Below are 71,553 nucleotides of genomic sequence, written 5' to 3'. Positions count from 1 at the left end.
GGCGCTTTCATATGAGGAGTAAAACCTTGCCCATCATTGAATTCATGTTGTAAAGTTGTTTACAGACTGGAAATGGATAGCATGGGAGTGTACAGATTGAATAAATGGATGTAAGTAGTACTGAAAATGTAAAAAACTTGTTTAACCTGGCAATAAGGGACTCTTGAATGTAGTTTAAAAATTGGACATGGCTTTGGGGCTAACGCTACCGGCCACCGGCTACGCTGACGACCGCCAGCTGGCTAGCTGGCGACCTCGGCTAACTCGTCAGAGGCTGACGACCGCCAGCTGACTAGCTGGCGGTCGTCAGCTAGCTGGCGGTCGTCAGCGTAGCCGGTGGCCGGTAGCGTTAGCCCCAAAGCCATGTCCAATTTTTAAACTACATTCAAGAGTCCCTTATTGCCAAAAAGACCCCTCCCCCCCCCCAAAAAAAAGACCCCCCCCCCCAAGGGGCTCCATTACAGTTTTTTCCTACACTCAGCTGCTCCCCCTCACCATAGGCCCTTTTTTCAAGTTTTTTTTGAGGAATCCATTGACATATTGTGGTTTGGAACCCTTTCCCATACATCAACAACACCAACAATAATTATTTTATCACACCAAACTATGAGTGAGATGAAAATGGGTTCTAACATCAGTTTTTCTTTTTCAAAGATTTATAAAAAAAAATAAAAAAAAGCACTAGCTGGGAGTCGAACCCGATACCTTCCAGTTGCCAGGCGTTTGCCTATCCACTAGACTAATGTGTCACACTGGTAATCTTCATGTATTTTTTCATATTGATACTTATTTTTGTAGATGTAGCAAAAAACGTATTCTAACTAATTCAGAGAGTCGCTTGTTAAAGAAAGAGTATCAAATGTTATTTTCTCCTTTGTTGAGGAGGTGGGGGGGGGGGGTGTCCCCTTTAAAAAAAGGAGATGGACACGTCAATATCATGGGGTAAAGAAAAAAAAAAATAACATGAGGTATAAAGAAGAAGCTGGGAGTCGAACCCGAGTACATACATACATTGCGTTGTGAAGCGATCAGTCTTATCCGCAAGACCACTTTGCCTCACTGCTACTAAGTGACTCACTTCTTGGTCTTATAGCACTTTCTGCATGTTAACGACTTTAATATGTTGATTTACTGATTTAACGATTTCGGGATGCATAATTATTCATATTTTTGCAGTCCGATGTTGTCAAGATTGCCCGTAAATGTTTTCTTTCAGTTACTGATATTTCTGATATAATAGTGAGGTTTTATGTTATTTTCATTTATTTTGCAATCTGCTGACTTAAACTTCAAGTGATATGACAATAGGCCACTGCCCTGACATAGCATAATGAACAGAACACGGATCTATTCAATTTAGGATATGCTACGAATTCTGTAACAGGGCACAAATGAATAGGGAAGCTTGGCTATTCGATTCTGTGTTCAATAGCTTGCACCTGCAGCATCAATTAATGAATTGAAGAAAAAAACCCGACCCTCCCTTCATTGACGGAATATTTTTGTCAATTGCGAGGATTACATAAGAGGTAATAATAGCATTCATGACATTGCAACAATGACCGCATTATGTTGATGTATTGTCCATAAAGAGAAAGTCTTTCTCCTTGTCTGCATGGAGGACACGCACTTTAAATATCCCAATAGAAAAAGGATAGAATGGGGCTGTAGTCTCATTTAAAAAAAGGAAAGCGATTTCGGGACAGTTCAAAATAATGCTGGGAAATGGAAATTAAAATGATACCGTTTTAAAAACCAGTTAGATATGGTTTAAGGACAAGAAGCATGAGATAATTCATTGCTCGGCAATCTGGACTGTATTTGAAACAGAGCATCCAATATTCCTGATATTTAATAGTATACTGTCAATGAAAAAATATAACTAAAAAAAAAATAATAATGGACCTCTTTACCCAAGGCTGTGTGTCTTTGTCGAGCACAAAATGATTCTGCTCGGGTATGCAGGCCAGTTGTTAGCCCATATTGGGCTTGAATAGACTTGAATTGAAAGACCCTTTGTTTCACCTCGCGAAGTTTGGGCGCTTTCATATGAGGAGTAAAACCTTGCCCATCATTGAATTCATGTTGTAAAGTTGTTTACAGACTGGAAATGGATAGCATGGGAGTGTACAGATTGAATAAATGGATGTAAGTAGTACTGAAAATGTAAAAAACTTGTTTAACCTGGCAATAAGGGACTCTTGAATGTAGTTTAAAAATTGGACATGGCTTTGGGGCTAACGCTACCGGCCACCGGCTACGCTGACGACCGCCAGCTGGCTAGCTGGCGACCTCGGCTAACTCGTCAGAGGCTGACGACCGCCAGCTGACTAGCTGGCGGTCGTCAGCTAGCTGGCGGTCGTCAGCGTAGCCGGTGGCCGGTAGCGTTAGCCCCAAAGCCATGTCCAATTTTTAAACTACATTCAAGAGTCCCTTATTGCCAAAAAGACCCCTCCCCCCCCAAAAAAAAGACCCCCCCCCCCAAGGGGCTCCATTACAGTTTTTTCCTACACTCAGCTGCTCCCCCTCACCATAGGCCCTTTTTCAAGTTTTTTTTGAGGAATCCATTGACATATTGTGGTTTGGAACCCTTTCCCATACATCAACAACACCAACAATAATTATTTTATCACACCAAACTATGAGTGAGATGAAAATGGGTTCTAACATCAGTTTTTCTTTTTCAAAGATTTATAAAAAAAATAAAAAAAAGCACTAGCTGGGAGTCGAACCCGATACCTTCCAGTTGCCAGGCGTTTGCCTATCCACTAGACTAATGTGTCACACTGGTAATCTTCATGTATTTTTTCATATTGATACTTATTTTTGTAGATGTAGCAAAAAACGTATTCTAACTAATTCAGAGAGTCGCTTGTTAAAGAAAGAGTATCAAATGTTATTTTCTCCTTTGTTGAGGAGGTGGGGGGGGGGGGTGTCCCCTTTAAAAAAAGGAGATGGACACGTCAATATCATGGGGTAAAGAAAAAAAAAAATAACATGAGGTATAAAGAAGAAGCTGGGAGTCGAACCCGAGTACATACATACATTGCGTTGTGAAGCGATCAGTCTTATCCGCAAGACCACTTTGCCTCACTGCTACTAAGTGGCTCACTTCTTGGTCTTATAGCACTTTCTGCATGTTAACGACTTTAATATGTTGATTTACTGACTTAACGATTTCGGGATGCATAATTATTCATATTTTTGCAGTCCGATGTTGTCAAGATTGCCCGTAAATGTTTTCTTTCAGTTACTGATATTTCTGATATAATAGTGAGGTTTTATGTTATTTTCATTTATTTTGCAATCTGCTGACTTAAACTTCAAGTGATATGACAATAGGCCACTGCCCTGACATAGCATAATGAACAGAACACGGATCTATTCAATTTAGGATATGCTACGAATTCTGTAACAGGGCACAAATGAATAGGGAAGCTTGGCTATTCGATTCTGTGTTCAATAGCTTGCACCTGCAGCATCAATTAATGAATTGAAGAAAAAAACCCGACCCTCCCTTCATTGACGGAATATTTTTGTCAATTGCGAGGATTACATAAGAGGTAATAATAGCATTCATGACATTGCAACAATGACCGCATTATGTTGATGTATTGTCCATAAAGAGAAAGTCTTTCTCCTTGTCTGCATGGAGGACACGCACTTTAAATATCCCAATAGAAAAAGGATAGAATGGGGCTGTAGTCTCATTTAAAAAAAGGAAAGCGATTTCGGGACAGTTCAAAATAATGCTGGGAAATGGAAATTAAAATGATACCGTTTTAAAAACCAGTTAGATATGGTTTAAGGACAAGAAGCATGAGATAATTCATTGCTCGGCAATCTGGACTGTATTTGAAACAGAGCATCCAATATTCCTGATATTTAATAGTATACTGTCAATGAAAAAATATAACTAAAAAAAAAAATAATAATGGACCTCTTTACCCAAGGCTGTGTGTCTTTGTCGAGCACAAAATGATTCTGCTCGGGTATGCAGGCCAGTTGTTAGCCCATATTGGGCTTGAATAGACTTGAATTGAAAGACCCTTTGTTTCACCTCGCGAAGTTTGGGCGCTTTCATATGAGGAGTAAAACCTTGCCCATCATTGAATTCATGTTGTAAAGTTGTTTACAGACTGGAAAAGGATAGCATGGGAGTGTACAGATTGAATAAATGGATGTAAGTAGTACTGAAAATGTAAAAAACTTGTTTAACCTGGCAATAAGGGACTCTTGAATGTAGTTTAAAAATTGGACATGGCTTTGGGGCTAACGCTACCGGCCACCGGCTACGCTGACGACCGCCAGCTAGCTGACGACCGCCGGCTAGCTGACGACCGCCGGCTAGCTGACGACCGCCGGCTAGCTGACGACCGCCGCTAGCTGACGACCGCCAGCTAGCTGACGACCGCCAGCTAAAAAAGACCCCCCCCCCAAAAAAAAAAGACCCCCCCCCAAAAAAAAAGACCCCTCCCCCCCCAAAAAAAAAGACCCCCCCCCCCCCAAGGGGCTCCATTACAGTTTTTTCCTACACTCAGCTGCTCCCCCTCACCATAGGCCCTTTTTCAAGTTTTTTTTGAGGAATCCATTGACATAATGTGGTTTGGAACCCTTTCCCATACATCAACAACACCAACAATAATTATTTTATCACACCAAACTATGAGTGAGATGAAAATGGGTTCTAACATCAGTTTTTCTTTTTCAAAGATTTATAAAAAAAATAAAAAAAAGCACTAGCTGGGAGTCGAACCCGATACCTTCCAGTTGCCAGGCGTTTGCCTATCCACTAGACTAATGTGTCACACTGGTAATCTTCATGTATTTTTTCATATTGATACTTATTTTTGTAGATGTAGCAAAAAACGTATTCTAACTAATTCAGAGAGTCGCTTGTTAAAGAAAGAGTATCAAATGTTATTTTCTCCTTTGTTGAGGAGGTGGGGGGGGGGGGGTGTCCCCTTTAAAAAAAGGAGATGGACACGTCAATATCATGGGGTAAAGAAAAAAAAATAACATGAGGTATAAAGAAGAAGCTGGGAGTCGAACCCGAGTACATACATACATTGCGTTGTGAAGCGATCAGTCTTATCCGCAAGACCACTTTGCCTCACTGCTACTAAGTGACTCACTTCTTGGTCTTATAGCACTTTCTGCATGTTAACGACTTTAATATGTTGATTTACTGATTTAACGATTTCGGGATGCATAATTATTCATATTTTTGCAGTCCGATGTTGTCAAGATTGCCCGTAAATGTTTTCTTTCAGTTACTGATATTTCTGATATAATAGTGAGGTTTTATGTTATTTTCATTTATTTTGCAATCTGCTGACTTAAACTTCAAGTGATATGACAATAGGCCACTGCCCTGACATAGCATAATGAACAGAACACGGATCTATTCAATTTAGGATATGCTACGAATTCTGTAACAGGGCACAAATGAATAGGGAAGCTTGGCTATTCGATTCTGTGTTCAATAGCTTGCACCTGCAGCATCAATTAATGAATTGAAGAAAAAAACCCGACCCTCCCTTCATTGACGGAATATTTTTGTCAATTGCGAGGATTACATAAGAGGTAATAATAGCATTCATGACATTGCAACAATGACCGCATTATGTTGATGTATTGTCCATAAAGAGAAAGTCTTTCTCCTTGTCTGCATGGAGGACACGCACTTTAAATATCCCAATAGAAAAAGGATAGAATGGGGCTGTAGTCTCATTTAAAAAAAGGAAAGCGATTTCGGGACAGTTCAAAATAATGCTGGGAAATGGAAATTAAAATGATACCGTTTTAAAAACCAGTTAGATATGGTTTAAGGACAAGAAGCATGAGATAATTCATTGCTCGGCAATCTGGACTGTATTTGAAACAGAGCATTCAATATTCCTGATATTTAATAGTATACTGTCAATGAAAAAATATAACTAAAAAAAAAATAATAATGGACCTCTTTACCCAAGGCTGTGTGTCTTTGTCGAGCACAAAATGATTCTGCTCGGGTATGCAGGCCAGTTGTTAGCCCATATTGGGCTTGAATAGACTTGAATTGAAAGACCCTTTGTTTCACCTCGCGAAGTTTGGGCGCTTTCATATGAGGAGTAAAACCTTGCCCATCATTGAATTCATGTTGTAAAGTTGTTTACAGACTGGAAATGGATAGCATGGGAGTGTACAGATTGAATAAATGGATGTAAGTAGTACTGAAAATGTAAAAAACTTGTTTAACCTGGCAATAAGGGACTCTTGAATGTAGTTTAAAAATTGGACATGGCTTTGGGGCTAACGCTACCGGCCACCGGCTACGCTGACGACCGCCAGCTGGCTAGCTGACGACCGCGGCTAACTCGTCAGAGGCTGACGACCGCCAGCTGACTAGCTGGCGGTCGCCAGCTAGCTGACGACCGTCAGCGTAGCCGGTGGCCGGTAGCGTTAGCCCCAAAGCCACCAAAACTAAAGAGTCCCCCCAAAAAGACCCCTCCCCCCCCCAAAAAAAAAGACCCCCCCCCCCCAAGGGGCTCCATTACAGTTTTTTCCTACACTCAGCTGCTCCCCCTCACCATAGGCCCTTTTTTCAAGTTTTTTTGAGGAATCCATTGACATAATAGTGGTTTGGAACCCTTTCCCATACATCAACAACACCAACAATAATTATTTTATCACACCAAACTATGAGTGAGATGAAAATGGGTTCTAACATCAGTTTTTCTTTTTCAAAGATTTATAAAAAAAAATAAAAAAAGCACTAGCTGGGAGTCGAACCCGATACCTTCCAGTTGCCAGGCGTTTGCCTATCCACTAGACTAATGTGTCACACTGGTAATCTTCATGTATTTTTTCATATTGATACTTATTTTTGTAGATGTAGCAAAAAACGTATTCTAACTAATTCAGAGAGTCGCTTGTTAAAGAAAGAGTATCAAATGTTATTTTCTCCTTTGTTGAGGAGGTGGGGGGGGGGGGGTGTCCCCTTTAAAAAAAGGAGATGGACACGTCAATATCATGGGGTAAAGAAAAAAAAATAACATGAGGTATAAAGAAGAAGCTGGGAGTCGAACCCGAGTACATACATACATTGCGTTGTGAAGCGATCAGTCTTATCCGCAAGACCACTTTGCCTCACTGCTACTAAGTGACTCACTTCTTGGTCTTATAGCACTTTCTGCATGTTAACGACTTTAATATGTTGATTTACTGACTTAACGATTTCGGGATGCATAATTATTCATATTTTTGCAGTCCGATGTTGTCAAGATTGCCCGTAAATGTTTTCTTTCAGTTACTGATATTTCTGATATAATAGTGAGGTTTTATGTTATTTTCATTTATTTTGCAATCTGCTGACTTAAACTTCAAGTGATATGACAATAGGCCACTGCCCTGACATAGCATAATGAACAGAACACGGATCTATTCAATTTAGGATATGCTACGAATTCTGTAACAGGGCACAAATGAATAGGGAAGCTTGGCTATTCGATTCTGTGTTCAATAGCTTGCACCTGCAGCATCAATTAATGAATTGAAGAAAAAAACCCGACCCTCCCTTCATTGACGGAATATTTTTGTCAATTGCGAGGATTACATAAGAGGTAATAATAGCATTCATGACATTGCAACAATGACCGCATTATGTTGATGTATTGTCCATAAAGAGAAAGTCTTTCTCCTTGTCTGCATGGAGGACACGCACTTTAAATATCCCAATAGAAAAAAGGATAGAATGGGGCTGTAGTCTCATTTAAAAAAAGGAAAGCGATTTCGGGACAGTTCAAAATAATGCTGGGAAATGGAAATTAAAATGATACCGTTTTAAAAACCAGTTAGATATGGTTTAAGGACAAGAAGCATGAGATAATTCATTGCTCGGCAATCTGGACTGTATTTGAAACAGAGCATTCAATATTCCTGATATTTAATAGTATACTGTCAATGAAAAAATATAACTAAAAAAAAAAATAATAATGGACCTCTTTACCCAAGGCTGTGTGTCTTTGTCGAGCACAAAATGATTCTGCTCGGGTATGCAGGCCAGTTGTTAGCCCATATTGGGCTTGAATAGACTTGAATTGAAAGACCCTTTGTTTCACCTCGCGAAGTTTGGGCGCTTTCATATGAGGAGTAAAACCTTGCCCATCATTGAATTCATGTTGTAAAGTTGTTTACAGACTGGAAATGGATAGCATGGGAGTGTACAGATTGAATAAATGGATGTAAGTAGTACTGAAAATGTAAAAAACTTGTTTAACCTGGCAATAAGGGACTCTTGAATGTAGTTTAAAAATTGGACATGGCTTTGGGGCTAACGCTACCGGCCACCGGCTACGCTGACGACCGCCAGCTGGCTAGCTGGCGACCTCGGCTAACTCGTCAGAGGCTGACGACCGCCAGCTGACTAGCTGGCGGTCGTCAGCTAGCTGGCGGTCGTCAGCGTAGCCGGTGGCCGGTAGCGTTAGCCCCAAAGCCATGTCCAATTTTTAAACTACATTCAAGAGTCCCTTATTGCCAAAAAGACCCCTCCCCCCCAAAAAAAAAGACCCCCCCCCCCCAAGGGGCTCCATTACAGTTTTTTCCTACACTCAGCTGCTCCCCCTCACCATAGGCCCTTTTTTCAAGTTTTTGTTGAGGAATCCATTGACATAATAGTGGTTTGGAACCCTTTCCCATACATCAACAACACCAACAATAATTATTTTATCACACCAAACTATGAGTGAGATGAAAATGGGTTCTAACATCAGTTTTTCTTTTTCAAAGATTTATAAAAAAAAATAAAAAAAAGCACTAGCTGGGAGTCGAACCCGATACCTTCCAGTTGCCAGGCGTTTGCCTATCCACTAGACTAATGTGTCACACTGGTAATCTTCATGTATTTTTTCATATTGATACTTATTTTTGTAGATGTAGCAAAAAACGTATTCTAACTAATTCAGAGAGTCGCTTGTTAAAGAAAGAGTATCAAATGTTATTTTCTCCTTTGTTGAGGAGGTGGGGGGGGGGGTGTCCCCTTTAAAAAAAGGAGATGGACACGTCAATATCATGGGGTAAAGAAAAAAAAAATAACATGAGGTATAAAGAAGAAGCTGGGAGTCGAACCCGAGTACATACATACATTGCGTTGTGAAGCGATCAGTCTTATCCGCAAGACCACTTTGCCTCACTGCTACTAAGTGACTCACTTCTTGGTCTTATAGCACTTTCTGCATGTTAACGACTTTAATATGTTGATTTACTGACTTAACGATTTCGGGATGCATAATTATTCATATTTTTGCAGTCCGATGTTGTCAAGATTGCCCGTAAATGTTTTCTTTCAGTTACTGATATTTCTGATATAATAGTGAGGTTTTATGTTATTTTCATTTATTTTGCAATCTGCTGACTTAAACTTCAAGTGATATGACAATAGGCCACTGCCCTGACATAGCATAATGAACAGAACACGGATCTATTCAATTTAGGATATGCTACGAATTCTGTAACAGGGCACAAATGAATAGGGAAGCTTGGCTATTCGATTCTGTGTTCAATAGCTTGCACCTGCAGCATCAATTAATGAATTGAAGAAAAAAACCCGACCCTCCCTTCATTGACGGAATATTTTTGTCAATTGCGAGGATTACATAAGAGGTAATAATAGCATTCATGACATTGCAACAATGACCGCATTATGTTGATGTATTGTCCATAAAGAGAAAGTCTTTCTCCTTGTCTGCATGGAGGACACGCACTTTAAATATCCCAATAGAAAAAGGATAGAATGGGGCTGTAGTCTCATTTAAAAAAGGAAAGCGATTTCGGGACAGTTCAAAATAATGCTGGGAAATGGAAATTAAAATGATACCGTTTTAAAAACCAGTTAGATATGGTTTAAGGACAAGAAGCATGAGATAATTCATTGCTCGGCAATCTGGACTGTATTTGAAACAGAGCATCCAATATTCCTGATATTTAATAGTATACTGTCAATGAAAAAATATAACTAAAAAAAAAAATAATAATGGACCTCTTTACCCAAGGCTGTGTGTCTTTGTCGAGCACAAAATGATTCTGCTCGGGTATGCAGGCCAGTTGTTAGCCCATATTGGGCTTGAATAGACTTGAATTGAAAGACCCTTTGTTTCACCTCGCGAAGTTTGGGCGCTTTCATATGAGGAGTAAAACCTTGCCCATCATTGAATTCATGTTGTAAAGTTGTTTACAGACTGGAAATGGATAGCATGGGAGTGTACAGATTGAATAAATGGATGTAAGTAGTACTGAAAATGTAAAAAACTTGTTTAACCTGGCAATAAGGGACTCTTGAATGTAGTTTAAAAATTGGACATGGCTTTGGGGCTAACGCTACCGGCCACCGGCTACGCTGACGACCGCCAGCTGGCTAGCTGGCGACCTCGGGAACTCGTCAGAGCTGACGACCGCCAGCTGACTAGCTGGCGGTCGTCAGCTAGCTGGCGGTCGTCAGCGTAGCCGGTGGCCGGTAGCGTTAGCCCCAAAGCCATGTCCAATTTTTAAACTACATTCAAGAGTCCCTTATTGCCAAAAAGACCCCCCCCCCCAAAAAAAAAAGACCCCCCCCCCCCAAGGGGCTCCATTACAGTTTTTTCCTACACTCAGCTGCTCCCCCTCACCATAGGCCCTTTTTTCAAGTTTTTGTTGAGGAATCCATTGACATATTGTGGTTTGGAACCCTTTCCCATACATCAACAACACCAACAATAATTATTTTATCACACCAAACTATGAGTGAGATGAAAATGGGTTCTAACATCAGTTTTTCTTTTTCAAAGATTTATAAAAAAAAATAAAAAAAAGCACTAGCTGGGAGTCGAACCCGATACCTTCCAGTTGCCAGGCGTTTGCCTATCCACTAGACTAATGTGTCACACTGGTAATCTTCATGTATTTTTTCATATTGATACTTATTTTTGTAGATGTAGCAAAAAACGTATTCTAACTAATTCAGAGAGTCGCTTGTTAAAGAAAGAGTATCAAATGTTATTTTCTCCTTTGTTGAGGAGGTGGGGGGGGGGGTGTCCCCTTTAAAAAAAGGAGATGGACACGTCAATATCATGGGGTAAAGAAAAAAAAATAACATGAGGTATAAAGAAGAAGCTGGGAGTCGAACCCGAGTACATACATACATTGCGTTGTGAAGCGATCAGTCTTATCCGCAAGACCACTTTGCCTCACTGCTACTAAGTGACTCACTTCTTGGTCTTATAGCACTTTCTGCATGTTAACGACTTTAATATGTTGATTTACTGATTTAACGATTTCGGGATGCATAATTATTCATATTTTTGCAGTCCGATGTTGTCAAGATTGCCCGTAAATGTTTTCTTTCAGTTACTGATATTTCTGATATAATAGTGAGGTTTTATGTTATTTTCATTTATTTTGCAATCTGCTGACTTAAACTTCAAGTGATATGACAATAGGCCACTGCCCTGACATAGCATAATGAACAGAACACGGATCTATTCAATTTAGGATATGCTACGAATTCTGTAACAGGGCACAAATGAATAGGGAAGCTTGGCTATTCGATTCTGTGTTCAATAGCTTGCACCTGCAGCATCAATTAATGAATTGAAGAAAAAAACCCGACCCTCCCTTCATTGACGGAATATTTTTGTCAATTGCGAGGATTACATAAGAGGTAATAATAGCATTCATGACATTGCAACAATGACCGCATTATGTTGATGTATTGTCCATAAAGAGAAAGTCTTTCTCCTTGTCTGCATGGAGGACACGCACTTTAAATATCCCAATAGAAAAAGGATAGAATGGGGCTGTAGTCTCATTTAAAAAAGGAAAGCGATTTCGGGACAGTTCAAAATAATGCTGGGAAATGGAAATTAAAATGATACCGTTTTAAAAACCAGTTAGATATGGTTTAAGGACAAGAAGCATGAGATAATTCATTGCTCGGCAATCTGGACTGTATTTGAAACAGAGCATCCAATATTCCTGATATTTAATAGTATACTGTCAATGAAAAAATATAACTAAAAAAAAAAATAATAATGGACCTCTTTACCCAAGGCTGTGTGTCTTTGTCGAGCACAAAATGATTCTGCTCGGGTATGCAGGCCAGTTGTTAGCCCATATTGGGCTTGAATAGACTTGAATTGAAAGACCCTTTGTTTCACCTCGCGAAGTTTGGGCGCTTTCATATGAGGAGTAAAACCTTGCCCATCATTGAATTCATGTTGTAAAGTTGTTTACAGACTGGAAATGGATAGCATGGGAGTGTACAGATTGAATAAATGGATGTAAGTAGTACTGAAAATGTAAAAAACTTGTTTAACCTGGCAATAAGGGACTCTTGAATGTAGTTTAAAAATTGGACATGGCTTTGGGGCTAACGCTACCGGCCACCGGCTACGCTGACGACCGCCAGCTAGCTGACGACCGCCGGCTAGCTGACGACCGCCAGCTAGCTGACGACCGCCGCTAGCTGACGACCGCCAGCTAGCTGACGACCGCCAGCTAGCTGACGACCGCCGGCTAGCTGACGACCGCCGGCTAGCTGACGACCGCCAGCTAAAAAAAGACCCCCCCCCCCAAAAAAAAAAGACCCCCCCCAAAAAAAAAGACCCCCCCCCCCCCAAAAAAAAAAAGACCCCCCCCCCCCCCCCCCAAGGGGCTCCATTACAGTTTTTTCCTACACTCAGCTGCTCCCCCTCACCATAGGCCCTTTTTCAAGTTTTTTTTGAGGAATCCATTGACATAATGTGGTTTGGAACCCTTTCCCATACATCAACAACACCAACAATAATTATTTTATCACACCAAACTATGAGTGAGATGAAAATGGGTTCTAACATCAGTTTTTCTTTTTCAAAGATTTATAAAAAAAAATAAAAAAAAGCACTAGCTGGGAGTCGAACCCGATACCTTCCAGTTGCCAGGCGTTTGCCTATCCACTAGACTAATGTGTCACACTGGTAATCTTCATGTATTTTTTCATATTGATACTTATTTTTGTAGATGTAGCAAAAAACGTATTCTAACTAATTCAGAGAGTCGCTTGTTAAAGAAAGAGTATCAAATGTTATTTTCTCCTTTGTTGAGGAGGTGGGGGGGGGGGTGTCCCCTTTAAAAAAAGGAGATGGACACGTCAATATCATGGGGTAAAGAAAAAAAAATAACATGAGGTATAAAGAAGAAGCTGGGAGTCGAACCCGAGTACATACATACATTGCGTTGTGAAGCGATCAGTCTTATCCGCAAGACCACTTTGCCTCACTGCTACTAAGTGACTCACTTCTTGGTCTTATAGCACTTTCTGCATGTTAACGACTTTAATATGTTGATTTACTGATTTAACGATTTCGGGATGCATAATTATTCATATTTTTGCAGTCCGATGTTGTCAAGATTGCCCGTAAATGTTTTCTTTCAGTTACTGATATTTCTGATATAATAGTGAGGTTTTATGTTATTTTCATTTATTTTGCAATCTGCTGACTTAAACTTCAAGTGATATGACAATAGGCCACTGCCCTGACATAGCATAATGAACAGAACACGGATCTATTCAATTTAGGATATGCTACGAATTCTGTAACAGGGCACAAATGAATAGGGAAGCTTGGCTATTCGATTCTGTGTTCAATAGCTTGCACCTGCAGCATCAATTAATGAATTGAAGAAAAAAACCCGACCCTCCCTTCATTGACGGAATATTTTTGTCAATTGCGAGGATTACATAAGAGGTAATAATAGCATTCATGACATTGCAACAATGACCGCATTATGTTGATGTATTGTCCATAAAGAGAAAGTCTTTCTCCTTGTCTGCATGGAGGACACGCACTTTAAATATCCCAATAGAAAAAAGGATAGAATGGGGCTGTAGTCTCATTTAAAAAAAGGAAAGCGATTTCGGGACAGTTCAAAATAATGCTGGGAAATGGAAATTAAAATGATACCGTTTTAAAAACCAGTTAGATATGGTTTAAGGACAAGAAGCATGAGATAATTCATTGCTCGGCAATCTGGACTGTATTTGAAACAGAGCATTCAATATTCCTGATATTTAATAGTATACTGTCAATGAAAAAATATAACTAAAAAAAAAAATAATAATGGACCTCTTTACCCAAGGCTGTGTGTCTTTGTCGAGCACAAAATGATTCTGCTCGGGTATGCAGGCCAGTTGTTAGCCCATATTGGGCTTGAATAGACTTGAATTGAAAGACCCTTTGTTTCACCTCGCGAAGTTTGGGCGCTTTCATATGAGGAGTAAAACCTTGCCCATCATTGAATTCATGTTGTAAAGTTGTTTACAGACTGGAAATGGATAGCATGGGAGTGTACAGATTGAATAAATGGATGTAAGTAGTACTGAAAATGTAAAAAACTTGTTTAACCTGGCAATAAGGGACTCTTGAATGTAGTTTAAAAATTGGACATGGCTTTGGGGCTAACGCTACCGGCCACCGGCTACGCTGACGACCGCCAGCTAGCTGACGACCGCCAGCTAGCTGACGACCGCCAGCTAGCTGACGACCGCCAGCTAGCTGACGACCGCCAGCTAGCTGACGACCGCCAGCTAGCTGACGACCGCCAGCTAGCTGACGACCGCCAGCTAGCTGACGACCGCCAGCTAGCTGACGACCGCCAGCTAGCTGACGACCGCCAGCTAGCTGACCCGCCAGCTAGCTGAAGCCAGCTAGCTGACGACCGCCAGCTAGCTGACGACCGCCAGCTAGCACGACCGCCAGCTAAAAAAAGACCCCCCCCCCCAAAAAAAAAGACCCCCCCCCCAAAAAAAGACCCCCCCCCCCCCAAAAAAAAAGACCCCCCCCCCCCAAGGGGCTCCATTACAGTTTTTTCCTACACTCAGCTGCTCCCCCTCACCATAGGCCCTTTTTCAAGTTTTTTTTGAGGAATCCATTGACATATTGTGGTTTGGAACCCTTTCCCATACATCAACAACACCAACAATAATTATTTTATCACACCAAACTATGAGTGAGATGAAAATGGGTTCTAACATCAGTTTTTCTTTTTCAAAGATTTATAAAAAAAAATAAAAAAAAGCACTAGCTGGGAGTCGAACCCGATACCTTCCAGTTGCCAGGCGTTTGCCTATCCACTAGACTAATGTGTCACACTGGTAATCTTCATGTATTTTTTCATATTGATACTTATTTTTGTAGATGTAGCAAAAAACGTATTCTAACTAATTCAGAGAGTCGCTTGTTAAAGAAAGAGTATCAAATGTTATTTTCTCCTTTGTTGAGGAGGTGGGGGGGGGGGTGTCCCCTTTAAAAAAAGGAGATGGACACGTCAATATCATGGGGTAAAGAAAAAAAAAATAACATGAGGTATAAAGAAGAAGCTGGGAGTCGAACCCGAGTACATACATACATTGCGTTGTGAAGCGATCAGTCTTATCCGCAAGACCACTTTGCCTCACTGCTACTAAGTGACTCACTTCTTGGTCTTATAGCACTTTCTGCATGTTAACGACTTTAATATGTTGATTTACTGACTTAACGATTTCGGGATGCATAATTATTCATATTTTTGCAGTCCGATGTTGTCAAGATTGCCCGTAAATGTTTTCTTTCAGTTACTGATATTTCTGATATAATAGTGAGGTTTTATGTTATTTTCATTTATTTTGCAATCTGCTGACTTAAACTTCAAGTGATATGACAATAGGCCACTGCCCTGACATAGCATAATGAACAGAACACGGATCTATTCAATTTAGGATATGCTACGAATTCTGTAACAGGGCACAAATGAATAGGGAAGCTTGGCTATTCGATTCTGTGTTCAATAGCTTGCACCTGCAGCATCAATTAATGAATTGAAGAAAAAAACCCGACCCTCCCTTCATTGACGGAATATTTTTGTCAATTGCGAGGATTACATAAGAGGTAATAATAGCATTCATGACATTGCAACAATGACCGCATTATGTTGATGTATTGTCCATAAAGAGAAAGTCTTTCTCCTTGTCTGCATGGAGGACACGCACTTTAAATATCCCAATAGAAAAAGGATAGAATGGGGCTGTAGTCTCATTTAAAAAAAGGAAAGCGATTTCGGGACAGTTCAAAATAATGCTGGGAAATGGAAATTAAAATGATACCGTTTTAAAAACCAGTTAGATATGGTTTAAGGACAAGAAGCATGAGATAATTCATTGCTCGGCAATCTGGACTGTATTTGAAACAGAGCATTCAATATTCCTGATATTTAATAGTATACTGTCAATGAAAAAATATAACTAAAAAAAAAATAATAATGGACCTCTTTACCCAAGGCTGTGTGTCTTTGTCGAGCACAAAATGATTCTGCTCGGGTATGCAGGCCAGTTGTTAGCCCATATTGGGCTTGAATAGACTTGAATTGAAAGACCCTTTGTTTCACCTCGCGAAGTTTGGGCGCTTTCATATGAGGAGTAAAACCTTGCCCATCATTGAATTCATGTTGTAAAGTTGTTTACAGACTGGAAATGGATAGCATGGGAGTGTACAGATTGAATAAATGGATGTAAGTAGTACTGAAAATGTAAAAAACTTGTTTAACCTGGCAATAAGGGACTCTTGAATGTAGTTTAAAAATTGGACATGGCTTTGGGGCTAACGCTACCGGCCACCGGCTACGCTGACGACCGCCAGCTGGCTAGCTGGCGACCTCGCTAACTCGTCAGAGGCTGACGACCGCCAGCTGACTAGCTGGCGGTCGTCAGCTAGCTGGCGGTCGTCAGCGTAGCCGGTGGCCGGTAGCGTTAGCCCCAAAGCCATGTCCAATTTTTAAACTACATTCAAGAGTCCCTTATTGCCAAAAAGACCCCTCCCCCCCCCAAAAAAAAGACCCCCCCCCCCCAAGGGGCTCCATTACAGTTTTTTCCTACACTCAGCTGCTCCCCCTCACCATAGGCCCTTTTTTCAAGTTTTTGTTGAGGAATCCATTGACATAATTGTGGTTTGGAACCCTTTCCCATACATCAACAACACCAACAATAATTATTTTATCACACCAAACTATGAGTGAGATGAAAATGGGTTCTAACATCAGTTTTTCTTTTTCAAAGATTTATAAAAAAAAATAAAAAAAAGCACTAGCTGGGAGTCGAACCCGATACCTTCCAGTTGCCAGGCGTTTGCCTATCCACTAGACTAATGTGTCACACTGGTAATCTTCATGTATTTTTTCATATTGATACTTATTTTTGTAGATGTAGCAAAAAACGTATTCTAACTAATTCAGAGAGTCGCTTGTTAAAGAAAGAGTATCAAATGTTATTTTCTCCTTTGTTGAGGAGGTGGGGGGGGGGTGTCCCCTTTAAAAAAAGGAGATGGACACGTCAATATCATGGGGTAAAGAAAAAAAAAATAACATGAGGTATAAAGAAGAAGCTGGGAGTCGAACCCGAGTACATACATACATTGCGTTGTGAAGCGATCAGTCTTATCCGCAAGACCACTTTGCCTCACTGCTACTAAGTGACTCACTTCTTGGTCTTATAGCACTTTCTGCATGTTAACGACTTTAATATGTTGATTTACTGATTTAACGATTTCGGGATGCATAATTATTCATATTTTTGCAGTCCGATGTTGTCAAGATTGCCCGTAAATGTTTTCTTTCAGTTACTGATATTTCTGATATAATAGTGAGGTTTTATGTTATTTTCATTTATTTTGCAATCTGCTGACTTAAACTTCAAGTGATATGACAATAGGCCACTGCCCTGACATAGCATAATGAACAGAACACGGATCTATTCAATTTAGGATATGCTACGAATTCTGTAACAGGGCACAAATGAATAGGGAAGCTTGGCTATTCGATTCTGTGTTCAATAGCTTGCACCTGCAGCATCAATTAATGAATTGAAGAAAAAAACCCGACCCTCCCTTCATTGACGGAATATTTTTGTCAATTGCGAGGATTACATAAGAGGTAATAATAGCATTCATGACATTGCAACAATGACCGCATTATGTTGATGTATTGTCCATAAAGAGAAAGTCTTTCTCCTTGTCTGCATGGAGGACACGCACTTTAAATATCCCAATAGAAAAAGGATAGAATGGGGCTGTAGTCTCATTTAAAAAAAGGAAAGCGATTTCGGGACAGTTCAAAATAATGCTGGGAAATGGAAATTAAAATGATACCGTTTTAAAAACCAGTTAGATATGGTTTAAGGACAAGAAGCATGAGATAATTCATTGCTCGGCAATCTGGACTGTATTTGAAACAGAGCATCCAATATTCCTGATATTTAATAGTATACTGTCAATGAAAAAATATAACTAAAAAAAAAAATAATAATGGACCTCTTTACCCAAGGCTGTGTGTCTTTGTCGAGCACAAAATGATTCTGCTCGGGTATGCAGGCCAGTTGTTAGCCCATATTGGGCTTGAATAGACTTGAATTGAAAGACCCTTTGTTTCACCTCGCGAAGTTTGGGCGCTTTCATATGAGGAGTAAAACCTTGCCCATCATTGAATTCATGTTGTAAAGTTGTTTACAGACTGGAAATGGATAGCATGGGAGTGTACAGATTGAATAAATGGATGTAAGTAGTACTGAAAATGTAAAAAACTTGTTTAACCTGGCAATAAGGGACTCTTGAATGTAGTTTAAAAATTGGACATGGCTTTGGGGCTAACGCTACCGGCCACCGGCTACGCTGACGACCGCCAGCTGGCTAGCTGGCGACCTCGGCTAACTCGTCAGAGCTGACGACCGCCAGCTGACTAGCTGGCGGTCGTCAGCTAGCTGGCGGTCGTCAGCGTAGCCGGTGGCCGGTAGCGTTAGCCCCAAAGCCATGTCCAATTTTTAAACTACATTCAAGAGTCCCTTATTGCCAAAAAGACCCCTCCCCCCCCCCAAAAAAAGACCCCCCCCCCAAGGGGCTCCATTACAGTTTTTTCCTACACTCAGCTGCTCCCCCTCACCATAGGCCCTTTTTTCAAGTTTTTTTTGAGGAATCCATTGACATATTGTGGTTTGGAACCCTTTCCCATACATCAACAACACCAACAATAATTATTTTATCACACCAAACTATGAGTGAGATGAAAATGGGTTCTAACATCAGTTTTTCTTTTTCAAAGATTTATAAAAAAAATAAAAAAAAGCACTAGCTGGGAGTCGAACCCGATACCTTCCAGTTGCCAGGCGTTTGCCTATCCACTAGACTAATGTGTCACACTGGTAATCTTCATGTATTTTTTCATATTGATACTTATTTTTGTAGATGTAGCAAAAAACGTATTCTAACTAATTCAGAGAGTCGCTTGTTAAAGAAAGAGTATCAAATGTTATTTTCTCCTTTGTTGAGGAGGTGGGGGGGGGGGTGTCCCCTTTAAAAAAAGGAGATGGACACGTCAATATCATGGGGTAAAGAAAAAAAAATAACATGAGGTATAAAGAAGAAGCTGGGAGTCGAACCCGAGTACATACATACATTGCGTTGTGAAGCGATCAGTCTTATCCGCAAGACCACTTTGCCTCACTGCTACTAAGTGACTCACTTCTTGGTCTTATAGCACTTTCTGCATGTTAACGACTTTAATATGTTGATTTACTGATTTAACGATTTCGGGATGCATAATTATTCATATTTTTGCAGTCCGATGTTGTCAAGATTGCCCGTAAATGTTTTCTTTCAGTTACTGATATTTCTGATATAATAGTGAGGTTTTATGTTATTTTCATTTATTTTGCAATCTGCTGACTTAAACTTCAAGTGATATGACAATAGGCCACTGCCCTGACATAGCATAATGAACAGAACACGGATCTATTCAATTTAGGATATGCTACGAATTCTGTAACAGGGCACAAATGAATAGGGAAGCTTGGCTATTCGATTCTGTGTTCAATAGCTTGCACCTGCAGCATCAATTAATGAATTGAAGAAAAAAACCCGACCCTCCCTTCATTGACGGAATATTTTTGTCAATTGCGAGGATTACATAAGAGGTAATAATAGCATTCATGACATTGCAACAATGACCGCATTATGTTGATGTATTGTCCATAAAGAGAAAGTCTTTCTCCTTGTCTGCATGGAGGACACGCACTTTAAATATCCCAATAGAAAAAGGATAGAATGGGGCTGTAGTCTCATTTAAAAAAAGGAAAGCGATTTCGGGACAGTTCAAAATAATGCTGGGAAATGGAAATTAAAATGATACCGTTTTAAAAACCAGTTAGATATGGTTTAAGGACAAGAAGCATGAGATAATTCATTGCTCGGCAATCTGGACTGTATTTGAAACAGAGCATTCAATATTCCTGATATTTAATAGTATACTGTCAATGAAAAAATATAACTAAAAAAAAAAATAATAATGGACCTCTTTACCCAAGGCTGTGTGTCTTTGTCGAGCACAAAATGATTCTGCTCGGGTATGCAGGCCAGTTGTTAGCCCATATTGGGCTTGAATAGACTTGAATTGAAAGACCCTTTGTTTCACCTCGCGAAGTTTGGGCGCTTTCATATGAGGAGTAAAACCTTGCCCATCATTGAATTCATGTTGTAAAGTTGTTTACAGACTGGAAATGGATAGCATGGGAGTGTACAGATTGAATAAATGGATGTAAGTAGTACTGAAAATGTAAAAAACTTGTTTAACCTGGCAATAAGGGACTCTTGAATGTAGTTTAAAAATTGGACATGGCTTTGGGGCTAACGCTACCGGCCACCGGCTACGCTGACGACCGCCAGCTGGCTAGCTGGCGACCTCGCTAACTCGTCAGAGGCTGACGACCGCCAGCTGACTAGCTGGCGGTCGTCAGCTAGCTGGCGGTCGTCAGCGTAGCCGGTGGCCGGTAGCGTTAGCCCCAAAGCCATGTCCAATTTTTAAACTACATTCAAGAGTCCCTTATTGCCAAAAAGACCCCTCCCCCCCCCAAAAAAAGACCCCCCCCCCAAGGGGCTCCATTACAGTTTTTTCCTACACTCAGCTGCTCCCCCTCACCATAGGCCCTTTTTTCAAGTTTTTTTTGAGGAATCCATTGACATATTGTGGTTTGGAACCCTTTCCCATACATCAACAACACCAACAATAATTATTTTATCACACCAAACTATGAGTGAGATGAAAATGGGTTCTAACATCAGTTTTTCTTTTTCAAAGATTTATAAAAAAAAATAAAAAAAAGCACTAGCTGGGAGTCGAACCCGATACCTTCCAGTTGCCAGGCGTTTGCCTATCCACTAGACTAATGTGTCACACTGGTAATCTTCATGTATTTTTTCATATTGATACTTATTTTTGTAGATGTAGCAAAAAACGTATTCTAACTAATTCAGAGAGTCGCTTGTTAAAGAAAGAGTATCAAATGTTATTTTCTCCTTTGTTGAGGAGGTGGGGGGGGGGGGTGTCCCCTTTAAAAAAAGGAGATGGACACGTCAATATCATGGGGTAAAGAAAAAAAAATAACATGAGGTATAAAGAAGAAGCTGGGAGTCGAACCCGAGTACATACATACATTGCGTTGTGAAGCGATCAGTCTTATCCGCAAGACCACTTTGCCTCACTGCTACTAAGTGACTCACTTCTTGGTCTTATAGCACTTTCTGCATGTTAACGACTTTAATATGTTGATTTACTGACTTAACGATTTCGGGATGCATAATTATTCATATTTTTGCAGTCCGATGTTGTCAAGATTGCCCGTAAATGTTTTCTTTCAGTTACTGATATTTCTGATATAATAGTGAGGTTTTATGTTATTTTCATTTATTTTGCAATCTGCTGACTTAAACTTCAAGTGATATGACAATAGGCCACTGCCCTGACATAGCATAATGAACAGAACACGGATCTATTCAATTTAGGATATGCTACGAATTCTGTAACAGGGCACAAATGAATAGGGAAGCTTGGCTATTCGATTCTGTGTTCAATAGCTTGCACCTGCAGCATCAATTAATGAATTGAAGAAAAAAACCCGACCCTCCCTTCATTGACGGAATATTTTTGTCAATTGCGAGGATTACATAAGAGGTAATAATAGCATTCATGACATTGCAACAATGACCGCATTATGTTGATGTATTGTCCATAAAGAGAAAGTCTTTCTCCTTGTCTGCATGGAGGACACGCACTTTAAATATCCCAATAGAAAAAGGATAGAATGGGGCTGTAGTCTCATTTAAAAAAAGGAAAGCGATTTCGGGACAGTTCAAAATAATGCTGGGAAATGGAAATTAAAATGATACCGTTTTAAAAACCAGTTAGATATGGTTTAAGGACAAGAAGCATGAGATAATTCATTGCTCGGCAATCTGGACTGTATTTGAAACAGAGCATTCAATATTCCTGATATTTAATAGTATACTGTCAATGAAAAAATATAACTAAAAAAAAAAATAATAATGGACCTCTTTACCCAAGGCTGTGTGTCTTTGTCGAGCACAAAATGATTCTGCTCGGGTATGCAGGCCAGTTGTTAGCCCATATTGGGCTTGAATAGACTTGAATTGAAAGACCCTTTGTTTCACCTCGCGAAGTTTGGGCGCTTTCATATGAGGAGTAAAACCTTGCCCATCATTGAATTCATGTTGTAAAGTTGTTTACAGACTGGAAATGGATAGCATGGGAGTGTACAGATTGAATAAATGGATGTAAGTAGTACTGAAAATGTAAAAAACTTGTTTAACCTGGCAATAAGGGACTCTTGAATGTAGTTTAAAAATTGGACATGGCTTTGGGGCTAACGCTACCGGCCACCGGCTACGCTGACGACCGCCAGCTGGCTAGCTGGCGACCTCGGCTAACTCGTCAGAGGCTGACGACCGCCAGCTGACTAGCTGGCGGTCGTCAGCTAGCTGGCGGTCGTCAGCGTAGCCGGTGGCCGGTAGCGTTAGCCCCAAAGCCATGTCCAATTTTAAACTACATTCAAGAGTCCCTTATTGCCAAAAAGACCCCTCCCCCCCCCCAAAAAAAAAGACCCCCCCCCCCAAGGGGCTCCATTACAGTTTTTTCCTACACTCAGCTGCTCCCCCTCACCATAGGCCCTTTTTTCAAGTTTTTTTTGAGGAATCCATTGACATAATGTGGTTTGGAACCCTTTCCCATACATCAACAACACCAACAATAATTATTTTATCACACCAAACTATGAGTGAGATGAAAATGGGTTCTAACATCAGTTTTTCTTTTTCAAAGATTTATAAAAAAAAATAAAAAAAAGCACTAGCTGGGAGTCGAACCCGATACCTTCCAGTTGCCAGGCGTTTGCCTATCCACTAGACTAATGTGTCACACTGGTAATCTTCATGTATTTTTTCATATTGATACTTATTTTTGTAGATGTAGCAAAAAACGTATTCTAACTAATTCAGAGAGTCGCTTGTTAAAGAAAGAGTATCAAATGTTATTTTCTCCTTTGTTGAGGAGGTGGGGGGGGGGGGGTGTCCCCTTTAAAAAAAGGAGATGGACACGTCAATATCATGGGGTAAAGAAAAAAAAAATAACATGAGGTATAAAGAAGAAGCTGGGAGTCGAACCCGAGTACATACATACATTGCGTTGTGAAGCGATCAGTCTTATCCGCAAGACCACTTTGCCTCACTGCTACTAAGTGGCTCACTTCTTGGTCTTATAGCACTTTCTGCATGTTAACGACTTTAATATGTTGATTTACTGACTTAACGATTTCGGGATGCATAATTATTCATATTTTTGCAGTCCGATGTTGTCAAGATTGCCCGTAAATGTTTTCTTTCAGTTACTGATATTTCTGATATAATAGTGAGGTTTTATGTTATTTTCATTTATTTTGCAATCTGCTGACTTAAACTTCAAGTGATATGACAATAGGCCACTGCCCTGACATAGCATAATGAACAGAACACGGATCTATTCAATTTAGGATATGCTACGAATTCTGTAACAGGGCACAAATGAATAGGGAAGCTTGGCTATTCGATTCTGTGTTCAATAGCTTGCACCTGCAGCATCAATTAATGAATTGAAGAAAAAAACCCGACCCTCCCTTCATTGACGGAATATTTTTGTCAATTGCGAGGATTACATAAGAGGTAATAATAGCATTCATGACATTGCAACAATGACCGCATTATGTTGATGTATTGTCCATAAAGAGAAAGTCTTTCTCCTTGTCTGCATGGAGGACACGCACTTTAAATATCCCAATAGAAAAAGGATAGAATGGGGCTGTAGTCTCATTTAAAAAAAGGAAAGCGATTTCGGGACAGTTCAAAATAATGCTGGGAAATGGAAATTAAAATGATACCGTTTTAAAAACCAGTTAGATATGGTTTAAGGACAAGAAGCATGAGATAATTCATTGCTCGGCAATCTGGACTGTATTTGAAACAGAGCATTCAATATTCCTGATATTTAATAGTATACTGTCAATGAAAAAATATAACTAAAAAAAAAATAATAATGGACCTCTTTACCCAAGGCTGTGTGTCTTTGTCGAGCACAAAATGATTCTGCTCGGGTATGCAGGCCAGTTGTTAGCCCATATTGGGCTTGAATAGACTTGAATTGAAAGACCCTTTGTTTCACCTCGCGAAGTTTGGGCGCTTTCATATGAGGAGTAAAACCTTGCCCATCATTGAATTCATGTTGTAAAGTTGTTTACAGACTGGAAATGGATAGCATGGGAGTGTACAGATTGAATAAATGGATGTAAGTAGTACTGAAAATGTAAAAAACTTGTTTAACCTGGCAATAAGGGACTCTTGAATGTAGTTTAAAAATTGGACATGGCTTTGGGGCTAACGCTACCGGCCACCGGCTACGCTGACGACCGCCAGCTGGCTAGCTGGCGACCTCGGCTAACTCGTCAGAGCTGACGACCGCCAGCTGACTAGCTGGCGGTCGTCAGCTAGCTGGCGGTCGTCAGCGTAGCCGGTGGCCGGTAGCGTTAGCCCCAAAGCCATGTCCAATTTTTAAACTACATTCAAGAGTCCCTTATTGCCAAAAAGACCCCTCCCCCCCCCCAAAAAAAAGACCCCCCCCCCCCAAGGGGCTCCATTACAGTTTTTTCCTACACTCAGCTGCTCCCCCTCACCATAGGCCCTTTTTTCAAGTTTTTTTTGAGGAATCCATTGACATATTGTGGTTTGGAACCCTTTCCCATACATCAACAACACCAACAATAATTATTTTATCACACCAAACTATGAGTGAGATGAAAATGGGTTCTAACATCAGTTTTTCTTTTTCAAAGATTTATAAAAAAAAATAAAAAAAAGCACTAGCTGGGAGTCGAACCCGATACCTTCCAGTTGCCAGGCGTTTGCCTATCCACTAGACTAATGTGTCACACTGGTAATCTTCATGTATTTTTTCATATTGATACTTATTTTTGTAGATGTAGCAAAAAACGTATTCTAACTAATTCAGAGAGTCGCTTGTTAAAGAAAGAGTATCAAATGTTATTTTCTCCTTTGTTGAGGAGGTGGGGGGGGGGGTGTCCCCTTTAAAAAAAGGAGATGGACACGTCAATATCATGGGGTAAAGAAAAAAAAAATAACATGAGGTATAAAGAAGAAGCTGGGAGTCGAACCCGAGTACATACATACATTGCGTTGTGAAGCGATCAGTCTTATCCGCAAGACCACTTTGCCTCACTGCTACTAAGTGACTCACTTCTTGGTCTTATAGCACTTTCTGCATGTTAACGACTTTAATATGTTGATTTACTGATTTAACGATTTCGGGATGCATAATTATTCATATTTTTGCAGTCCGATGTTTGCCCGTAAATGTTTTCTTTCAGTTACTGATATTTCTGATATAATAGTGAGGTTTTATGTTATTTTCATTTATTTTGCAATCTGCTGACTTAAACTTCAAGTGATATGACAATAGGCCACTGCCCTGACATAGCATAATGAACAGAACACGGATCTATTCAATTTAGGATATGCTACGAATTCTGTAACAGGGCACAAATGAATAGGGAAGCTTGGCTATTCGATTCTGTGTTCAATAGCTTGCACCTGCAGCATCAATTAATGAATTGAAGAAAAAAACCCGACCCTCCCTTCATTGACGGAATATTTTTGTCAATTGCGAGGATTACATAAGAGGTAATAATAGCATTCATGACATTGCAACAATGACCGCATTATGTTGATGTATTGTCCATAAAGAGAAAGTCTTTCTCCTTGTCTGCATGGAGGACACGCACTTTAAATATCCCAATAGAAAAAAGGATAGAATGGGGCTGTAGTCTCATTTAAAAAAAGGAAAGCGATTTCGGGACAGTTCAAAATAATGCTGGGAAATGGAAATTAAAATGATACCGTTTTAAAAACCAGTTAGATATGGTTTAAGGACAAGAAGCATGAGATAATTCATTGCTCGGCAATCTGGACTGTATTTGAAACAGAGCATCCAATATTCCTGATATTTAATAGTATACTGTCAATGAAAAAATATAACTAAAAAAAAAAATAATAATGGACCTCTTTACCCAAGGCTGTGTGTCTTTGTCGAGCACAAAATGATTCTGCTCGGGTATGCAGGCCAGTTGTTAGCCCATATTGGGCTTGAATAGACTTGAATTGAAAGACCCTTTGTTTCACCTCGCGAAGTTTGGGCGCTTTCATATGAGGAGTAAAACCTTGCCCATCATTGAATTCATGTTGTAAAGTTGTTTACAGACTGGAAAAGGATAGCATGGGAGTGTACAGATTGAATAAATGGATGTAAGTAGTACTGAAAATGTAAAAAACTTGTTTAACCTGGCAATAAGGGACTCTTGAATGTAGTTTAAAAATTGGACATGGCTTTGGGGCTAACGCTACCGGCCACCGGCTACGCTGACGACCGCCAGCTAGCTGACGACCGCCAGCTAAAAAAAGACCCCCCCCCAAAAAAAAAAAGACCCCCCCTCAAAAAGACCCCTCCCCCCCAAAAAAAAAGACCCCCCCCCCCCAAGGGGCTCCATTACAGTTTTTTCCTACACTCAGCTGCTCCCCCTCACCATAGGCCCTTTTTTCAAGTTTTTTTTGAGGAATCCATTGACATATTGTGGTTTGGAACCCTTTCCCATACATCAACAACACCAACAATAATTATTTTATCACACCAAACTATGAGTGAGATGAAAATGGGTTCTAACATCAGTTTTTCTTTTTCAAAGATTTATAAAAAAAAAAAAAAAAAGCACTAGCTGGGAGTCGAACCCGATACCTTCCAGTTGCCAGGCGTTTGCCTATCCACTAGACTAATGTGTCACACTGGTAATCTTCATGTATTTTTTCATATTGATACTTATTTTTGTAGATGTAGCAAAAAACGTATTCTAACTAATTCAGAGAGTCGCTTGTTAAAGAAAGAGTATCAAATGTTATTTTCTCCTTTGTTGAGGAGGTGGGGGGGGGTGTCCCCTTTAAAAAAAGGAGATGGACACGTCAATATCATGGGGTAAAGAAAAAAAAAATAACATGAGGTATAAAGAAGAAGCTGGGAGTCGAACCCGAGTACATACATACATTGCGTTGTGAAGCGATCAGTCTTATCCGCAAGACCACTTTGCCTCACTGCTACTAAGTGACTCACTTCTTGGTCTTATAGCACTTTCTGCATGTTAACGACTTTAATATGTTGATTTACTGACTTAACGATTTCGGGATGCATAATTATTCATATTTTTGCAGTCCGATGTTGTCAAGATTGCCCGTAAATGTTTTCTTTCAGTTACTGATATTTCTGATATAATAGTGAGGTTTTATGTTATTTTCATTTATTTTGCAATCTGCTGACTTAAACTTCAAGTGATATGACAATAGGCCACTGCCCTGACATAGCATAATGAACAGAACACGGATCTATTCAATTTAGGATATGCTACGAATTCTGTAACAGGGCACAAATGAATAGGGAAGCTTGGCTATTCGATTCTGTGTTCAATAGCTTGCACCTGCAGCATCAATTAATGAATTGAAGAAAAAACCCGACCCTCCCTTCATTGACGGAATATTTTTGTCAATTGCGAGGATTACATAAGAGGTAATAATAGCATTCATGACATTGCAACAATGACCGCATTATGTTGATGTATTGTCCATAAAGAGAAAGTCTTTCTCCTTGTCTGCATGGAGGACACGCACTTTAAATATCCCAATAGAAAAAGGATAGAATGGGGCTGTAGTCTCATTTAAAAAAAGGAAAGCGATTTCGGGACAGTTCAAAATAATGCTGGGAAATGGAAATTAAAATGATACCGTTTTAAAAACCAGTTAGATATGGTTTAAGGACAAGAAGCATGAGATAATTCATTGTTCGGCAATCTGGACTGTATTTGAAACAGAGCATTCAATATTCCTGATATTTAATAGTATACTGTCAATGAAAAAATATAACTAAAAAAAAAAATAATAATGGACCTCTTTACCCAAGGCTGTGTGTCTTTGTCGAGCACAAAATGATTCTGCTCGGGTATGCAGGCCAGTTGTTAGCCCATATTGGGCTTGAATAGACTTGAATTGAAAGACCCTTTGTTTCACCTCGCGAAGTTTGGGCGCTTTCATATGAGGAGTAAAACCTTGCCCATCATTGAATTCATGTTGTAAAGTTGTTTACAGACTGGAAATGGATAGCATGGGAGTGTACAGATTGAATAAATGGATGTAAGTAGTACTGAAAATGTAAAAAACTTGTTTAACCTGGCAATAAGGGACTCTTGAATGTAGTTTAAAAATTGGACATGGCTTTGGGGCTAACGCTACCGGCCACCGGCTACGCTGACGACCGCCAGCTGGCTGACGACCGCCAGCTAAAAAAAGACCCCCCCCCCAAAAAAAAAAAGACCCCCCCTCAAAAAGACCCCTCCCCCCCAAAAAAAAAGACCCCCCCCCCCCCAAGGGGCTCCATTACAGTTTTTTCCTACACTCAGCTGCTCCCCCTCACCATAGGCCCTTTTTTCAAGTTTTTGTTGAGGAATCCATTGACATATTGTGGTTTGGAACCCTTTCCCATACATCAACAACACCAACAATAATTATTTTATCACACCAAACTATGAGTGAGATGAAAATGGGTTCTAACATCAGTTTTTCTTTTTCAAAGATTTATAAAAAAAAAAAAAAAAAAGCACTAGCTGGGAGTCGAACCCGATACCTTCCAGTTGCCAGGCGTTTGCCTATCCACTAGACTAATGTGTCACACTGGTAATCTTCATGTATTTTTTCATATTGATACTTATTTTTGTAGATGTAGCAAAAAACGTATTCTAACTAATTCAGAGAGTCGCTTGTTAAAGAAAGAGTATCAAATGTTATTTTCTCCTTTGTTGAGGAGGTGGGGGGGGGGTGTCCCCTTTAAAAAAAGGAGATGGACACGTCAATATCATGGGGTAAAGAAAAAAAAAATAACATGAGGTATAAAGAAGAAGCTGGGAGTCGAACCCGAGTACATACATACATTGCGTTGTGAAGCGATCAGTCTTATCCGCAAGACCACTTTGCCTCACTGCTACTAAGTGACTCACTTCTTGGTCTTATAGCACTTTCTGCATGTTAACGACTTTAATATGTTGATTTACTGACTTAACGATTTCGGGATGCATAATTATTCATATTTTTGCAGTCCGATGTTGTCAAGATTGCCCGTAAATGTTTTCTTTCAGTTACTGATATTTCTGATATAATAGTGAGGTTTTATGTTATTTTCATTTATTTTGCAATCTGCTGACTTAAACTTCAAGTGATATGACAATAGGCCACTGCCCTGACATAGCATAATGAACAGAACACGGATCTATTCAATTTAGGATATGCTACGAATTCTGTAACAGGGCACAAATGAATAGGGAAGCTTGGCTATTCGATTCTGTGTTCAATAGCTTGCACCTGCAGCATCAATTAATGAATTGAAGAAAAAAACCCGACCCTCCCTTCATTGACGGAATATTTTTGTCAATTGCGAGGATTACATAAGAGGTAATAATAGCATTCATGACATTGCAACAATGACCGCATTATGTTGATGTATTGTCCATAAAGAGAAAGTCTTTCTCCTTGTCTGCATGGAGGACACGCACTTTAAATATCCCAATAGAAAAAGGATAGAATGGGGCTGTAGTCTCATTTAAAAAAAGGAAAGCGATTTCGGGACAGTTCAAAATAATGCTGGGAAATGGAAATTAAAATGATACCGTTTTAAAAACCAGTTAGATATGGTTTAAGGACAAGAAGCATGAGATAATTCATTGTTCGGCAATCTGGACTGTATTTGAAACAGAGCATTCAATATTCCTGATATTTAATAGTATACTGTCAATGAAAAAATATAACTAAAAAAAAAAATAATAATGGACCTCTTTACCCAAGGCTGTGTGTCTTTGTCGAGCACAAAATGATTCTGCTCGGGTATGCAGGCCAGTTGTTAGCCCATATTGGGCTTGAATAGACTTGAATTGAAAGACCCTTTGTTTCACCTCGCGAAGTTTGGGCGCTTTCATATGAGGAGTAAAACCTTGCCCATCATTGAATTCATGTTGTAAAGTTGTTTACAGACTGGAAATGGATAGCATGGGAGTGTACAGATTGAATAAATGGATGTAAGTAGTACTGAAAATGTAAAAAACTTGTTTAACCTGGCAATAAGGGACTCTTGAATGTAGTTTAAAAATTGGACATGGCTTTGGGGCTAACGCTACCGGCCACCGGCTACGCTGACGACCGCCAGCTGGCTGACGACCGCCAGCTAAAAAAAGACCCCCCCCCCCCCCCCCCAAAAAAAAAAAGACCCCCCCTCAAAAAGACCCCTCCCCCCCAAAAAAAAAGACCCCCCCCCCAAGGGGCTCCATTACAGTTTTTTCCTACACTCAGCTGCTCCCCCTCACCATAGGCCCTTTTTTCAAGTTTTTGTTGAGGAATCCATTGACATATAGTGGTTTGGAACCCTTTCCCATTCATCAACAACACCAACAATAATTATTTTATCACACCAAACTATGAGTGAGATGAAAATGGGTTCTAACATCAGTTTTTCTTTTTCAAAGATTTATAAAAAAAAAAAAAAAAAGCACTAGCTGGGAGTCGAACCCGATACCTTCCAGTTGCCAGGCGTTTGCCTATCCACTAGACTAATGTGTCACACTGGTAATCTTCATGTATTTTTTCATATTGATACTTATTTTTGTAGATGTAGCAAAAAACGTATTCTAACTAATTCAGAGAGTCGCTTGTTAAAGAAAGAGTATCAAATGTTATTTTCTCCTTTGTTGAGGAGGTGGGGGGGGGGTGTCCCCTTTAAAAAAAGGAGATGGACACGTCAATATCATGGGGTAAAGAAAAAAAAAATAACATGAGGTATAAAGAAGAAGCTGGGAGTCGAACCCGAGTACATACATACATTGCGTTGTGAAGCGATCAGTCTTATCCGCAAGACCACTTTGCCTCACTGCTACTAAGTGACTCACTTCTTGGTCTTATAGCACTTTCTGCATGTTAACGACTTTAATATGTTGATTTACTGACTTAACGATTTCGGGATGCATAATTATTCATATTTTTGCAGTCCGATGTTGTCAAGATTGCCCGTAAATGTTTTCTTTCAGTTACTGATATTTCTGATATAATAGTGAGGTTTTATGTTATTTTCATTTATTTTGCAATCTGCTGACTTAAACTTCAAGTGATATGACAATAGGCCACTGCCCTGACATAGCATAATGAACAGAACACGGATCTATTCAATTTAGGATATGCTACGAATTCTGTAACAGGGCACAAATGAATAGGGAAGCTTGGCTATTCGATTCTGTGTTCAATAGCTTGCACCTGCAGCATCAATTAATGAATTGAAGAAAAAAAACCGACCCTCCCTTCATTGACGGAATATTTTTGTCAATTGCGAGGATTACATAAGAGGTAATAATAGCATTCATGACATTGCAACAATGACCGCATTATGTTGATGTATTGTCCATAAAGAGAAAGTCTTTCTCCTTGTCTGCATGGAGGACACGCACTTTAAATATCCCAATAGAAAAAAGGATAGAATGGGGCTGTAGTCTCATTTAAAAAAAGGAAAGCGATTTCGGGACAGTTCAAAATAATGCTGGGAAATGGAAATTAAAATGATACCGTTTTAAAAACCAGTTAGATATGGTTTAAGGACAAGAAGCATGAGATAATTCATTGTTCGGCAATCTGGACTGTATTTGAAACAGAGCATTCAATATTCCTGATATTTAATAGTATACTGTCAATGAAAAAATATAACTAAAAAAAAAAATAATAATGGACCTCTTTACCCAAGGCTGTGTGTCTTTGTCGAGCACAAAATGATTCTGCTCGGGTATGCAGGCCAGTTGTTAGCCCATATTGGGCTTGAATAGACTTGAATTGAAAGACCCTTTGTTTCACCTCGCGAAGTTTGGGCGCTTTCATATGAGGAGTAAAACCTTGCCCATCATTGAATTCATGTTGTAAAGTTGTTTACAGACTGGAAATGGATAGCATGGGAGTGTACAGATTGAATAAATGGATGTAAGTAGTACTGAAAATGTAAAAAACTTGTTTAACCTGGCAATAAGGGACTCTTGAATGTAGTTTAAAAATTGGACATGGCTTTGGGGCTAACGCTACCGGCCGCCGGCTACGCTGACGACCGCCGGCTACGCTGACGACCGCCGGCTACGCTGACGACCGCCGGCTACGCTGACGACCGCCGGCTACGCTGACGACCGCCGGCTACGCTGACGACCGCCAGCTAGCTGACGACCTCCAAGAAAAAAAAAAAAAAAAAGACCCCCCCCCCCCCCAAAAAAAAGACCCCCCAAAGGGGCTCCCTAACAGCTTTTTCCTACACTCAGCTGCTCCCCCTTCACCAAAGGCCCTTTTTCAAGTTTTTTTGAGGAATCCATTGACATATTGTGCATTGGAACCCTTTCCCATACATCAACAATCAACAACACCAACAATAATTATTTTATCACACCAAAATTGGAAAAATTATTAACTTTTAATATCTGGCTTTTGGGCTTTAAAACAAAATACACTAGCTGGGGATCGAACCCGATACCTTCCACTTACTAGGCGGTTGCTTATCCACGAGACCACTTTGCCTCACTACGATTACCTGGTTCACTTTTAGTATTTAACACTGTGCTTTTAGTTGTTAACACTTACAGCTAGCTGACGGTAGGCGCAGCTATACCCCCTAAAGGCAGACGCGGATCCAGGGCGCCGGGAGGGCCTTGCCCCCCCCCCCCCGCAAAAAAAGAGAGAGAGAGAGAAGGAAAAGAAGGGAAAGGGAAAGAGGAGAGAAAGGGAAAGAAAGAAGAGGAAGAGGAAGAAGAAGGGAAAAAAAGGGGGGGGGAAGAAGCAGATCAAGGGCTGAAAGGGTCTTGGATCCCAGCTGTCACCCCCCCCCCCCCATTACAAAATAAGAGAGAATGATGAAAAGGGAAAGAAAAAGGAAAAGAAGAGATAAAGGGAGGTAAAAACGGAAGAAGAAAAGAAAAGAAGCGGGATATCAGTTTTGCCGCCAACAAGTTGTAGTTCAGAGGGTTAAAGGCCCTAGACCCTACGCCAATAAACGCTACGCTCTGCCTTATCGTAAATACCACTCCCCCAACCTACTTAGAGAAACGTTCAGCGAGGCCTGCATAAAAAGTGGTGGTGCGGTTTTTTTTTCTACCCCCCCCCCCCCCCAAACGTTTTTGCTCATTTCGCCACTGCCGGTGTCACCATTACGTACCAATATTTGGCTAGCATAATTTCAAATACATTGACATATTGTGCATTGGAACCCCATTGGAACCCTTTCCCATACATCAACAATCAACAACACCAACAATAATTATTTTGTCACACCTAAATTGGAAAAAATGATTAACTTTTAATATCTGGCTTTTTTGCTTTAAAGAAAAATTGTAACTGATCTCCCCTACCTTCATTAACTTTTAATATCTGGCTTTTTTGCTTTAAAGAAAAATTGTAACTGATCTCCCCTACCTTTCTTCTTCCTCTCCCCCCCCCCCATACTTCTCTCACCCTCTCTCATTTAAGTTTGGTGAGGGAGGCAGGGGCCTTTCGCCCCCTCCCCCGATCCACACGATGTTGATGGGATTAATCGCAACTGATCTCTGCTTCTTTCCACCCTTTTCTTTTTTCTACCTCTTTTGTGTTCCATTTTAGCTCTCCTCTTTCCTTTTCCTTTCTCTCTTTTTTTTTTTTTTTTTTGGCGAGAAGGGGGGGGGGGGGGGGGGTTGGTCTGGGGGGGGGGGGCAGAGGCAAAGGCCTTTTTCCGCGATCTTGAGGGGGGGTAGTGAGCACCTTTTTTGGGGGGCCCTCGAAATTTTAACAATTTGCACCCTCCCCCCCCCCCCCCCCCCCATCCCCCTACTAGATCCGCCACTGCCTGTAGTTTCATCCCTAGCTAGCTGGTTAAGCTGAATATGGGTTATCTACTAATCTAGTCGTTTCATTCATTAAGTATAATTATACTTGTATCAGGGATATGAGAGTACATCCCTGTTTGTTTTGACTATGTATACGTGTGGACTAGAGTACGGACATTCGGTGCGGCAGGAGGACTATTGGTGCGAGACCTCTTCAGCACAGATTGTCCGTCAGACATTTGAGGCGCGCACGGAATGTCCGACACGGACATTCTGCGCGGATAAAATCCGCACCGATCGTCCGCTCTCGATCGATCTCTAATAGTCGGACGATCGGTGCGGGTTACATTCTACGCGGTCACACCGGCCAGGGCAGGGCCAATTAAGCGCCTATGCCTAGCATGCATGCAGGGGCCGGGGCGTCATTTTTAAACCTAACCTAGCCATCCTGGCGCGCGCTGAAGATGAAAATATGAATATTTGCGCTGGTATCATAGACAGGCGCGTACGCAGGGGGGGGTTTGGGGGGTTAAACCCCCCCCTTTGGAAATTTTTTGTGTGTAAACCCCCCTAAAAAAACCTAAAACCCCCCCCCCCCCCCCCCCCCCCCTTTTGGATTTTTTTTTTTTTTTTTTTTTTTTTTTAATTATTAAAAAAAAAAAAAAAAAAAAAAAAATTATTCCCATGGCCGACCTAAAAAAGGTGACCTTACCCCCCCCCCCAACGGAGCAAAATGTCAAATTTCAAAATTTCGAGACCCAAAAAAAAAAAAAAAAGTGTCCTCTTATGACGGACCCCCTGAATGTTAATCTGACCGTAAATTGTTGCCTTAAACCCCTGAGCTTCCGGGGGCGGACAAGGTATCAACATTGTGTTCATCTGACCGTAGGCGCGTAGCAAGGGGGGAGGAGGGCGGCGCTGGGGTGGTCCCCCCAAAAAACGCCGGCCAAAAAAGTGAGGAGAGAAAAGGAAGAGGATGTAAAAAGAAAAGGGAGCAGACAAAGAACATTTTTGAAATTCAGACAAGGATTATGAGTCGAGAACGGTACAACGAATCATCTTCTTCTCTAATAATTCAAAGAAACGTCAAAGCTTCCGCGCTTCGAGCAGAAGGGGGGAGGGAGTGAATTCAAACAAGGATTAAGAGTCGAGAATGGTAATACGAATCGTCTTCTTTCTCTAATGATTTAAGGAAACGAAAAACTTCCAAGCTTCGCGCGGAAGGGGGAAACTGAATTCAGACGAGGATTAGGAGTCGAGAACGTTACAACGAATCGTCTTCTTTCTGTAATAATTAAATGGAACTTCAAAGCTTCCGCGCTTCGCGCAGGAGGGGGGGGGGGAATGAATTCAGACAAGGATATAGAGTCGAGAACGGTACAACGAATCGTCTTCTTTCTGTAATAATAACGTCAAAGCTTCCGCGCTTCGCGCAGGAGGGGGGGGGGGGGGAATGAATTCAGACAAGGATATAGAGTCGATAACGGTACAACGAATCGTCTTCTTTCTGTAATAGTAACGTCAAAGCTTCCGCGATTTGAGCAGAAGGGTGGAGGGGGAGGGGGGAATCAATTCAAACAAGGATTAAAGGGAAGTCCACCCTGAAATTAAGTTAGTTTTAATAGGAGTAGAAAAATGAGAGAAACAAGTCAGTGAAAGTTTGAGCACATTCCGATTAAAAATAAGGAAGTTAGGATTTTTGAAGTTGTGATCAATCAAACACAAATTGGCAACTCTATGACGTATCATGCGAGCTCAACTTCCATTTGCTCAGTACTAAAAAAATCTAAAATTTTCATTTTCCCTCAAGAAAAATTTCAACCATACATGCACCCTAAATATAATAATTGCAAATATGTTTCTATACTCCCCCTGCAAGGAACAAATGTATATTCCGTCATCAATAACGAAGAAAACATGATTTTATGGAATATTATGCACAAAGCAAATGAAGGAGAGCTCGTATAATAAGTCACAGAGTTGCCAATTTGTATTTGATTGATCACAACTTCAGTAATTCATAACTTTCTAATGTTCAATCAGAATTTGCTCAAACTTTCACTCACCTGATTTTCTTATTATTCTGCCTCTATCGAAACAAACTTATTTTGGGGGTCGACTTTCCCTTAAAGAGTCGTGAATGGTGATACGAATCGTCTTCTTTCTCTAATGATTTAAGGAAACGTAAAAGCTTCCGCGCTTCGCGCAGGAGGGGGGGGGGGATGAATTCAGACAAGGATATAGAGTCGGGACGGTACAACGAATAGTCTTCTTTCTCTAAAAATTTAATAAAACGTCAAAGTTTTCCGCGCTTTGCGCGGGAGGGGAAAAACTGAATTAAGACGAGGATTAAGAGTCGATAACGGTACAACGAATCGTCTTCTTTCTCTTATGATTTAATGAAACGTAAAAGCTTCCGCGCTTCGCGCTGAAGGGGGAAACAAAATTTAGACGAGGATTATTTTGGGGAACGGTACAACCAATCGTCTTCTTTCTCTAATAATTTAATGAAACGTCAAAGCTTCCGCGCTTCGCGGAGGAGGGAGGGGAAACTCGCCCTTCCCTGCACCCACCCCCCACTACGTCACTGCTGGTCACCATTACGTACCAATATTTGGCTCGCATAATTTCAAATTTGGCCCCCCCCCCCCCCTAAGAAATCCTGGATCCGCGCCTGGGTTCGAGAGCCATGTAAGAACGTCATCCGAGCCATCCAAGGCAAAAGATTGAGTTCCCGGATAGCCTACCTCTCAGGAACTTGGCAGCACTCGTCTGGCTAAACTTCATTAATAAAGATTTCTTGAATTACCAACAAGCAATTCTGACAGAAAATTCAGGCCGAGAATGGAGCCTAAACAATGCCCAGACCATTTGAGTGTGATTTGTATTCTTTGTATTAGTATCTGAAAAGCTCTTAGAATGCAAGGCAAGTATATAGGGGCTATAGGGCCTCTGCAATTAGCGGAATAGATATACATTATAATTTATTTCTTTTATCCCCCGAGGATTGGGGGCGCAATTCACCTCTATGTTCGAGCTAACATAGAGTTAACTCTTTGAAAGCTGAATCGGAGGCGGAACATACTGTTTTCTCTTCGAGCTCATTAAAAGCTCCTTCGGAGGGAATTTATAATAATAATAATGATAATAATAATAATAATAATGATAATAAAATTAATAAATATAACAATAACAATAATTAAAAAAAGTCCACAGCTATGCAACTAGCTCTGATCATGAACTCCGTCCAGCAAATAATAATAATAATAATAACTTTTACTTATATAGCGCTTTTCATAAGACATTTATATCAAAGCGCTTTACAATATTGATACAATTAAAACTAAACAGAGTAATGAAAAGAAAACAAATATGAAGTGAAATTATGAAACATAAGATAACAAGGTAAGGTAACAATTTAAGAATGAGTTGTTAGCAATGCTCGAAAAAGTTATAATTAATCATTTTAAGGTATTGTATTGCCTGCAGAAATCTTGATTGGATTACAAAATAATGTCATGGTCTGCGGGTGAAGTAGAAGGCCATTAAGATTGACTAAGGTTGATTTTTTCGAAAGTCTTTGCGATTGCGTTTATTAAAAAAAATAGGCGAGGCCTTTCCAAGGTCCAATGATTATCTTTAACCAGTCAAGGTAGTTCGGAGGGCATTTCCTTTGCTTTGAGTTAGTTTAGTAGAGGGCCCAACATACTGAACTCTGTACGCAAGGTTATCAAGAAAATGAGGATCCCCACGTCGTGCTGAAAAACTGTATATTATATTATGCTAAGAATGTATTGCTTTATACCTCTCTCATATACTTTGGTGGGGAATCTTGTATCGATTAATGGGCAAGAGTTGAAGAGTCCAATAAATCTTTCAGAATAACCTAAGATGTTTCTTAAGGTAAGGTTTCCTGTTATTGCTCAACTGGGCCATAAAGCTACTTGTAGAGTAATCTATCCTGTAATTCAATCTCGCTGAGTACTCTAAAAGATACATGTATATATTTTTCAGAAGGGTCTACTAATGTCACTTTTCAAACAATCAAGCTTGTAAATGTGGTTTCAATGGTTGGTATCTATTATGTCAAGTTTTCTCAACTTTGAATTTGGCTCCATGCAACTGCTTTAAAGGAAAAGGTGATGTAAATTGTATTGTGAATGAATCGATGGTTATATACAATGAAATATGCATACATATTACTGCTCAAAGGAAACGGAAGAGTTCTTTACAGACAACTTATGTTATTTGATATTTATGTACATGCAGGAACTATAAAGTACTTCAGTAGATATTTCAATGAAAAACAATACCGGTATTCTAGTGAAACCAACAACAAGTGTGGACTTCATACTCATATAGGAAGTGGTCTTTCCTGCCACCCGGGCCCAGTTTTATAACAAGTTGATATTATAATCGCAACTATGCACATTAGAGATATATGGAATTTGCGATTAATTTGGATCAATCGCAACTCTTTTTAAGACGAGGGCCTGGTCTCTGAAACGGCTCTCGTTTCAGTAAACGGGAATAATTGAGTAACATTAGGTTGTGGAATAATTTTCCTAAAATCACACACAAAGCATTGCAGACATTAAGGCTATTGGTAGGTAATTTCTCTAATGTATGCCTACTTTATGCATTTTTTTCGGCCAAGTTGTTTTGGTTCCTTCCACAGTGAGCTTCTGATATCTACGTTGAATCTTTTAAAAAAAGATGACAAAAAAGAAGGATTTCCTCTGTACAGTGTAACCTGGTTATAAAGGACAGTTAAAGACAGGGTATTTTACTGACACTTCTTTAGATCCGCAGCTCACCATGACCCCATGTGTTGACAGCCATGTCCCACAATGCATCACCAACTGCAGGATGCGCACATGATGATGCTTGGGTACAGGAACTGGAAACATTGATTAAAAATTGATTCACCGAAAGATAGCAGAATTTAAATAAATTACAGTAGTGCCATGATCAACAATAGATTCTTTGATAACTTTTATGTAAAGCGCTGTGAAACAACAGTTAGTTTGTAAGAGCGTTATAGAAATGACTTTATTGTATTGTATTGTACCAGTAGCAATGTCAGTAGAACTTTAATACCATGCCTTTAAATATTCCTTGCAATTTAAAGTGAAAATACAAAGCTCTCATCACGTTGTAAATTTGCTGCTTTTACTTCTTTACTTATTGCTTATGGGACAACAATAAAAGTAAATAAGCCTATGGCATGGTAACTTCTGTTGTCACAAGAGGAGTTTGTAGTTTATAGTACCTTTGAAGTTAAGAGATATGTATATCAATGAACGAAACAAAGAAAAGAACTTCAAATATAAGAAAGCGATATATTGCTGTTAAATCTATTCCTTTTAATTTTTGTAAACATGCTCCATATAAATTGATGTTGGTATAATATAGATATTCACATTCACATTCATATTCAAGTATACTGAGCTTGTAAAATGTATACAATAATACATCATTATTTTTCTTTTTTCTTCTTCAAACGTTGCCTTTTACACATTGTTAAAGTCATGGGACTAAATGTACAGTATTATACTTTTCTTAGAAAAGGAGAAGGCATGAACATTCCAGAGCTTGTGTCTTAATACTGCTTCTTAATAATTAAGTTCACTTTTGAAAGTTTGGTTGATTTTCTTTATATTTACCTTGTGTGTGCATCATGAAAGATTGCACAATACCTTGTTTGGCACAATACTCCTACAATGAATTAACAATAGAGAAAAGTATACACTGTCTTTGATAGAACAATAAGTCAGACATATTTAAAAACCAAAAGCCCTTTACGCTGTAGCTGTTACGACTCACATGACACATGCCCAGAACAAAACCATTCTTCTATTTTTACAACCTTGTCAAAGTCGAACATAGTTTCATGAACACATGGCAGGCAAATTTACATGTATATCAAAGTGCACACCATATCATTTCTAACACTATCATATAATCGGCCATTATCCAGTATTAGGGACATATAAACAGAGACAAAGCCATAGGAAGTGGTGGGGGAGTCCCCATCCTCCCCCCCCCCCCCCCCCCCCTGCTCTACTAAATGCTCTTTATGATATGATTTTCTACAGGTAAATGAATGACAAGCTAAGCTAAGCTCAGTGTTATACACGAAACACAGGAAATGTGAAGTATATTGCACTTTCCGTCTTCATGAAGAAAAAAAGAAGGGCTTCAGTTTACCAGTGAATATTTGAACGGGGTAATTTTATACAGATTCGGTCGCATACTTGACATTCTGTCATCCAAATGAAAGCACTTATGCTCTTATGCTTGTTACCACATTTCCTTCAGCTTCCCAACCCCTACTCAAATCTGGCTACACACAAGTACAGATTCTGTCAGCACACTTGACATTCCGTTTATCCAAATGAAGCATATCATTCCTATAAGGATATTAATTTTAAATGCTCTTGTGCTTGTTACCACATTTCCTGTATTTTCCCAACCCCTACTCAAATCTGGTTACACACAAGTACGCCAAACCACCAAACGACAAACATGAAAACTAGGATGGGAAACTATTTTTAGACTGGCATCAGTGTACTCGTAGTGTAAGACAGGGAAGTGAGTTTTTCCTGTGCAACTGGAGTGTGTTGTCCTATAGAGAAAAACACAGCACCTCACATTTGATGTTCCAATAACAAATTTTTATTAGGGATTAATATCGATTAAAACAATGATGATTGCATACTTGCATGTACAATCATGTAAGTATAAAACACCTCATGCCTCATGCATACTGTTTTGCAAAGACAACACTTGAAAAGAACTTCTGTAAACAATTTTGCTTATTTGATTGAGCCACCTAAATATGACAAATTTTAATGTTTGGATGTCCCCTGTCTGGTTGCCAATCCTAAAACTACATTTAACAACTAAATTATTCATACCCCTTGCAAATTTGATATTTTTAAATGTGTGTTTTGGTAACTCAAGAATAAAAGGTGAATACTGAAGGTTGAATTAGGGTCTTTGTTAAATATGTTTAGATGTAAGCTTTAATATGTCATATTCTCAAGATGCATAAATCGGGACAAATCTATTATCCATATACTTAAAACATAACCAAACTTGGTAAGGGTATGAATAATTTAGTTGTTAACTGTACGTCATGGAAAATTTACATACACATTGTAGATTGAAAAACAATTATCTTCTATGCTGCACTATAAACTGAACTTCCCCTTGCACCACTGCGACCTCACACTGGTTGCAGTAAACATGTTACACTATATCTTTAGTTGCCAACACTGAGCAATCATCTTATATCTGGTCCAGGAGTTCTGGAGCATTTTGGTTCTCGAGTTAAAGCAAGTGAAGTGACCCCAAACCAACATTCTTCTGCCATAGAATAGGAATACAAAGTAAAAGTAGTAACATTTCACCATTTATTTTAAAGATAAAAAGTTGAAGGGTTCAAAAGTAGGTACAATATTTTGACATTAAATCAATTCTAAACAATACCATTAAATCAACAAAAATCAAAGAAACATAAAGACATGTATGTGTCTCAATGTCCCTGCCACTTGGTGAACAATGTGCCATAGGCCCCCCCCCCCCCCCTAACGCACCCCGCCCCCAATTGTTAAATACTGGTTAGTACATATATAAAGAAGCTATTCAAACATTTGCAATAGAACTGACAAGTGTGTATTTCTGTCTATTGCTGAACTTCATGCTACATCAAACATCACATGCATTAAAGAAAACATGCCTTCACCATTAGAAGACAGGTCAGAAGTTCGAACCTGTGTCTGTAAGTGTAACCCATGCCATCCACTTGCCTTGTGATATATGTAAACTTCAGAATTGATTTGTTCCTTATAAAACTATGTTGGATTCTCATCACGACAATATACATGTACCAGGAAGAAAAATATTATGTACTTAGTAAATGTTTTTTTTATTTATTGATAAGATATCCACTTTCACTATCAAGCCCAAAATAGAAAAAAAGAATCTAAGTACCTAACAAGTTGTTTCACTTGTACACAAAAAACATTATTTTCAAAGCGAAATATACAAGCAGCTAATGTGGTTAGTCAATGTTTGATATTAAATTCCAATAGCACCTAATTTTCATAAAGAGAAAATGATCTGAATGAATATAAAAGCTCTGATAAATATATATCTTACCGGTACTCCTTTTATATATTTATATCACTGTCATGTTTTCTTATAATAACATGTATTCCAAAGCTGTAGTCACTATTTAGTATACTTATCTATGCGATACAATAATCTTCTTTTTTTTTTAATTGGACACACACGCACTTGCCTATGACCATATCTTTCTTTTACTTACGAATTCAAAATTTATCTTAAAATTGCATTTTAGAGAGAAACTGGTATAAAATAATTCTGCATTCAGAAGATGGGTTCTTCAGCCCAGCAAAATATGAACAGCTACAGCTACGTTCACAACAAAACTTGCCGGAAATCACCTATCCAATGAAAGGCACAACTCACATTTACCCTTACAAATTCACATGCATCGGGACAACTACATGTACATGTATGTATCGTGGTTCTCTTCTATTTAGTTATTCATCACTGTAATTAATATATCTTCCAAATACATGTATGTACGGCAGTTATCACTTGTTTGTAGTCTTGAATGTTCAGCATAGAAAATTGTTTGATTGTAAGAATCTATTTTCAGTTTCACCATTGCCACACCTCAAGATAATCTTTAAGTTCATATATGTAAAATGTTACACAGAGAACTTACATATAGCCCCACTTAAAGAAAGTTCAATTAGGGCTTAACACTTAGAATTTCTTTGGGTCCTAAGCAAGTCTTTGGAGATGTTCATGTACCGTAGTTTATAAAAACTCCTGTCGAGCTGCCTCTATTGAAATAGTATAGGGATCTACGAGTTAAATCTTGGAAGTCTGCAGGCAACAGACATCTGTTTTTTTTAGACCTGCCAGAACACTTGCCAGAAATGAGTGCAAAAGTACATGGTTGCCAAAGTACATAACATAAAATTTTGTTGTTGTAATTAGCCAGTGCCTCAAATCCTGAAGAAAAGAAAAATTAGTCATAGGCTTTTCATTACAACTACACTGTACATGTGTAAATGGGCAGCTTTCTTGTTATACAACCTCTTGCAATAAAACACATGTCTATAATTATAATGAAGCATGTCAGACATTTTTTTTTTCCTCGTTCTATTGACCTGTACTTTCATTTAGACTAATGTTATCATGTCTAACTGTTTCCTAATAACATACCTTTTTACTGAATAAGCTAGCAAGTTTTTGTCAAGAAACGTGATGTGACACATGCTCCAGTGTCAGTTACTCTGAACTTTATTTTGTCAATGTCAAAGATAGAGAATTAGGGTTGAGAATTGAGATGAGATTTCAGGTTATTGTTAGGGTTGTAGGTATACTGGTAGGGGAAGTGTGGGGTCCAAAATTGAATTTTTGAGTTTTACTTGATAGAAAGTTGACCCAAGGGCTATTGGCACTGGAGCATGTATCACACAATCTGCAAAAAATACCTATTTGCTGGACTTTGTCCATACGTAAGAATACAGTAAGTAATGATAGAAAACTGGAAATTTTAAATTTCCAGGTCCATTTATTATATATGTTGTTAAAGTCATTTAAGTTCAAGATGATTCCGAAGTTTTCCTATGACGGAACATATTCATCTTTCTGACAATGAGCATTCCAAACTCCTCGTGCATGTCCGAGAAAGTTCTGACATTTTCATTTTGAACATGGAAGACAGACTGTCTAGCCTGAGCTGACTTGGCACCCTGTGCAGCGTGGCCTCCTTTGCCAAACACATTCTTCCTTGTCAGCCTAGGACTGGTATCGCTGGACCCAGACATGAGCGGCATGTTGAGATTTTCATAGAATACAGACATGACCTTGCGACCTGTTGTGGCTAACCTGGACACATGCTGACCATCAGACTGGTCAGCCTTGTAATCTGTTTGAGCATTCTTGTTAGAGTTGTTGGCAGAATCTGATGGCTTTCCTTCCTCTTCCTCACTCTCGCTGCTATCTTGCTCAATTACAAACTGGGGTATGGGCTTGGCAGCTCCGTTAGGTTGCTCTGCTGGATTCTTGCTTGAGGAGACAAGAGGGTCCCAAATGTCATAAGAGGGGTTACTGTAGTTGTTAAATGGCAGTGAATTTCTCTGGTAGGCACTCTGCCGGGGAGCCCCTCTGTGCGCGAGTGATTCCGTCTTACCCCGCTCGTATGTGCCCATGTTCTGTTTGGGAGGTAGTTCCATGACATGTTCAGGTATTGTAGGAATAGGAGTGGGTTCAGATCCGCCTGTCGCACCGTCAGCATCTTGGACCTCACAGCTCTGAATGACCGATGTCCTAACGACCATCGCTGGAGAGTTCTCACTGTTTCCGTGTGACAGATCATCCAGTTGCTTCTGAAGCTCATCCACCATGGCTTTGATGTAGTCATAGCTGGAGCATGACAACGCTTTCATCCAGGACTCCATCTCCTCCTGGTTGGTGGCTGCCATCGCGTACGACCGCGAGTCCTTCACCGAGAAGGAAATCTGAAAGCAGTAAAGGCAGTCCTCCAGATCTGCAAGTTCCACTCGACATCCTTCCAGGATGATGACCCCCTGGGGTTCCTTGTCCCCTTCCTTGTCATAGTAGAACAGTAGGTTGCCCTTCAACACGAACCAGCGCTTTTGAAAGTTTCGGTGATTCTCAGCTTTCTTAAGTAAGTATCCAGTCTTATCCAATGGCGAATTGCATGATGCAAAGTAGGACACATTCTTCTCATTGAATTTCATCTTGGGATCTCTCGTTGCAGCTTAGCACAAATCCCCCATGTAAAACACACTGAAATTTCTAGGCAAACGATGTGTCTAGCTAGAGGTCTACAGCCTTTCCCTCATCGCATTATAAATTCTTGTTCATCATTATCCGCAAAGGGCTTGTCCTTCAATCAAATCCTAGCTCAAGTGACAGGATAAATAACTTAATCTCACAGACCTGTGGGAAGCCCCGTAGCCCGTAGCATTCCTGTGCACTTGCTCTCCAATGTCTACAAGCAAGCACATCACACCACACACAACCAGTTGGCTGTATTACACAGTAACACGCTATGACGGCCTGTACTTGTATCGAACTGGCAATGAGCCCACTGGAGAGGAAATGGCCGTTATCGTCTGCAGATATTAGGAAACAAGTGATTTTGCCTATCAGGGCCAAGATTCCTGTTTCGCCTGTGAGGAAGATCTCCAGTCGTCAACAGGAAGTGTCCGATCATCAAGTATTATCTAAAATTAGAGACATCATCTGTCACATCAGGAAGTTCTGCAGAAAAGAAAACAAAACAAAAAGAAACGAAAATAAGTTAAAATTATGAGTTAGCTATCACTTTCTTTTATCTTAATATTCAAAGAATTCCATTGCAGCTGTATTACATGCAATTACCAAAAATAACCTAACCAATTTATCTAGATCAATAATACACAACTGGTAAGTACAAGTCTGGACAGTTTTTGAAGATCTCTAGAAAATTACCAGCAGCTGTGGTAAACAAATATATTACATTATACATGTCTAATGAGGAAATTGCACTTAATTTGAATCCTAAAGGTTATCTCATGAATTCAGAGAAAATAAAAAAATAAAAATTTCAGATACGAAATAATAAAGATTTGACCTTAATCCTGTTTATTCATACTTTAGTATAACAACCAATATAGATGTTCATGTATACATGTAGACTTGGCAGAGAGAAATGAATTTTAAAGCCTAGGAGGTTTGCAAGGCCAGTACTCTTTTCTGAACCGGACTTTGGAACATTTCCTGTATAGACAGAAAATTTTCCAAATTTGTTGAATGAACCTAGAATGTATCTTACAGTATATTTATCACCAGCACATTGCATACACTGTACACTTACAAATTCAAAAAGAGGAATTACCAGTACAGGAAATTGGGATGTACAGTGTACCAGGAAATTCAGGAATTCCTGAGATTCCAAATGTTTTATTACACAACAACAAAGATGATGAAGCGGATCCTAATCAAATGATTGGTTGAGAGCATACATTTGTACACATGACCAGGCTTTTATTTTGCCTAACACGTAATTTTACTAATGACTGGTCATTAGTAAATGCTAATGACTGGTCATTAACATATCATGTAATAAAATACATGTACACTGTACTATAAAATTTACTAACCCAAAATTCTTGGCATGTAATTACAGCACATAAAAATTGAAATTTGTAACCAAAGTACCTGAAATTCAAAGATTGCGTGGGATCAATTCATTGAATATCTTTTGATAGTACACTGATAAACCTTGAAAGCAATCAAATGAGGAATTCAAAGAAAATAAATACCCACAGGTATCTCAAGGACAATATTTGATAAAAATTTACCTTAACCTACTGCATACGGTGGCTCCTGTATTAAAGATAAAGACCAGTTATGGTCATGCGATTGCATTGTGATAGAAACATTGTGGAATCGATCGGAAAAGGTTGATCATCTAGCATATAAGTATTGGTGTGTGCTGCAAGGTTCTGGGATCATCAAAATCATAAGAAACTTGGCCCAGTCTTCGTTAAGTTACAAGCACTGTTCACAGAAAGATGTATATGGGACTACATGTACGCTCACGTGCGCAACACGTGTGCTTATCTCTCACAGTCCAACAGATAAACTAATGTACCAAATATATCAATTAGTAGGCGGTTTCCTGGCAAAAATGTTATCATCATGTATTAGTCAAAACATATTCTTTCACATGATTGGTAATAAGAGCTTCCATTTCATTTTTTGAAATTGGGGTGTTTCCAATACTGGTCTTTACCTTTAAAGCCTACATGTACATGCATGATATAGCAGAATTCAGTGCTAGTCGATGGGTTAAAATTTAAAACTGAACTGAACATCAATACTATTTTGAATGCACTTCTACCTCACCTTCAGCATTTTTAGATTATTTTCTTACATTAGTTCACACGTTTTTCTTTGAAAAGGTCTATGAATAACCATACATGTAGTTACTTAAAAATTGAAACATACTCTGAGGTATAGGATACAACATGTACTTTTGTAGGTGCTGTTTTGAACAATACAGTTTATACAGATGTAGAGGTGTTGTGGTCTAGTGGGTAAGTCACCGGACTGTAAACCATGAAAATCATGTATTGGAAAAACAACAATAATTTGCCAAATTTGCCAAAAGTGAAAATTAACATAGAGTATGGACCCTATAATATAGCAAGGATATTACCATACTTTTATTTCATTTGCATATTTTTGTACCAACAAATATGCATTACATAATACATGTACATGCATTTGGTTGATTAACTCCGGCTCCTCCTCTTGTTATTGTTATTGTTCTATCTGAACTCCTTTTCTCCTTGTTCCTGGACCTTTTCTACTTTTTCTTCCTCCTTCTCTTTCTTGTTCTCCTCCCCTCCCCCTTTCTTCTCCTCTACTATCTACAATCTGCAAATACATGTATAAGCTGCCTCGGGCTCGTTTCTCGAAACCAACAACAAGACAGTCATAAATTTATCTGCTAACTACGGAGATGTCTCTGATCTTCCTAAACTGTTTCACAAAGAATTTAATAGCTAGATATCTTGTGAAATCGATACTATAGGCGAGAAGAGGAGCCAAGACATAGCCTTACTTGCAATACTACCGGATTTAAAAAATAGTAATGTTATGAAAACTGCAATTGTTTAAATGACTTAGGAATAAGAAAAGATTGATAAAAGTACCAGGAAATAAGAGCTGCAAAATAGTGAAAATACTTCAAAATGTAATATAGATTAGACCATATAATTACTTCTAAAATATAATTGTAAGTATTTATTTCATGCCGGGTGAACCAGTTTTGTTTTTTAGATAGGTACCCCCAGATATTTTTTTTTAAAAGTTTATAAAAATACACCCTTAAATTATTCTTAGTAAAATACGATGCTATGAAAGCTTTGTCCAATGTCTTAGGCTTCAACAAAATATTAAAGTGACAAAACTTTAACATTCCAAACGTTTAACAGATGTTTTAAACTATTCAGTTTACACATTTTGATGTGTGACAAAAAAATGGTTACCATGCGTGACAACGTTTTCAGACCCTCGATGCGTGACTGTCACGCATAATGAGTGACACTTGGTAGCTCTGCCGGAGGTCGTTGACAAAGATATGACTGTCATGGAGTTGGGTTTCATGAAACGGGCCCCTGGAATTCGAACTTTGTCTTTAGTAAGGATTTCACCCCGTGCAAATGCCTTTTTCCTTTATACTGTAAGTATTATGCCGTTATAAATAAACAATAATGCATCATAAGACAAAACAGCATCACACACTTCATACTCATAGCTTTTAAGTTTTAACAGATCACAGTGAACAATGATGAAAAATTGACAATCAATCATCATATCATGCAATGAATAATGATGCAAAAATATCATCAATATCATCATTTAAACAAATTCTTACGTTTACTCTTACTCTTAGACTTAGAATAATCCAATGTCATGTACATGTAACATCTCAAATTAAAGTGTCAATGACTGTGATTTCGCATTGACTGCTGGACTATTGACGTATTGTGTTTTTCTGTTGACAGCCTTCATTGGCTCTGAGCTGAGCTCTGTGTACTTGACTCAACTCTACTCCCTAGATCTAAATTGAAACGTCAGCTCACTGCACTGTCAGCTCAGTCAGCTCAGAGACAGTCTTGGCTTCAAGTGAAATACTGTCAATCGCATTTTCAGTCAAAATTGTGTTCTTTTCCTCAAAGACAATGTAAAGAGTTACTCACCGGTAGTAAATTGTGCAAACTTTTTGACATCTACATGTAGTAATGATCTAGTGCTGGCAGAAAACTCCTCCTATTTACGTCGTCTCAATCTTTTCCTGACCCACGAAAACAAGTGTCCAATTTGCAGTTTAAAATTAGATCAAGGTTCTACTGAAGAAAATAAAATGACAAATGGACAAAAAGTAAACTAAAGCCGTATATGAAAAATAAAAATACAAAATGAAAACATAATGAAGTTTAATTATTTATTTAATTATCAAAATATTTACTTTTTACCCTAACTATCTGTAATGTGAATCGAATTGGCAAGTACCGGGAGAAAAAAAGGATCTGATTTTGTAAGAGCACTGTAGGGTCTACCAGTCCCATGCTTAAACTAATGTGTGTGTGAGAATTTGTCAATTTTGTTTTTACAATTAAACATAAATCCAAGGACCAGAAGTATGACTAGCTTGCTAAGAACTTTGAAGTCATTTCCTACCACATCAATGAGTGTACAATGTCGAAGTATTTGCCAGCTCCCGAGGAAAGATACGATATGTTTGGTTAGCAGCCTGTTTTATCGGAGTGACGTGAGTTGTTTCCGCCTGAACTGCGGGCGTGATAATAGTCTGAGGCAGGCTAAAACTCGACGGGTAGTGCCGCTGTTGATGCAAAAATCTTTTTGTTCAGAGTCTGGCAAAAGGTGGGCCTGCTTTTTTCCTCCTCCTCCTCTCTCATTCTATCATATTATTTTATTCCTGTTCTAATTTGTTCTCCTTCTTCATATTCTTGTTTTCCATTCGGTTCTGTTGAGTTTCAACTTTCATCGATCAAGTCTCAAGACGACTCGAGTCGAGATTATTTTAACTTCAAAGTTCAAGTTCAGTTCCTAACTCTTCCATCCTCAATCGCAACTGTTCATCTTATTTTTCTCTTGTTACTTTTATTGCATTTTCCTTGTTTTCATTATTGGCATTGATCATCATTATGGTTATTTTTCATTGTCATTAGACCTATTATCATATTCAATTGTTATTATTATAGACCCTCTGCCCTAGACCGAAAAATTCTGTCTCTTTTGTTGTTGTTAGCCTCTGATTTGGGAAGGGTCGGCTCCTCTCTTTAGAGCCGACCCTAACCCAAATTAGAGGCTAATGAACGAAAGAGACAGAAATTTCTGGTCTACCTCTGCCATGCCCCTACCCTTATCTTCTTATCACCAGTGGCAGTGAATTTAATACCCTTTTTCCTGATTAGGCTGATTTTCCTTTTTTTGTGTGGATATGCGTGTTACGTGCCTAGTTATGAAAAAAACTACCACTTTTACTCATTTTTCTATAAGATTAAGACCTACCCCCAGCCTTCTCTAATAATACCCCAACCCCTGGTTATCGGTTCATTTAGTAAACTCTTTTTCCTTCACTTTTTTGATCCTCACTTTATGTGCATCCTCTTGACTGTTTGTTGTACAGGTATTCTGTCATGCATTATCATTATTATCATTATTGTTGTAACTATTCTGCATTTTCTCTTGTCCTTAAAATCACTTCTTTTTTTTTGCCATATCTCCCTTTTCTCCACCCCCTATCTCTCATAATCTATCTTGTTCCCCTGGTTGGTCTTCTCACCAATCATCTTTCTTAAGTTCTCATTTGCTCTTCTGTTCATCTTGTAAGCTTAGTTTTTTTTGCAGTGTACTTAATTTCCACTTTTTCTTCTTGAGCTCTTATTTGTACAGCTAGGTCATTTATCATATTTGATTCCCTTCACCATCTCTATCTTCTCTTCTTTAGCCTTCTCCTCCTCACCCTTTCTTCTTTGGTACATTATACATGTATGATGTTTTACCTAGTATATTCATCCTGCCATATTTTATTGACTTATGGGATGGGTCCTGAAATGTTGCTTTTCACATTCACTAAAATTACTAAAGTTAAATTTCCCATTTTTCCTCTTTCACCAGTAAGAGACTTATTTTTCTCTAATACAATTTGGTGTCTTTCAGTGAATCATCCGATAAAAGGCCAGACAGAAAACTTCCTAAGATTTATACAAGAACTGGTGACAAAGGTAAGTGTATAATTAAATGATGAGACAAACACATTATACTATTATCTGTTATTACCTGATAATTGTTATTATAAATTCATGGCATGTGGTTTCTACCTTTTTAGGCTTTTAACTTTACCCAAGATTATCAAATAATGCTATAATTTAGTCTCAGTAGCCAAGTTTCCAGTTGCTGTTTGAAAGAGCATTCTTATGATAATGCACTATGCAGATCATTATAATTTTTTAATTTTTTTAAAAACAGATTTTTCATATGGAATGTTGTCAAACTTGTCACTTTGCTCTGAATCTGAAGATAACTTTGTTGTTTTGTATTTAAAAAAGAGTTTACTGTTCAAATTGAACAGTTCATATTATTTATTCATTCATAAAAAGTAACATTTAGAATTCAATGTGGCACTTTGCTAGTGATAAGATCAATATATTGAAATACCAGATCACCACCACGTACAAGAAATCTTTGAATGTATACTGTAAAAATTATTAGTACTAAATTTGAATGAGTTACAATCTTTCATTGTAAATTTAATTCTGGCTTATGTTAAGGTACATCGGTTACTATAGCTGGGGACCGGAGACCGAAGAACGATATAGTCTTTGAGGCTCTCGGAGCTACAGATGAACTCTCCTCACACATAGGGTAAGGACAAACATACAGATACATCCACTTTGATTAGAATTATAGTAAATAGGGTGACATGTATGTGGAGAGGGTTCCATTTTCACCTGAGACTTAAATACAGGCAGTGTATTTGATGGTTTATATTTGGTTTATAATCATTTTTTTAGCAATAGTCTATCCGATGACTAGAACTACATGTACATGGACTCTCTTTCTATCTCTCTCTTTCTTTCTCTCTTTGTATTTCTGTCTATCTATCTTTATCTCTTTCTCCCACTTTTTCTCTAGAGCTCTCTCTCTCTCTCTCTCTCTCTCTCTCTCTTGACCTCACACACATTTTCTTTCCTGTCAGCTCTTGCATCCCCTTTGGCAGCAGCAACATTTAATTCCTTGTTATTTGTTATTCTTTTATAAGCTATATTTACATACATGTATAATGAGTTTTAGGTCAGTTGTTTGTTTATGGACTTTGATTATCTCTTTCTTTCTCTCTCTCTCTTTCTGTCTCTCTATCTCTCTCTCTCTCTCTCTCTCTCTCTCTTTCTCACACACACACTCTCAATCTCTGTCTGTCTCTGTCTGTCTATATCTTTATCATTGTATTCAATCTCAAATTAAATGATGTAATGCTTCAGTAAATGCACTTTGTAATTTATTCTCTTCCCTTTTTTTTGTATTGGGGTTCAGGTTTTCTCTGCTTTTCTTTTCTTTTCTTTTTTTCTCAACAATACAGTGTATACTTTTTAAGGGGTTGACATTCATAAGGCCAATTGCACTTTTTGTTAACCCCACATTCCCATAAAAAGAATTTCAATCATTTATCTACATATCATGTATATCATTTTTGTATCTTTGATGTTTTTTATGGAGAATGAAATAAATGAAATTAAATTAAATCTCTCTCTCTCTCTCTCTTTATCTCTCTCTTTCTTTCTCTCTTTGTATTTCTGTCTATCTATCTTTATCTCTTTCTCCCACTTTTTTTCTCTCTCTCTCTCTCTCTCTCTCTCTCTCTCTCTCTCTCAACCGCTCACACACATTATCTTTCCTGTCAGCTCTTGCATCCCCTTTGGCAGCAGCAACAACATTTAATTCCTTGTTATTTGTTATTCTTTTATAAGCTATATTTATATATAATAAGTCTTAGGTCAGTTGTTTGCCTAGCATACTGTGTCTTTCTCATAATCACCCTTTTTCTCTGTTATTCTTCTGTATTATCTATAACATTTCTTTTCTTTTCTATCAGGCTTGCCAGAGAGTTTGTCCAGGAGTCAAATTTATCATCAACAAATCTACAGCTAGAGGAGGTAATTACAATGCACAATCTCATGCACAAGAATGACAAGATAACCCTAATTTGAAGTATCTCAGTAGCATTGCTAGGCCGTTCAGTAGGGTCTAAATTCATGTGACTCAAAAGTTAAGCTACAAAATTACAGCATTAGTATCAATCTTTGTTCCCAAAATATTTTCTTAACTTTTCTCCGTCCTCTCCTCATTGCCCCCCTCCCTCCCCCTCCCCCCCCCCCCCCCCACCCCCTCTCCAGGGGTCGTGACTGAAATCATTTTGTTGAATTGATGATGGTGCGCATGTGTATATACAGAGCACCATGGGCCTACTTGGGAAACTGTTCAACTCTTGTATGATTTGTTTGTAGTCTGGCGCCATCACATGGTACTCATGTGTCACTTTTAGAATAGTAAAAGTGAAAACATGTTGTTCATCATCCAAACATTTAGAGCTACATAAATTTGTTCCCCTTCTCCTTCTAGCTTTTAACTCTGTTCAAATATATACCAGTAACCTTTTTTATGTATTTTTTTTAGATACCTTCTTTTTTGTCAAGCTATATACATTTGTTGATGTTTCTATAACTTTTTGGTTGAGGTATATACCTTTTTTGTTGAGATATACTTTGTGGTGAGATATGTTGCTTTTGTTCAATCATCTACTTTTTGTTAGGATAAATTTTTACTTAAATATTGACATTTTTACTTGTTTTGTTTACCGTAGATATATACTGTTTGTTGAGATCTGTATTTTATCTCTCTTGATATATCATTTCAGATTCAGTGCATTCTCCAGGATGCAGGTTCCAACATCGCCACACCAAAGAGTTTAGCTTCAAAGAATCAGCTAGGTAAGTGCTTTTATTACCAAGCTAGCAGCCATAATTTACCAAAAAAGAATAGACACGATTATGTGCACATTATTTCAGTATGTGGATGAATAGACATTTGGCTTGTTCATTGATTTTACAGTGTATTATTATGATTTTTTTTCAAATGACATTGAATACTAATATTCAGTATGATTGTCTATCCAAAAATGAAATACATTTTTTCTTTAAACCATAGTTTATTCTAAATTTTCCTTTTGCAAATATTATATTGATGCATGGAGACATTTTAAATATTCAATGAATATTTAAACAGTGTTTGACTGTGTGTAAACCTTTGTATACCTTCTACAATGATCCTCTCCCATTTCCCCGCAATTGGTACCTCTTAACATCAATTAATTACAGTTATGAGTAGATTGGGAGAAGGGATAGCTGTAGGAGAGATGGAGGGCAGAGAACATTTTCCAAATCTTTGTTCCTTTTTTACTTGTGCAGATGTTGATACATGTAGACATTTCCATTGAAGCTTTTCTCCTCTGTTTTGATCTGTTCATTTCAGATATGACTGGATTCAATGGTGCCACTGTTGAGATGTTAGAGACCTGGATAGATGAAATGACAACCAAGCTGCCTCCTCTAAGAAACTTTATACTGCCGGTGAGAAAATGGGGAAGAAAACAAAATCATATTTCCTTATGTTCTTTAAAAACAAGTTATATCATTTTCCAAATACAATGCCATTTGGGATTATATTACATTACTGATTGATTGATATTGTTATCCAATGTATGCTCATACATGTAGCAAATTCTTTTTAAATAGTCACTGGTCCTAGACTCACAATTATATCTATTTAAATACGCATGCATGCCACCAAATTATTTATGACCACCAAGATGGATTAATGAACAAGTAGTAACATCAAATACATCAAGTAGGAGAGAGAATTATGACATTGCCTCTCAACAATCATATGATTTAGGTCTTCTTTTCATCCTTTCATTCTGAAACTCCATCCTCCTCTTCCACCTCCCCCCCCCCCCCCCCCCCCCCCCTCCCCTTCTTCATTAAGTTCATAGCCTGGTTCATACATGATGTTATTCACACACTTACCATAATGGTCTCGCTCTCATGCCACGTTCAATTCAGACACTGAATTTTATGAATGGAATCGCATAAGACGAAATATTTTACATCAAAGAGAAGGCAAGTGGAGCTGGTGGGAAAAAAAGTATCTGCTTGCAGCAAGGTCTTCCAATGGCTCGTGCACACAGTGAGGCTGGAAACCAGGGAAATTACAATGGTGGCTAGCTTTTACCTTTAAAAAGATACAGAAATGTGAAGCATATTAAGGATGTGACATTCTTTAAGACCTCGCAGTCCTGAACAGCTTAACATGTCTTATGTTAAGTCTTAAAGCCCCTCTAAAGTGTTGGGAGCCCCAAACTTGCCAAAAATATGATGGCAAAATTTCTCTTAAATTGTATCATAATGTGAAAGAGGATGTCACTTAAGACCCACTTGTGCAAAGATTTCCCCCCAAATGTGTTTGGAGACAAATATTGATAAAAAAATACATAATTTGGGTTTTTTCTTGTACGCATAAAACCTAAATTTAGTATTCTCCCAACAATATTTGACTTCAAACACATTTGTTTTGAAGATCCTTGCAGAAATGTGTCTTCAATGACATCCTCTTTCACATTTTGATACAATTTAAGTGAAATTCTGCATTAAGGGTTATAAGATTCAGAAACGTGTATAGCAGGCTTTAGATATGTCATTATATATATTGCCACTACAATCAGTTCACAACCGTCATGTGTGAACATGGCGATAGAGTGTGGCCGTTATCATAAGTGGACCGTCACGGTACTTGTGCAAGAATGTACTCACCAGGATGAGTTATGTCAACACTGATGTGGCCTGGTCTTCATCATCATAAACATTTATGTATTAGATGTGAAACCTTTGACTTAAGAGCATGATGAATGCGAACTGATAAAAAAAAAACATTAGCTCCATAACTCTTTACTTGTGAGTCACGCCCTTCACTGGCATGTATGAGATAAGTCTTTTCTTAAGCTTACATTTGTAAGCGTGATGAATTGATATTGCTGGAAACTATGGCAACATAAGAAATCATTCAAAATCTTGATTCAGAACAATTGCAGAATGCCCTGCCAAGCAGGTAATCATAACCCTATTTTCAATCTAGATCTTAACCCTGACCCTCATCCTCAAATTATTTATCCTAATCCCACCCTAACCCTTACCCTAATAGTGATTAATTTAATTGATAAATGAATGAATTATGATAAATTTAATTATAAGTGATTATTTTTCTCTGCCTCTCAAATTTGTTATTGATTGAAAGTGACATTTGCTCTGGAAAAAAAAAAATTTAATCGACCTGCTGCAATGCAGCATCAAAAAGCTGCAATAAACAAATCATGTTATGTAAAGTCTAGGGTAACAAAGTAAGGAATTAATTCAATGTAGGACATACACTTCTAAGCAATAGTTGCCGAAGAACATATCATGGAACATGTCTTTTTTTTCTCCCTTTCTGTTATGAAACACAGTCAGGAGGGAAGTCTAGCAGCGCCATACATGTTGCAAGATCAGTATGTCGAAGGGCGGAGAGAAGGTGAGTATTAATACTGAGATAAATCATCTCATAGTAGCATTTCTGTTGATGTATAGAACAACTCTTATGATGTGTTGGAATATAGTCAGTTTTTTCTAATGCAGAACATTATTCAGGATATTCTGCTGTTCTGGTTTTTGTCATATTCTATAACAAAAGAAAAAAAACCTCCACTGCCGGTATATTTTTTCCCATTGATTGTGTGTTCTTCAAATTTTTTTTTTCTTCATTGTTTTTAATATTCTTCGTCCTACTGCTTTGATAAACCTTTTGATCATCCTTCTCTTCTCTCTCTTCTCTTTGCATTTCTAAATGTTATTTTCCTTTCTAATCATAACAAATATTTCTACTGCAGCTCATAGCATCATCCGAGTCTAGAAGGCATTAGTGGCCAAACTTTTGTCTATCCTTACAAGTCATAGGAGGCAGTTTGTAGATGTATAAATCATTTCACATTCATAAGTTCTTTTAAATATGTTTCAAAATGGAGTAGGTCATTTTATTGTTAACTCTTATTCCATATATCATAATTTTTATGATGGCATCTGCCAGGGCTTTATGTGCTCTATCACCATAATCTTAAAAACTATGTGACATTATTGGAGCTAGTTGTCGATAGGTGAACGGCCTAACTTGAGAAAGCAATGACCATTTTAATTACCCATCATGCCACTGTTGCCACCCAACAAGGGGTCAAAGGTCAGATGTGAAAGGTTATCAGCAGGCATTGTGGACAGACTTAGCAGCCATTATTGGGCCAGTGACAGCCATCAAAATGTCATCATATGGAGCGAATAAATATCAAATTTATCATTTGAGCATCCAATGTCTATAATTCTTTAGAGTATGAGTGTAAAAGGTTGAAGTAAGTTGAGACCAAGCTATTTATGTCAAATGAGTTATTGTTCATGATGTAAAGGATATAAGGTGGTGTGTTTCTTTAACAAGAAGAAGAATGTGTGTCACTGAGCAGCCATTTGTTCATTGACATCACATAAGCTCCAGCGGCAGTGGCTTCTTTACGGTCAATTACCAGTACTTACCAACTACCTAACTTCAACCCTTGACCCAATAAACCCTTTTTTGCTTTTGATCAATTGTTATAAACATGTAGGCATACATGAACATTTTTTTTGAGGATTTATTTTTTCTTTGTTTCAGCATAAATACTGAATCCATCTCTGTTTCATATTTTTTTCGATGAGTTATATTGTATATTCTCATCCTACGTATATCATTCTTATCATTACCATTGAAATTTGAACTTGATGTAATTTGAGATATAATCCTTCAGTAGCTCTATCTATCCTGTAAATCCATCATGATTTATGGGCCCCCTCTAAGCAAGAAAAAATATTTCAGACTTAGAGTTCAGTGACCTTTAGTCATATCACATTGACTCCAAGCAACCGTTGAATGTAACAAATAAAAATATTTCATGAAAAAGAACATCAAGAAAAAAAATTAAAGAAAATGTACTTCCAATTTGTATACAAGTGACTTTGAGGGGGAAAAGGCCTTCAGTGAACTGGTTATAGGAATTAAGAAGGAAAAAACTTCTTGAAAAAGATCATCAAGAAATTTAACATCTGGAAAATTGAATATTTAAAAACTAATTTCTAGAGACCTACTTATGGAAAGCTATCTTCAAGAGAATGAGAGCTAGAAAACTAGACTTTAAATAACACAAATAGGGAAAGGGTTTCTTTTCATTCTTGATGTGTACTTAAAATATATCGGATTTGGTTCGCGTTTGCATTTGCGGTAAGGGGGCACATACCCCCTCATCCCCCCCCCCCCTCCCCTAACCTACAACTGATATAGATTAAGCACTGGAAATTATGAAGTTAGTATACTAAGACTACAAAGAGAAAATGTATGAAGACAGACTATAAAACTTGGATCCACAAACTTCATGTGTTGACAGTGGGAGCTATTTTAAGAACTCTCCATCTCTGCGCATGTTTGGTATCTGTCGTCGTAAAGCATTAAGCAACCCTTGTAAAGTAATTGTGAATGAGGAGATCATCTAGAAATAGCCAGTGATTTATTTTCTTGTAATCCATATGAGATATTTTGAGATGTGCCAGAAACATATCCAATAAATTATTATACTTGTATCAATGATGGACGGGTTTAGGGGGACACAAGGGGCCTATGTCACCCTTTTTTAAACATACCCTAATACATACCTTATACAAAAGGACAATCCCCCCATAATGTTTTTGCACTCCCTTTTCAAAGTTCGACCTAAAAGGGACATGATTTTAAAAGTAATTTGGATGTAAAACAACAAAGAATTGCATCTACAAGCCTGGAATAACATGAATAAGGAACTACAACATGATCCTAAAATGCTCTATATTGTATGATTTCTATCAAAGTTCTTTTACTTCATTATTTCTGTCAAATTTACCATGGTTTCGATTTTTAATTCTTTACATTGCTCATTGTTAATAAATAATAATTCATTATAATTATGTGCAATGAACTTTGACCAAAACTTACCCCAAATGAGGATGACTTGATAATTTGCTTCTTTCGTTCTTTTCTTCTTCTTCCTTTCAAAGCATTGCACCTCTTGCTACAAGTGATGAAATAGATCCTGCAGTGGCCAGATTCATCAACAGGTATGTGATTATACATTATTTTTGTGATAAGTATGTGACTTTCAAATAGTAATTGGCACTGTCTGATAAAGAGTTGGGAATGAGATCTACTGTACATTGTATTGATTTACATTGATTTATCAGAAGAAAAAAAAATCAAATTTTTCTATAATTTGACATGAAAATTGAGTACACATTTGGTAAATGGAGCCAAGAAATGACCAATGCTCATACAATAATTAAAGGCTTACCCTGTTTGATGATCATCAGTGAACCATAGATCAGCAAACTTGTGTTGTAAATCACCAAAAGTATTTTAAAGTAGAATATGAAACTCAAATATTTACACATTATTTATTTTAGGAAGTGTAGTGAAATGTAGAGGCACAAAATTTGCATTTGGAATGCAAAATGTATACCGGTAATAGTTATTGATGTTTGTTAATCAGAAGTGCTCTTTAAATATGCATGTATCCGAAAGATTAGCTAGCGTTATCTGTGTGATAAAATTATGATTTTCAACAATTATGTAGTTTACATTCTAGATGCATCTATTCGTGCTGCTACATTTGGCTTCTATAGTTACCTTGGGTGTGTTTACACAACCCGGTTAAGACCTGTTACAATTACTCAATGTTTATTTGAACACTTTTTACAGTATGTACACTTCAGCCATATAAAACCAAATATAATTTTGTGAATTTTATGGCAAGTCTTCCTCTTTCTCTCTCTCTGCCTCTGCCTCTTTCTCTCTCTTTCTCTCTCTCTACCTCCCTCTCTCTCTCTCTCTCTCTCTCTCTCTCTCTATATATATATATATCTTGTTCTATCAACCATAGGTTAAGTGACTACTTGTTCACAGCAGCTAGGTATGTGGCCCAGGAAGAAGGAAAGAAGGAGACAGTTTACAGAAGAGTCAAGCCAAAGGACAAGAAATGAAACAGAAAATCTTCTTACCAGGAAATAAAGACTGTTCATTTGTGCTGCTTATGTTCTACCTCCTTCTCTCTCTCATAACTTTGTGAATTTGATGACAAGTCTTTCTCTTTCCCACTCTCTCCCTCTCCCTTTCTCTCTCTCTCTCTCTCTCTCTCTCTCTCTCTCTTTCTTTCTCTCTCTTCTCTCTCCCCTCTCTCTCTCTCTCTCTCTCTCTCTCTCTCTCTCCGTTCTCTCTATGTACTTTCCTTCCATCTAGCTTAGTCCACCAATTTGGCAACTATTGTAATAAAGTCTTTAGTGATGCGCACAAAAAATACACAATTTTGCTGAATTAAGACAGTTCAATAGCTGTGCAATATGTGTTTATTATATTCTTCTTTACAAAAAAAAGTGATATTGCATGCAGGATCCATGATTTTGCACTAAAGGGGGTACCTGCTACACTTTGTACAAGTAAGTGCATGCTTGGGGAGCAGCCAAAATAGAAGGAACACATCCAAACATTTACATTTGTATACTATGGGGGCTGGCTGAAAAATACAGTGTGATATTTTTGCACCTCCCTTTGTGCCTAGCTTCCTTCATTCTTTAAACCACAATTTTAAACCAATGACATGCCATCTAATCTATTAATTGATGTATTCTACAATCGTTTCACAGTATTTTTGAAGAAATATAAAAGCAATGATCAACGTGTCATAAATAACTGTATATTTATATTTCATTTGATTGGTACCATTCACTAATATCTAAGTTTCAGTGTTGTAAACAACTGTATATTTATATTGTATTTAATTGGAACCATTCACTAATATTTTACATTCAGTGTCATAAACAACTGTTTATTTATATTTCATTAAATGAAAATCATTCACTAATATCTAAGTATCAGTTTCAAGTGCACATTGAAATGTATAAAATCATTATATCAATAAAACCTTGGAATGTACATTATTTTATAAAGTCCTATTTCTGTTTGGTTATTTGATAACTCAACTAAAACGAATCTATGATACAAGAATGTTATGGATATCAAATGGAATAGGATTTTAAAAAGGATAAAACAGTAAGTTGGAACATTAGAGTGAAACAGAGAAAGATATGAGTTATGAGTAAAAGAAGACAGGAGAGAGTTGAAAAGGCATATGGAAGAAATTACCCGAGTATATATATATATACATGTACATGTGCATATGTCTGTACATATGTGTATATACATTTGAATCTTAACTGTAAGAGAAGGTTGAGTTCTGGGAAGGTTCAAAATAGTTTGTGACCTTTCATGTAAGAGTGGAAGAGTATCATAGAAAATGTCCTCTGAAAATGATGGCTCTTCAAATGCCATCCTATTAAAAATATGACAAGTAACGGCTAAATGTTATGGACCACAACATTCATGCCACATGTTTGTTTACTCCCATATACTATATATAAAGAACACGCGACTCTTAGCAAAACTGAGCCAATTTCTATAATTTTGATGATTCCGAAACTTTACAGCATACATCAATGTGCTACGTAATCAACATTTTACAATAAACCAGTTCACGGTTAGCACATGTCTCAAATGACCCCGAATATCCACAGATCTTCAAAGCATGAAGAGGTCCCACTTTGTATATTTTGAAATATTCACCGTTACAGCGATGGAGGTGCTATATAAATAGCATTTGTTTCCCCTTTTCAAAGAATACACTCACCTGTGCTTTGATTATGCATAAATGAATAATAATTACATAACTTCTCAGGAGCATAAATGAATAATAATTACATAACTTCTCAGGAGCATAAATGAATAACAATTATATAACTTCTCAGGAGCATAAATGAATAATAATTACATAACTTCTCAGGAGCATAAATGAATAATAATTAAATAACTACTCAGGAGCACGTGTTCAGTATTTTGTCTCTGTGTATTTCACAATTTGGTCTACAATGACCTTTATCTGCTCATGCTCAGACTGCAACTATAAACTGGCTCATTGCTTCCACACAGTTTCTTTCACATTGTAATAATACTGCATCACCAAAACTCAACTTTATCTCTAAATGCCTGAAAAAAATACCTAGCTGTATCGCTACATCACTTTGATTAGCCAGGGGGCTACCAAATTTACCAAAAAAACTTTTCTAAAACTGTCCATCACGCAGTGGGAAAAAGATGTTTTCAAATTCACATTTGCTGATAAGGGTACAAAGTCATTGCCCAAATTTTGAAATGTTCTATCCAGAGTATAAAAAAATGTCTGAATATCTAAATTGTAATTTACAGAGAGTGACAAAGAAAAATGGATAACGGTGAACTTTAACCCCATCTCCTCTATCAATGCCCCTAATACAGTGATTTACTACAAGTTAGTTTTACAAATACACTGTACAAATCTTTTGTATACAATTGCACAAATGTTGGAGTTTTACGGTAGCAAAAACTCAAATAATCAATAGCCTTGTCCTAATGGCATGAGTTCACCGACATATTTCGTAATATGAACATGATTTCTAAATGAAAGTGCCCTTAAGTTGATATCTCTTAAGTCCTTGTGGTTTTGTTACATGAGCCTTTACCAAGATTTCTCGGCATAAGTTATAATTATGTGACTAAACTGGAATGATATTGTTTATAGCCCTATTTGCTCTCATGCTTTTCTCAAACTGAGCCCAAAATAATTCCTGTCCATCTTCATTCTCTGTCCACAACATGTAAGGTTTGTTCCTACTCATGAACAACCTTACAAGGTACGGTAGGTGATCATCATCGATGTCCTCCAGGAAGATCAAGATGACCTTGTCCAGTCCTGTATCGTTGAGATGCTCCAGGGACATACGGAGCTTGGTCATGCACCAGGGGTCATCTATAGACTGGTTGCTTATCAACAAGACAGTCTTGAAGCTGTTGTCGATGGCATCGAAGATGGCGTTGACATAGTACATCCCAAGGTGTAGGTCTTTGTCACCATAGATGATGTTCTGCAGATGTGGCAACCTCTCCTCCAGGCCAGGTTTTAGAACCTGGTCGACCCATTCCTCTTCCGCTTCATGGAACATGAGGTTTAGATGAAACTCATAGTTATCTTCGTCGAACTCTTCTGCCATTTCTTGGTAACCAATTATGGCTAGTTTGAGAAGGAAGAGTTTGTGATTGAGCCACCAGCGTTTGCTATATGCAAGTATGCTGACAAATCCAACCATGACGCCAAAGAAAGATAACGCAACTATAAGTAAGATATTGACACTGTCGACACTGTTGACAAAACAGAAGTCAGCTGGATCAAACATTAGGATACGCAAGTTCACAACTTCTTTGATGGATGTTCTGGAGCATATCGTTTGATTTGGATGTTTCAAGTTGATGTTACTTTCATGGAGCCAAGTTATGAACCAGCTTAATTCACAGGTGCAGGAGAAAGGGTTAGCTGAAACATCAATTGTTAATGTGTGATTGATACTGGTAGGGAAGAATGTATCGTTCTGCACTTTAGTCAATCGATTACCTGATAGAAAGAGGCTACGGAGATTTGGAGTCTTCAAGAAGGTGTCCGGGTCTATAAATTCTAATTTGCTGTTCTCAAAGTAAAGTGATCCAAGATTATCCAGCCCAGAGAAAACTTGTGCAGAAGTATTAAGGATGTTATTCTCATTAAGATACAAAGACGTCAAAGAGACCAAGCCCTTGAAAAGCTCAGGTTTTAGGATTACAATAGACGCTTGAGACAGATCCAGTACTTTGAGCTTAGTAAGAGACCTGAAAACTCCGGGTGACATATTGCTCAATAGGTTACCTGAGAGATTCAGTCGTTCCAGAGACACAAGGCCGTCAAAGAACGATGATTGAGTTTGATTGTCGAATAGGTCAGGAGCTTTTAATTCAGTATGGCTCATTTGTAGTCGTTTCAGAGATCTGGTCTCTGTGAATTGACGAATGGAGGTAAAAGTTGTCCTTGTAAATGATAAATCTAACTTGATGAGATTCGTCATATTACTGAATACTCCGTTTAAACGTTGGCCTACCTCATTTTTGAGGTAAAGCTTTTGGAGAGATGGCACATTGCTGAAAGTGACTGGGGAGAACGATCCTATTTTATTATTAGATAAGATCAATATATGCAGGTTCCCTAAAACTCCTCTGAACAGATCTTGGTTTATACGCGTAATCTGGTTATTGGAAATGTCAATGACTGCCAGTGAGGGGTTGTCCCAGTACTGAACATGATGTGGGTTTTTCATGACATTATTGGATATATTAAGCTTGCGGAGTGAAAGGCCTTGGTAAGACATGGTGTTTAATACAGCGATATTATTATACGAAATGAATAATTCTTGCAATTGTAGGTTGCAAGAAAACATGCCAGGATGTAGCGACACGATAAGGTTGTGAGATATATCTAAATGTGTTAAGGAATCAAGGCCACAGAAAGAGTCGACTACAAGGGATGTAATCTTGTTTTCTGACATCTTAAGTGTCCCGGTTTGATTGAAACCCAAGAAGGCATACGACGGAATGGAAGCAATGGCATTCTGGATCATATTCACCGTATGTATTTTAGGGAAAGTTGAGTTGACGAGAGTAGAATTATCAAGCGGAATGATGTACTTAGCTCCACAACTGTGTAATGCCAACAAACCAACGTTCATATTACTTAGAAAAGAGCTCAAGTATAATGTCTGTAATCTGTTGGACTTCATTTCAAGATACTCCACTTCTTTAATGTAAGAGAACAGCCTTTGTGGTAAAATTTGCAGCTTATTTCTCGACAAGTTCAGTTTGTATAGAGAAGCATTTCGAAGGGGTTTGAAGTTTAATGCCCAAATAGAAGAAATCTGATTCCCACTTATATCAATGCACGATATGTTATTCATATACGTGAACGCTTTGAAATCTGCTATCTGGATGGAATTGCTAGCAAGAGAAATCTTTTCTAGCCGATGGAGCGTAGTCAGTGTCTCAGTTGGGACTGAGGATAGATTGTTGCCGGAAAGCACAAGAATTGACAAGAACTGGTTGGATGCAAACATGTTGCGTGGTAGGTGTGTGAGCTTGTTATTTGTAATGACCAATTTTTGCAGCTGGGTAAGCGGCGAGAATGTTCCAACATCAAGATCAGAAATCAGATTTCGATTCATATTTAAAGTAGTCAGTCTTTGAATTCTAGTAAATGAATCATTTTGGAGGGCTTTGATTATGTTGATAGATACATCCAGTGTGGTAGTGTTCGGTGGCAAATCTCTGGGAATGGAAGTTAATGATAGATCCTTGCAGTAAGCATTGACCCCATTCTTTAGGCGGCATCCACTGGGGAGCATCTCTCCAGGAGATGCAATTGAATGTTCCGTGTTGGCTGCGACCAGAATACACCCTGTCCACAGGATAATGAGGAAACACATGTTGCATGGAGTGATAGACCCGTTACTCCAAAACTGCATGGTGCTCTCAATCAAAATACAAGTTCTTCTCCTTCAAAACATCTGGAAAAACGCTCTTCAGACTTGGAGATAGGCCCGGTTAAGAAATAACAAAGCTCCAAATGTCCTCATGGGAGATTCGGGTAGAGAGAGAGAGCCGTATCGTGAAATACGTGTCATGCGGATACGAGCGACATTAGGAAATAGTGTAGAAACTCAAATACAAAAGTGGTTGCATAAACTGAAACGCATGGTGTTTTTTTAAATAATTAATCACCTGTCTTTTGAGCTATTAACACTAATCAAGTGTATGTATTATTCAAATTGTGACAGGTTAACTGGTTCAATTTGAATCGCATGATTCAGTGTAGATTCATTTGCTTTCCATTATCAATACCAAAACTACGCTTTGGATATTCATCATAAATTATTTAGAACGGTAATGAAACTCGTTTAACTTTAAGCCATGTTTTATTCATACGTTTGTCTGATTTATTGATCCATTTGGGGGGGGGGTCTTGATTATATGAGTGATCGGCCGTCGGTACCCCTACCGTTCTGCTGCTGCAAATGCTAAACTTTGTCTTTACAAATAAGACAACTTGACCATGTCATCGGAACATGAATGCTCTCTTAAACAGCTTAATCAAGTGACAGAATGGGATCGGTGAAATACTGTGGAGAACTAAAAGGACGAAAGTGGTTGCAAAAACCGAAACGCATGTTTTTTTATCTTTATTAATCACCTGTCTCGTGAGCTTTATAATCAAGTGTATGTATTATTCAAATTTGTGACAGGTTAATTGGTTCAAACCGGTTATCAGAAAGAATTAATTTGAATCGTAAGATTCAGTTTAGATTCATTTGCTTTCCATCATCAATACCAAAACTACGCTGTGGATATTCATCATACTTAGAACAGTAAAGGAAACTCGTTTAAGCCATGTTTTTAGTCATAAGCTTGTCTTATTTTTTTGTCTTGATTTAATGAGTTATTTTAGTTGGATAAATAGGAACATAAACGTACGTCCTAACTGTACTCTCGGTGCTCTGATTAATGGAGAAACTTAAACACAGATACATTTTATATGGCTTTATTGAATTATCATTCAGTTTCATAATGTTTCTCAAATATATGCAGATATGTGTTTCAGTTGCATAAACCAAACTCATTCATTTTCTACCCTTCAGCAGCATATAGTTAACGGGGTGGGGAGGTACGTTCATCCTTATTTGTATGGCGAAAAGAGAAAAGAAAGAAAAATACATACATACATACACACACGCGCGCACACGCTCACACCCACACGCGAACCCATAACAAAACATATACAGTAACCTCATATTTTATCAATGTTCATTTCTAATATCTCCCAACACTTTTTTTTAAATAGCTAACACACACCTAAGCGCATCCACACACAACGCACACTCACACACACACCCACACACACCCACACTTCTCCCTCGGCCGTCAGTACCCCTACCGTTCTGCTGCTGCAAAAGCTAAACTTTACCTTTACAAATAAGACAAACAGACCACATCATCGGAACATAGATGTTCTCTTAAACAGCTTAATCAGGTGACAGAAAGGTACCGGTGTGTCCACAAAAGTTTATTTGCTAAAATGCTAACGCAAAATGAGTCATTGAAAATTGTACATGAGTAACAGTAATGATACCCCTATTTCACCCTATTAGGTATCACCCCCTCTCCTCTCTCTCTCTCTCTCTCTCTCTCTCTCCCTCTCTCTCACACACCATATTTCTCTTGCTCTCTCTCTCTCTCTCTCACACCATATTTCTCTTGCTCTCTCTCTCTCTCTCTCTCTCATCCTCTCCCCTCTCTCGCACACACACACACTCTCTCTCTCTCTCTCTCTCTCTCTCTCTCTCTCTCTCTCTCTCTCCTCCTCCTCCCCTCCCTATTCTCAGGTCACAATCTGTTAAGCTGTGTCCACACGGATGATGTCCATGGTGCATTGGATCATACTCATAGCGTTGTTATTTGCCATTTACACATGTAAGAAACGAGTGATGTACTTCTACGTGATCAAAAATCTCACTTTCACCCACATTTAGACATAATTCCACTTACTGTTCACATGAAAATTAACCATTTACCCGCGGAATGCATACATAGTGGCCAAATCGTTTTCGTTGTGTTCTTTTTCCCCCCAATCATAATGTATATCGATAAGTATCAACTAAGTATTTGAGTATTGCAGAAGCCAATCGCTACGTGACTTCATCACTATAGACTCGTGTATTGTGTCATTTTCCCTTCATATTCAACTATATCATATCGTTATGAAAAACCCTATTGCGTTGATGAGTCAATTTCATCATTGTGTTATAGATCCAGGACATGCATATATCATATGGGATACGCCTTACACAAACTTAAGGCATATTCACTTTAAATGCCCTTGTTCCACATTGAGGAAAGAAGGTGTGCTGTAATCAAATTATTGTAGCTTGTCAAGATCAAGTTAGATCTACATATCCTACACGTATATGCATGGGATTAAACCAGGAAGCAATAGTTGGCATAATTTATTCAAATTCTTTAATATATGTTCCATCAAAAATTAATCTTGAAACAGACCATCATACAGAGTAAAAATAGAACTCTATCCCCGGCACAACCGCTGCATCATAGATCACTTAATCAAGTTCATCCCCCCCCCCCCCCCCTCTTCACTTCAACCATCACCATCATCAAGCCGGGAAGAAATATGTGCCCTACTTTCTGGTCTGCAATTTTGGGAGGCATTCGTATATTTACAGTTCTAAATAAAGAGCCACAGTTATGTCTGAAACGTCAGCCTTCTATACCAACATCATTCAGTCTCCTGCCTGCCCGCCTCGACCGGGAGAAGCCTTATCGTAAGAAGATCAAAATAAAGTCGCGTGCCTTTCAAAAAAATGATTTATGAAGGACTCGAGAGACCAGAATCCCTTTGTTTGGATATTTCTTTAACGAGATACGAAAATTATTAGACAGTTCTTATGCCTAGTTCAAGTGCTGCTCGTAAAGTTAATGTACAACAAAAATGCGGAGATATGGAAACTTATTATTTTGTCAGACTTTTAGTGATAAGACTGTAATTGCGGGAAGCAGATAAGATCCAATGCAATAGTATTGATATCATATAGATTATATAATGAGGGTGAGACCGTGTATTAAGAATGGTTCTTATACAACATATGAATGGAGATAAAAAGCACACTTTGGTGTTTTATCGTCCTAATGTACTGCGCATTTTCCCGACTGATAGAAGTTGAATGGAAACTCTAAATTTTACACTTTCCTCAATCTTGTCCATGACTAATAATAACAAATGTAAAGTTAGCTTGGAGAAATATAACCGCTATTTTTTTGTAAAGACGTGTGCAAAGTCGAACTGAGTAAAATTTTTCGTTAAAATTTATCATTGTGAGTTATGTGAAGACAACATTAACGTATATACTGCCTATTATGCTTTCCTTTTTTATTTCAAATTTCTATCTAATAAAGGCCTCTAACTATTCATTAGTGTTACATCTCTAGCTGTTTCGTGCCCTCCCCCCAATCATCTCCCCCCTCTCTCTCTCTCTCTCTCTCTCTCTCTCTCTCTCTCTTTCTCTCTCTCTCTCTTTCCCCCCTTTCTCTCTCTCTCTCTCTCTCTCTACCTCTACCTCTTTCATTCTCTATCTCTATTCCTTCTCTCACACTCTCTTCATCTCCTCTCTACTTATCCTTTTCTCCTTTTGTCCCCTCTTCACTTGGAAGAAGACAACAAATTATATATTCTATATTCTATTCTGAATTCTATATTCTATCTCTCTGTTTCAATTTTCTATTCTTACCCACCTCCAGTATCTCTTCAAGAAAACAATGGAATGTGTTGTGCTTAGAGTGTCGGGATGAGAGAGCGCCATACCGATAGGCCTACGTTACGGTTGCTATGGTTTACAGGATCGGGAATGGTCTAATGACAATTTAAAACCCATTTCACCGGACCACGACACGAGAAAACGAGAAAGTTTGAGGATGGAATTAAGAAGAAGTTGAGAAGGACCGCACAGAAGCTAAATATTGTCACAAATTTTCTTGGCCATCTATTATCACCCAATGTCCAGCGTAAGCAAGACGTGACTCCGAGTGTAAACAGCAATCGAGAAAGGTTTAAAGGTACGATATTCTAATTTTGCATTTTTTGCAAACATCATGAAATTTTGTACAAGACATCATCTATTCCTGAACAATTTGATAATTTTGCCATCACATGCATGTCTCGTAAAGGGACAAAGGCATTAATTTTGATGGAGAGTGCATGGGGCGCCAAATGTTACACTATTGATTTTCTTTAAAAAAAAGATTATTCCTGCTGTAACCGAGCCACTTATTTCTAACTAATGTCGTTTGACGAAATCAATTCAAGGTTGTTGTCGATGGCTAATTCTGATCTATGTATTTCTGGTAAGACCTAATGTAGTAACAATTTTATTACAGAATTATTGATGGTGCCCCCATTCTCCCATAGAGTCAAATAAAATTTAACAACTTGCTGATCATTCAATTAGAGGTCGATAAGTATAGCGGAACATCAGTGTACACTTCGTTAAATTTGACTGAATTCTTACGGTATTTTCTTGTACACCAATGAAGTCAATATAGGTTACATATTGAAGTGTATATGTTTAGGGCTGCAAAAGATATATTCTTCCTTAAAAGCATCAATGCAACTCTTTTATCACCACTGTAAAAGAGTTACAAATTTCAAAATGCGATGAAAGTAATCCCGAGATAGAAATAGTTCCCCTCGGGCGGTCGTTATCAAAAATGATATCGTATTTTGACACTGCAATATAGAGGTTTATAGTCTGATATTTCAGCCTGAAAATATGGAGGAAAAGTCGAAGAAATTTGTGTACCACATGGAGTAACTTTAAGAACATATTTCTGCAAAAAGATTTAATATATGTTGAGGTTTTTAATTTTTTTCCCTCCATAAAAGGACTTTAATTTTCTCATATTTTACATCTGATGTATTCGTCGGATGACGTGTGCCCTTCATCATGCTCATAATATAGTTACAACCTTTTCATTTTGTTTTCTTCTTCACCTCTTTTTCTTCGATCATAGTGACAAGAGTCATGAATATACTGGATGACATAACACATTGAAAAATGAAGATATTGATTACTAGGATCGAATTTCAACTCAGACATGAGTACATATAGAAAATAATAAGTCCCAATGTCTCTGCACAAGACTAAATCGGAGGGGAACTTCCCGATTCGTGAGGGTCAAGTGTTGGTAACTCAATGGGCAGTCCATCTCTAGATGGGGTCAAGTTCCCTTTGTCCATTACGAGGCTGATCACCGTGGTGTTTATCGGCATTCTAACCAGGTGTAGAACATCCCCGGTCAAAATGAGGACCGACGGACAAACCATGATTGTTTAGAGCATGATCATAAACGTCATCTTGTGAAGATCAAGACATTTTTCACAAAGCTAACATACTTTTTCAAATATTTATAATGGGCCTTCTCCCTCATCATCCACTTCTTCTTCTCCCCCGTTTTCCTATCTCTTCTTATCTTCTAGTTTCTTCTACTTGTTCTTTTCTTTTTCTTCTTCTTACGACTTCTTCTTTCTCTTCTTATACTTCTCTTTTTTTCTTCTTCTTCTTGTTCCACATCATTTTTGTATTAGCTTCTTTGCTCTCTCTAGATTTTTCTTTTTCATCGCTTGATTTTTTGTTGTCGTCTCTTCCTACTCATTACTTTCCTTTTTGTCCTCTCCTTCTTTTTCTTCTTCTTCACCTCTTCCTTATTCTTGTTTTTCTTATGGTTACCTGCATATTCCTTCTCTCCCTTCTCCTCCTCATCCTTATGGACTTGTATAAGATGTCTTCCTGTTATCCTTATCCTCCCTCACATTCGACGTGCCCTATTTTCAACAAAACAGGTATGTACACGGT

The 71,553-nt window shown here is 38.3% G+C and overlaps 3 protein-coding genes across 3 annotated transcripts; 1 reads left to right on the top strand and 2 right to left on the bottom strand.

Moving 5' to 3' along the window:
- Positions 1-39,699: 39,699 nt before the first annotated feature.
- Positions 39,700-49,302, bottom strand: LOC579222 (PH domain-containing protein DDB_G0275795). The gene is made up of 2 exons (XM_779350.5): positions 49,183-49,302; positions 39,700-45,691 (listed from the first exon to the last, which is right to left on the bottom strand). The coding sequence occupies exon 2, from the start codon at positions 45,163-45,165 to the stop codon at positions 44,005-44,007; it is 1,161 nt and encodes a 386-aa protein (XP_784443.2). The 5' UTR covers positions 45,166-45,691; positions 49,183-49,302; the 3' UTR covers positions 39,700-44,004.
- A 217-nt stretch (positions 49,303-49,519) lies between these two features.
- Positions 49,520-60,298, top strand: LOC579282 (corrinoid adenosyltransferase). The gene is made up of 9 exons (XM_779405.5): positions 49,520-49,867; positions 51,170-51,234; positions 51,781-51,874; positions 53,103-53,163; positions 53,925-53,997; positions 54,539-54,636; positions 56,565-56,629; positions 59,200-59,259; positions 60,078-60,298. Exons 1-9 carry the CDS (start codon positions 49,626-49,628, stop codon positions 60,175-60,177), a joined length of 858 nt encoding a protein of 285 aa, XP_784498.4. The 5' UTR covers positions 49,520-49,625; the 3' UTR covers positions 60,178-60,298.
- Positions 60,299-62,778: 2,480 nt separating this feature from the next.
- On the bottom strand, positions 62,779-65,301 carry LOC105436923 (leucine-rich repeat-containing protein 15-like). Its single transcript, XM_030992536.1, has 2 exons — positions 64,818-65,301; positions 62,779-64,085 (listed from the first exon to the last, which is right to left on the bottom strand). The coding sequence occupies exons 1-2, from the start codon at positions 65,299-65,301 to the stop codon at positions 62,779-62,781; spliced, it is 1,791 nt and encodes a 596-aa protein (XP_030848396.1).
- Between the last annotated feature and the right edge of the window lie 6,252 nt (positions 65,302-71,553).

This window comes from Strongylocentrotus purpuratus, unplaced genomic scaffold (genome assembly GCF_000002235.5).
Source record: "Strongylocentrotus purpuratus isolate Spur 01 unplaced genomic scaffold, Spur_5.0 spur5_scaffold_2, whole genome shotgun sequence".
Classification (NCBI taxonomy): domain Eukaryota; kingdom Metazoa; phylum Echinodermata; class Echinoidea; order Camarodonta; family Strongylocentrotidae; genus Strongylocentrotus; species Strongylocentrotus purpuratus.
This window is presented reverse-complemented; position numbering and strand designations above follow the sequence as displayed.

What these genes read in the sequence shown, in the direction of transcription:
- LOC105436923 (XM_030992536.1), bottom strand. Translation starts at nt 65,301, where the DNA reads ATGAATCGAAATCTGATTTCTGATCTTGATGTTGGAACATTCTCGCCG. An exon ending in ATACTTGAGCTCTTTTCTAA is followed by an intron (nt 64,086 to 64,817) that starts GTAATATGAACG and finishes GTCAATTCACAG; the next exon opens with AGACCAGATCTCTGAAACGA.
- LOC579282 (XM_779405.5), top strand. Translation starts at nt 49,626, where the DNA reads ATGACTAGCTTGCTAAGAACTTTGAAGTCATTTCCTACCACATCAATG. An exon ending in GAACTCTCCTCACACATAGG is followed by an intron (nt 51,875 to 53,102) that starts GTAAGGACAAAC and finishes CTTTTCTATCAG; the next exon opens with GCTTGCCAGAGAGTTTGTCC. An exon ending in AGCTTCAAAGAATCAGCTAG is followed by an intron (nt 53,998 to 54,538) that starts GTAAGTGCTTTT and finishes TGTTCATTTCAG; the next exon opens with ATATGACTGGATTCAATGGT.
- LOC579222 (XM_779350.5), bottom strand. Translation starts at nt 45,165, where the DNA reads ATGAAATTCAATGAGAAGAATGTGTCCTACTTTGCATCATGCAATTCG.